Consider the following 72089-nt stretch of genomic DNA (forward strand, 5'->3'; position numbering starts at 1 on the left):
ATTAGGCCCTTTAGGAGATGAAGGTTATGATGTAAGAAATCTCTGACATAATCAAGCTTGCAGCACTGATGTGGGCTAAGGCTTGGGCACTTGGCACCAAGCATCATCCCCTTAACAATATGGATACCAGCCCGCCTACTATGAGTGCTCTCCCCCCTGCTCGCACAGATCACTTTTCACTAACCACCCATCACAGAGTGAAGCAAAGTCAAGTGAAACAAAAGTAGAACACAGTAAGTCAGCACACATTTCTAACTGACATATAAAATGTACCCGCTCTGTAGCACAGCTGCTGTATTACAGTGGAGCTCAAAGTCAAAAGACTCGTAAATAATCTATATAAAAATGTAATATTTGAATAGTCAATGTAATGGTGTTTTATTGTTTCCCAAAATGTTTGCTAAGCAAGTCTGCATAAGCCAAGCTATATTTTATAAGCTTCTGTCACTTACACCACAGCATCTTTGCTTGTGATGGATGATGGAGGCTGCATTGGACCAAATGAGTTCATATGCATCTGCAAATATGTTGACTCTTCTCTCTCCACAAGGAGGTTCATGCTGATATCGGCCTCTTGCCGTGCTCAGTGTGGGGTTGAACTTCGGCTGTGGGGCAGTTGGCACAGGCAGCCAACTCCACACCGTGCATCGTGTACAGTCTTCAGCCATTCCCACTGTGGGGTTGGATGCAGCGCCTGGCAATGCCCAGGGCGTTGGGCATAGGGCATGGTGCCCAAAATTGACAATGTCATGTTACAATAAAAAGAGTGTCATTTTAAGTAAGGCAGAGCTACTGATTTTTTCAAAAGGTCAGAAGTCTAAAATATAGAAAGTGGGCCTATTGACTTTATGGAGGGGTCAGAATATCAACATAATTATAAAGAAATGTATATTTGATTAATTCACATATTGCAATTCTAATAAAAGTGATTGTCATAAAAAATTACTAACTATTTATTTAAAAAAATCAACATTGTTGAGTCTTTTACAATTTTCAAGCTACAAAGTGCAACCATAGAACTCACCACAAGGAGGCGCTGAACTCCAGTTGGAAATCATAATTCTCAGGCTAGGAATGCTTAAAAACAATTGAGAAGCTACCAGGGAGTCATGATTAAATGACACAGGAGACTTACTGTGTGTTTTTTTAATTCTGCTGGGGGGGCTGCTGCATTCCCTACAGACCCTCACAATATTAACAAAAATGCTTGGTGGCGGGTGCCCCTGCCCCATCTAGGGGCGCCACCAGGTTTAACAGAATCAATAAAAGCCCTCACAGGGCATTAGGGGCACTCCTTGCTATGAGCAATACATAATAAATCAGCAGCTCATGGCGCTGAGTTAATATTCACTAACACTTTTTAAATTAATTTCTGGGTATCTCAAAGCCTACAAAGGACACCCTCATCTTTCATTTTTATTTGGGGCCGCAGGGGTGCCCTCAATACAGGAACCAGCAAACGTTTTTTTTTCAACTGGAGCGCCTCAGTGCTGCCCATTTGAAGCACCTCACCGCATTTTCAAAACCTTGGGGCTTCAGTATTATTATGCTCCCACTGAGAGGGAACAACTCTAAGTTTCCCAGCCCTTAAGTGTGCTGGCAGGAAGCAACCTAGGTTGGTGCAGATAACAGTTCCCTGCCCATGCTCTTGCGACAACGCAACTGAGTTGGCCCTGGGAGAGGTCTGAGGGGCCTTAGAATGGTTCGGGGAGAAGGAGCTACACATTTCTACACCCAATTTTTGTTTACAAGCCCCTGGTGGATGGGGTCCCTGTAGCCTCGCTGGGACACAGGTGAAGGAGGTCCTGTTCCTCCTTTAATTTAATACAGTCCACAATAGGGGTCTGTCATGTCCTCGGGAAGGAGGGCTGTGCACCACCATCCCCATATTATATATATTAACCCTGGGGGGAGGGGATCATGGGGCATTATGCAACTATAGTCTGCCCCATCAGTAACCTGTTAAAAAATTTGTTTGGAGCAATGAATGTGTTTTGGCATTTAAGGAAGTTAAAAACCTCTTGACAAAGTGTTCGGTTCTTATACCTTTTGACCCCAGTTTGCCTTGTTGTTTGACTGTTGATGCCAGCCAAGTGGGGCTAGGTGCCACTTTGACACAAGTTGAAGATGGAGTTGAAAAAACAATAGGATTCGCATCTAGAGTACTGAGATCACCGACTAGAGACTAACCTCACCGACCCCGAGGAGGGGGCCCGCACCCTCAGACTCTGGATGGAAAACTGCACCAACACCCTGACCCCTATAAGACAGCGCAACAACAGGGACACCAGCCAGAGAGCCAGCTGGTTCATCCCGGAACTCCTAGCCTCCAAGCGCACCTGTCGGAAACTGGAAATTATCTGTCACAAGGAGAAGACACCCGACAGCCGCGCAGCCCACAAAGATGCCATCCTCAACCACCACAACCTCATCAGGACTACCAAGAAGGCCGCCTTCAAAGACTTCCTCGACAACAACGCACACAACAGCAAGGAGCTCTTCAACATTGTGAAGGAGCTCTCTAACCCCAGCTCCTGCACCAACGACATCCTGCCGTCTCAAGCCCTCTGCAACGCCCTCGCTGCCTTCTTCCACAAAAAGATCATCAACATACCCCTCAGCCTCATTCCTCGGACCATCCCTGCTAACCTCACCACACCGGACCCACCGAACCCCACCGAACACGACCACCTCACTACGTGGACCAACGTGAACGCCGAGGACACTATCAAGACTATGAGCACCATCCACTCAGGTGCCCCATCCGACCCTCTCCCCCACCACGTCGTCAAAAAAGCCGCCTGCTCCATCGCACCCTACCTGCCTAACATCATCAACCTCTCCTTCAAGACGGCAATCTTTCCTGAGAGCTAGAAGCACGCCGAGATCAACGCCCTGCTGAAAAAACCGAAGGCAGACCCAAGCGACCTCAAGAACTTCCGGCCCATCTCCCTGCTTCCGTTCCCAGCCAAGCTCATCAAGAACACCCAACTTACCCGATACCTGGAAGACAACAGCATCCTCGACCCCTCTCAGTCAGGCTTCCGCAAGAACCACAGCACCGAGACAGCCACAGACGAAGACAGACTCCTACTCGACAACGACGAGACAGCAGCCCTCATCCTCCTGGACCTCTCCGCCGCCTTTGACACCTTCTGCCATTACACACTACGCACACTACGCAGGGATCCGTAACAAGGCCCTGGACTGGATCACCTCCTACCTCTCCGACAGTACCCAAAGGATCCGCCTCCCCCCGTACCACTCCGGAATCACCAAGACCATCTGCGGTGTCCCACAAGGATCATTCCTCAGCCCGATGCTTTTCAACGTCCACATGGCACCAGACTACACAACCTCAACATCTTCTCCTACGCCGACGACACACAGCTGATCCTCTCCCTCACCAAGGATCCCCTCACCGCCAAAGCCAACCTCCACGGTGGTATGAAGGCCGTCACTGAATGGAATGCAAGAAAGCCGGCTCAAACTGAACACGGACAAGACAGAGATCCTCATCCTCGGGCCCAACCCCTCAGCATGGGATGACTCCTGGTGGCCTGCATCCCTGGGCACCCCCCCCACAGCTACCAACCACGCATGCATCCTTGGAGTCATCCTCGACCCGAAGCTCAGCATGACCAAAAAAGTCAACGCAGTATCCTCCACTTGCTTCCACATCCTCTGCAAGATCTACAGATGGATCACACGTAAAACTGTCACCCACACCCTCATCAGCAGCAGACTCGACTACAGCAACGCCCTCTATGCCGGAACCCCGTCCAATATCATCAACAGACTTCAAAGAATCCACAACGCCTCTGCACGCATGATCCTCGATGTACGGCGCTGAGACCACATCTCCCCCACGTGAGAATCCTGCACTGGCTCCCCGTAGACATGAAAACCAGCTTCCAACTCCTGACCCACGCACACAAGGCACTTCACAACACCGGCCCTGCCTACCTCAATGACCGACTCTCATTCTACGTACACAACAGGAAACTCCGCTCCGCCGACCTGTCTCTGGCCGCCGTCCCACGCATCCACAGAACCACTTCCGGGGGCAGGTCCTTCTCCCACCGCGCTGCCAAAACCTGGAACTCCCTCCCCCTCCTCCTACGACAAACTGAAGACCCGCTGAATTTCAGGAGACTACTCAAGACCTGGCTCTTCGACCACTAACAGGAGCCACCCCCCCAGCGCCTTGAGACCCTCACGGGTATGTAGTGCGCTTTACAAATTCTTTGAATGATTGATTGATTGACCGGAATTACAATATTCAGTCATTGAGAAAGAATTCTTGGCATGTGCATGGGCCATTGAAAAGTTTCGACCATATGTGTGGGGAAAATCGGTTTCTGCTTCAAACTGATCACAAACCTCTAGTCAATATCTTGGGTGGTAGTTTGACAAAGTGTTGTACTCCTAGAATCATGAGAATGGTTACTAAATTGCTCCAATATCAATTTGACATCAAACACATCTCTGGTGGTAAGAATGGGAGAGCAGATTTTCTTTCTCGTTTTCTTCCCACTGTTAATCATGAAGATGAAGTTAATTTTTCTGACCTCATAGAAGAAGATTATGAAGATTGTCTTGTGGCAGGTGTGGATATTCCTGAGCTGAAATTTTGTTCTGAGGATGAATGAGGAGAAGCATTTTCTAATGATTGTGTTCTTCAAGATGTTTGTAACTTTGTTAGATCTAGATGGCCAAGAGAAAAGGTTATTTCTTCCTCACTTCAACCATTTTCGATAGTTGAGGATGTAATATCTTTGGGAGATGGTATTTTGTTGTTTAATGACAAGATTATTCCTCCACATTTATACAGGAAAGGGATTGTTGTAAGACCTTATTAAGGACATTTGGGTTCTTCTTTCACCAAGCGTCGCATTCTTGATATATTTTGGTAGCCAGGAATAGATTCAGAAATTGATGAGTTTGTCGCGGATTGTTGTATTTGTAAATCATCTGATAAGTCCCTTAAGAATTCTGTTCCTCCTCTTATGCCTGTGACTGTCCTGACCGTCCTTGGGTGAAACTTGCCGCATATGTCATGGGTGTGAATCATGGGGTGTACTGCGCACTCAAATTATATAGTTTTAATCTCTTGCTTCAAAGATGTAAATCAGTTTAAGACGGGGCGTGCAAGGTTGGGAGGAGGGAGCAAATCTCCTATATGTTAAAGAATAAAATAGTAAGTGATAAAGTAATCACGAGACCCTTCCTGCACTGCGAGTGCTAACCATTCGGTTGGCTCTTTCTTCTAATTCTCTTATGTACAATCGTCACAAATGATAATAATTCTTACTCAACTGTTTGTTCTTAGTCATAATTCTTTCATTATTTATTAACAACATTTTTTGGGGGGGAACATATGTATTTTCAACTCGAAATTATTTCATCACCATCAAAAATAATCACAAAATATTGCAATCACAAATGCTGTACAATTTCCAGTTGTCAATCAAAATGCATTTCAAGATCCTTTGATCTCTTCTTCAGCGGAACTGAAATGTATAAAAAACTCATAAATTTCATTTAAATTTCATATAGTCAAACATAGTGGAGCGATTGGTTGTAATCAAAACCTTATGCATTGATCAATTAATTTATCAAATGAATCAAGACCATTTCAATAGTATAGCATATGATATTAAAGACAATTGTGTTAGTAACTGTGTGGAATAAAACAGACTAAAGAGTGTGATAAGCTCAAAGAATATGCTTACCAACGGTTTAAGGGTATTCTAATTTTGAAACTCGTGGGGTCCTAATTGAACCCACAGATGTGGGTCCCAGAAAGCTATGAAATAGAGAACATGGGTTTCAGCATCTAATGTGGAAACAACCGATTAAGAAATTAAGATCCTTAGAAGTTACTGCCTCTAATTATATCACTCTGGCATTATAATACAGAAATCCAGACTCTGAATGTAAGGTAACAAACCAGGTAAAGCTCATGTAACTTGAGGCAAATAACCAAACAGCGTACCTTTGAGAAATTCAATGTAATGCAGCAGTGTTTCGGCAATATTCAAACAGTCAATAGGCTCCCTGAAAATAAGGATGAGTCATGAATTACAAAAAACAGCGTGAGAACTCAGAGATTTTGTATTAAGTTCCAAGCAAATAATGAAACGATACCTTCAACTCAGATGCTCTGGTCAAAATGAGCAGATACACTGGCCACATGTAATTTAATATGCTTCCTGTTGAAATAAAATGAAGTATGTTCAGGCCTACTCGAATCGACAATGACTGAGTCTTATAGACGGGCTAATTCTAGACGGAAATGTACCTTGACGAGTCAAGTTTTAATCCTCTCGAGTGCGGCGGCGTACCCGGAAACACGAAAAACTTCGTGCCGGGTATATTTTGAATGTTTCCGTTTCCTACCAATAAGCTAAAAAGCGGACTAAGTTCCGCTGAAGACAAAATCGGCCCTCTTAGGCTAGTCTGAGAGCTGTATAATAAAGAAAACGGACTGAGTTATCCTGCCGGTCAAGTCAGCCATCTTAAACTAGTCACATTAGTGGATGGAAGGAATTATAACTCGAAGAAATAACAACGGTAAAAAAACTGAAATAGCAGCTAAAGAGTGACAATAGGACCATGCTGATGACGCATGAACGGTGCTCGCTCAGTGTATCAAGAAATGGGTTCCAAAATACGAACAAGTAGCAACAAACTGAAGTAGCCTGCACATGGCAGATGAGATACAAAACTGTGAAATAGTCTGTACTCAATGAATAAAATTATAAAATCCACGGTGATTTGAGTGAAAACTATGTGAGTTTGTACTGACAAATGCAACAAAGATGTTAGTCACAGAGAATGTTATCGGGATTACTAAATAAGCAGGATAAGAAACAAGTGATCACTGAAACCGTAAACAAACCTCACCCCCGAAAATGGTGTGTAAGTTATGGGATTAGTTGGTCTTCCTATCTGTCATTAAACTGGAACACTAGAATAGATTGCACGTAAATCCATTTAGACATGTTACATTTATCATCTTGACAATTTGACATCTTTATGATTCTTTCCATTATACATGCTTGAAAATCTGTTAAGATGAGAAAAAATTTAAAAGAATAACTGTTTAATATATCAGAGACTGAAACTATATCCAATAGTTCTCTGCTGAGGGAGCTATCTAAGATTAATCTAAAAACTGCCATCTAAGCTGGATGATGTGTGAACTGTCTGCTGTCTTTCTGAGGAAAGGAAACATGTATGAGTGATCAGTGTGTATATGAAGGGTTGTTGTTTCCATTATGTGTGAGTTTTTGAATATTCATGCGTCCTGGTTTATCACAAGAAACAGACCATATCCAGTTTGTCATTAAGACCTTTTGGTATCATGGTATCCATGTGTTTGATCGACCATATTTCTCTTTGTGATAACCATTTAATGTTATCTCAATCTGGTATTTGGTTAATGACTTCTAGAACTTGAAATCTTAATTGGGGTATGGTATGATTCATTTCACTCCAATGTGAAGCTAAACTAGATATTGTTGATTGATTATGAATACGACTCTTGTGCTCTGATATACGTGTTTTGATTTTTCTGTCTGGTTTCCCTATGTAAAGCTTGCCACATGGGCATTTGATGCTGTACACTACGTGAGTAGAATTGCAGTCTGCTCGATTGCGGATCTTGATAGTCTTGCCAGTTTGTGGGTGTTGTATGGTTCTGCCAACAATAACGTTATTGCAGTGAACGCAGTTTGCACGTTTTTTTTATACCTGACTGAGCTGTAGTTATTTCTTGTAATGATATCTTGGGTTTGGTTACCATCTCCTTGAGATTCCTGCTGCGGTTATATGCAAACAGTGGTTTGTCTTTGAATTTTCCTTTGAAGTCTTCCTCTGTCTCAAGTAGTTCCCAATGTTTATTGATTATGGTTTTGATCTGTGATGATTGTGTGGAAAATTTGGTTACAAATACCATTCTTTGTTGTTTTAGTTTCACTTTGGGTTGTAGCAATCGAGCTCTTGAAATTGCATTCATTCTCTGTTCAGCTTGTTGTATGATTTCTTGTGGATATCCTCGTTATGTAAATCTGAGTTTTTGTGACTGTATTTCTTGGCTGAATGCCTGTTCTGTGGATGAGATACGTTTTGCTCTTGTGAATTGTGAAAATGGTAAGTTTCGTAAAAGAGCTTTGGGGTGAAAACTGATGAATATCAAGCTGTTATTCCGATACGTTGGTTTGTGGAAGACTCTGGTTTCAAGTTTTTGTTGATTGATGTGTACCATGACATCCAAAAATGGAATGTGTGAGAAATCTATCTTAGACGTAAATTGAATCCTGATTTCTTTGCACAAGTGACCGGCTGTCCACTCAACTCTTTGTGCCTACCCTTTGTGTGCTTCAGTGTAACGGGCTCCTGCCATACCCCCAGGTCTGCTGTGGTTCTGCTGCTTCCCTCCTGCGGGCTCCTGCCACGAGGCCAGGTCCCCCCAGTCGCCAGAGACGCTATTCCATCTCGCGTCGCGGCCGCCGGGAGGGGGACTACAGCCCCCAAGGGCCTTAGCGGCTGACGCCGCATACATTCAGCATTCAGTTCTGCTTAAAAAGAACTCAGGGACGCGCACGGGCATTGCCGGGCTAAGCCCGGGCAAAGGGCGGGCCGTCTGTGGCCGTCTGGGGCTGGCCAAGGCTGGGCTGGCCACGTCCCTTTAATTTGCTGCTCTGGACACATACAGTAAGACAATTCCCTCATAAGTGGTGTTCCTTGTCCGTCATACTATTATTAGTTTGTTCTACGTTTACTGTTTCTGTTGAAGTCCATCTGTCTCTTGCACATTGTGGTCTACGCTGAGCTGAATATTTGCTTTAGGACATATTAAGACATGGCTTCCCGTCCCTCTAAAGGCAGAGCCTCTCTACTGGGAGGATCAGTCAGAGGGACCTTGGATAACTTCATCTCCAGGGCCACCTCTGTGCTAGAGAAGGAAATAGCTATAGAAGAGCGGCGTTTGTCCGCAGAACATCTTTCTAACAATCGCTCGTCTTTGGGCACCATCCAGTTAGCCACTACACCGCAGAATACAACACAAATAGACTGCTTGGTTAACGATTCAATAAGCGACAATAGCACTCCACTACTTCTATAAGATATATCTCCACCAATTAAAACATTCAGCAATTCAAACATTAACACGTCTAACTCTTCCTCTAATTCATTTTCATTATTGGAAGTTATACCAGGGAATCATATACCTACGGTTATGCCCACACAAATACCGACACAGAAGTCCCAGGACAAAATAGCTCAAGGTCCTCCACCAAAAAAAAGAAAGGGAGGGGGGGCTAGTTACTTTGGCAAACGTCTCAAAACATCCAAAATCCCCTTGAGTCCCAGAAATGACCCAAGTGCAACTGCTAGAAAAATTCAACCTGACCACTATCCCCCAACAGATTTACCAACAAAAGACCTAATGGGGAGTATCGAGCAACTAGTCAGATCCCTTTTACTACCACTCATTGAGAGGATGAAAAGAGTAGCTCAACAACTGGGGTCACTTGAGAAAGCTATTGCATGTAATACCGGCCTATTTAAAAAACTATCCAACTCTATTATATCTCACCCAACTTGTGTTATTCCAACAAAATCGTCCTCACTTACAGATGTAATCCCAAAATAAGTCAGCGATCAACAAGGATTCATTTTCCATGCCAAATGTAAACATCACGGCACCCCAGTTGGAAGACAAATCTGAAATAAACAATAGGGGGGTAAGAGTAGGAGGGCAAGCTCATATATCTGATAGCTCCCAGCCCAATATAATTAGATCTTCCGCCCCGGGAAAGACTGTTGGGGCAAACAAACAACTAATAGATTTGCCCCCGGAGGCGGTCCCGTATGTTGTGGTACTTACCGGAGTCCCAGTACTAGAGAATGGAAAAAAAGAAGGTTATTATGACCTCAAGAATAAGGTTGTACACTGGTTAACACACAACAGAGCACTCCCCCCCAACATCAACGGGGAAATCCTTCATGTACGGAGACTTGGCTGGGTGGGACATAGACCGAAGGAAATTCAGGGGGATATAGTTATCATTAATTTTAGATTTTAGATCATAGGGCAATTACACATATTATTGATTGGTACCCAGAGAAAGGCAGGGGTGGCATCAAAACACATGACTTAACCTATTTCTACCCCCGGGCTCTGTTGACAAATCCCTTAAAGACCCGAGTACCGTTTTGGTGCCATACAGAAGGCCCTAGCTTCAACATTCCCACTTTCAACCGCTTTGTTGCCCTTTCAGGTTTGGAAGGAGTTGATTGACTCCCTTGTCTGAAAGGCAAACAGGGGCTCTCAAAGACTGAGTATAAAGTAATAGATAATAGATAATAGTAAAGATCGAAATCCCTATCTGAATTCTGTTATAGTCCCCAGTAAGTCCAGACAAAATTCGGACCAAGGCATAGAGCCTTTAGTGGTGGATACGGGGCCGAACTTACTTACCCATGACATAGTGACACCAACGGCATTTAATTGCCATATCTTCTACTGACAAGTGGGATGTTACAGGGAAGGGAGTAAGCCCCAAATCGTTGCTCGGTTTTGGAACGTTGCAGGTCAGCCTTCCAAGCTAGCAAATGACGTTTTGATAATTTTTACCCCAAATTTTAAAATTGTATATTTTCAGGAGACCTGGTCGACCACAGAGATTCACATGGATGGGTATAAAACGTACTTTTCACCTGCGCAGCCATCTAAGTCTGGTAGAGCAAAGGGAGGCCTAACTATCTATTTCTCGACCTTGATACAGACAGTTGAAATAACACCTATAAAACTTGAACCCAATTTCCAGATCCTCAGTTTCCGTCCAAATAAGATGGATATTTTTCTTTTGGTAAACTTTTATAATAATCTTTCTGAGGGAGAATCGGTGAATTTAGTATGCCTGATTCATTCCTTATTATTATCCAGAACAAGGAGGTCACTGAAAGAGGTTACCATCATTTGGGGTGGAGATTTCAGTCAGGGTCCATGTCAAGCTAGTAATCAAAATATATGTGGTATTTGCGATGAGAGTGACAATCCAATTCCTCATTTCAGACATACGAGAATAGGTAGCTGCTTAAATGAAATTATGTTTGATTTAGATCTGGTAGTGGCAAACAAAACGACTAACTTAAATACAGCGATGGCTCCCACTTTTCATGGGAGAGGTACCCAAAGCACTATAGACTTCATTCTCGTTTCAAGGGGAGTGAAAAATATAGATACGTCTTTTACTGTACATGCAAACGCCTTAAGTGATCACTATCCTCTTAGCATCACCTTGCCACTGTCACATAAACCCAATTGCAGCATTGTTAGTATACTGGCACAAAATAATATGACATTAGATAGGCTAAGTGGTTATTAGTTAAAATGGGGAACAGTTGACCCCAGTGTAATTGCCAAAACAGTGGTAACAAATGCGTATTTTTCCATCCAGAAATGCTTAGATATGGCCACACCAGACGCAGAAGTTATCACGAACTTTGGCATGGTGACTAAAGCCATAAACGAAGCCCTATGGGTAAAACTAAACAACATATCGAAGAAGAGGAAGGGTTGGTTTAACCATAGGTGCACAGTAGCCTACTCAAATTTAAAATCTGCCTTACGGAAGGCAGTTAGGGTCCCCCATGAGATCATTAATTTAAGAAAAGTATATAATTGCGCTATAAAGGACAGAAAATCCGAGTTAAAGCAACAACCCTGGGATCAATTGCATGAAACTTGCACCCATAAAAACAGCGCTGCCTTTTGGCTGGTGGTAAAATCACCCTTACTGACTGATAACAGAGACTCTCCTAGAATCAAGGTGGCGATTGATGAAAAGGACTGGGTTGAACATTTCTCGAATCCCTGAGTCCAATTACCCACCCCCTATCCTATTGACTTAGTTTTTACTGTTGAGCAGGTTGCCCAGACCCTGAGAGCAAGTAAAAATGGGAAGGCCCAGGGCCCAGATGGGGTGCCAATAGATTTCTTCAAAGCCCATATGGATCTTTGGACTCCCCTTTTGACTAGGGTTTTGAATGCATCTTGTGCGACAGGCCTTCTGGAGTCATGGTCCAAATCAATACTGGTCCCCCTCTTTAAAAAAAGGGGACCGGAGGTCTGTGTCCTGCTACCATCCAATCTCCCTGTTGGACTCTTTAGGCAAAGTGGCAGGCCGAGTAATTCTTGAATGTCTGCAGGGATGGGCGTACGATGGAAGGAATCTATCAGACCTCCAATATGGGTTCCGTGAGGGACTGGGGACCGTTGATCAAGCTCTAAACCTGTCACTGTTGATAGATAAGTATGTAAATGTTAAAGTAGGAGCCCTCTATATGGTGTATGTGGACCTATCAGCCGCATTCAACTGTGTTTGCCATGCCAAACTTTGGTCTGTGCTGCTGGATATGGGGGTAGAATCGAACCTAGTAACTTTCCTGAGAGAACTGTATTCAGATGCAACTGCAAGGGTGAGGTTTGGGACTAGGGGAGAGCTAACAGCGTCGTTCGGAGTAGCAAAAGGAGTCAGGCAAGGCTGTGTCCTGGCCCCCTTTCTCTTCACACTTTATACCAACGGTTTGGAGAGGGAAATGATCAAGGGGTGCCAGGACCTGCCTATAGTAAATAACCACCCGATTCCCGCGTTGCACTACGCAGACGACGCGGTGATACTAGCCCGTACCCCCATTGAACTGCAGAAGGCACTAAATAGATATTCCTCCTTTATGGCCAACCTGGACCTAAATATCAACACTGGGAAAACATTTGCTATGAATGCTGGGTCTGGCAATAAACGTAAAACAAGGGACATCTATTTGAAAAAGGAAAAACTAGCGACTACACTCAAATACCCCTATCTAGGAATTATGATTGACCAAAAACTTTGCTGGAAACCGGCAGTTAAAATGAGGAAACTCCTTTTTATGGGAACCACCACAGCCCTTGTAAATTTCTCAAGGAAATTAGGGAAAAGAGCTCTCTTGGAACTTGTCAAAATTTACAAAGCCAAATGCCTTACAGTGGCATTGTATGGGGCGGGCGTGTGGGGCCACGTGGCTACGGATGTATTGCAGGGGGTAGAAAATTCATTTTTGAGGTATCTTCTTTCAGTACCCAGGAGTAGTGCTACCTTTTCCTGTCATTTGGAATTGGGACTTTCCCACCTGTCAGACATAGTGAAAATACAGCCACTCTTATTGTGGCACCGAATCTGGTCGTCAGAAAAAACAGCCTTTTCCCAAATGATGATCTCAAACTGTGTTGCCCTGGAGAACGCATATGAGTCTAGATGGTTATTCTACGTGAAAAGGTTTCTATTCGCCCTAGGGCTGGAAAAATATTATCACGATCCCCTTTTGAATTCGGGAGGTAGCTAGGAACATTTTTCAGAAGCATAGTCTTAACCACCTTGAAGAACTGCGTCTTACGACCGAGGTCACAAAACCATCCGTTAAACACAGCTTGGCTATCCAAACAACATTTGCCATGCAGCCCTACCTAACGTACAATACCACCACCTATGAGCGTTTATTGTAAGTTTTACAGTGAGCATCGAAAGAATTGGCTTACACCATTATTAAAACTAATGGGTTTCAGAAAATGTCGCCCTGCATTTCTCTTTTTACAGTTACTGGATGGGGAATGGTTGGTATATATTGTTATCAACTTCTTGAAGTGTATTGTTCATCATAGAATTAACCTAGAATGATCAACTGAAGATAAAAGTTAAAATAAACTGAATCAATGGTGGGTTATTACTCCTTCCCGATATAACAGTTTGTCTATAGGACTTTTAATTTTTTATATCAGAAGCTGATCTGAAAGATTGTTCACAGTGTTTGAAGAAGTTGTAAATATTTTAAATCTGAACACGTACATATGTATGTTGCATCTTTCTTACTTTTGATATTGGTTATACAAAAAGAATTGTGTGGAGAGATATCCTGGATTGTATCTGGCCTCTATGAACTATAACATACCTCTTTATTGCAAATTCTTTTTTCTTTTTTAATGTATATGTTTCTTTGTGAACATTGTTTTTTAAATGTATGCTTTTATGATTTTGTAACTTAAAAGTAGAATAAACCTAAAAAAAAAAGAATCCTGCTGTTTTTGTTATTGAGATTACTGATCTGTTGATGAAGCATTACTTCTGATCCATCCCATAACAGAAAGATGTCGTCTATGTATCTCTTGAAAAAAATGCATATATTTCTTCCAATTTATGTCAGACAGAATGAAATCGTTTTCGAACTTGGCCATAAAGGTATTGGCAAAGACAGGAGCTCCAGTAAAACCCATAGATGTTCCACTGATTTGTAAATAAAAATCTGATTTCCATGAAAAATAAGAATGGCGTAAACAGAATTAAAGTAGTTCTAACAGGAACACTTTATGTGCTGGTATTTCAGGAATTCGTAATAGGGCCCATTCACATGCTTCTATGCCTTCCTCGATGGCTATTGAAGTATATAGAGAAGTCACATCTATAGTGCACAGAATGATGTTGTTTAGATCAGTGGTGATGTTTTGGAGCAGTTGTAGAAAGTGAGTGGTGTCCTTGAGGTATGTTGTCCAATTTTGTGCAAATGGCTGTAGAAATTTGTCTATGTACTGCCCGAGGGGCTCAAAAATAGATCCACATCCACTCACTATTGGTCTAAAAGGAGGGTTTTGGAGATTCTTATGAATATTGGGCAACATGTAGATTCGTGGACATCTTGGTGATGCGATTGTTAAGAATCTTTTGGTTTTACTGTTAATCCAACCCATTTCTACTGCTTTCTAAAGAATTGATTCTAACATGTTTTTGATGTCTTTCAAAGGATCTTCTGATAGTTTCAAATATGTAGACTCATCTTTGATATGTTCAGACACTTTGGCTTCATTGAATGAGGTGTCCATGATGACCAAGGCTCTTCTTTTGGCTGCTAATTGGATTGTGATTGATGAGTCCTGGGCTAGTTTTTTGATGATATTCTCCTCATGCTTGTTGATGTTTTTCCTCATAATTTTGTTCCAATTGATCTGTTGTAAATCTTGCATAACCAAGATTTCAAATGTGTCCAAACTTTACATAGGGAAAACAGACAGAAAAATCAAAACACGTATATCAGAGCACAATAGTCGTATTCATAATCAATCAACAATATCTAGTTTAGCTTCACATTGGAGTGAAATGAATCATACCATACCCCAATTAAGATTTCAAGTTCTAGAAGTCATTAACCAAATACCAGATCAAGAAAGAAGTAATTGGTTATCACAAAGAGAAATATGGTGGATCAAACACATGGATACCATGATACCAAAAGGTCTTAATGACAAACTGGATATGGTCTGTTTCTTGTGATAAGCCAGGACACATGAATATTCAAAAACTCACACATAATGGAAACAACAACCCTTCATATACACACTGATCACTCATACCTGTTTCCTTTCCTCAGAAAGACAGCAGACAGTTCACACATCATCCAGCTTAGATGGCAGTTTTTAGATTAATCTTAGACAGCTCCCTCAGCAGAGAACTATTGGACATAGTTTCAGTCTCTGATATATTAAACAGTTATTCTTTTTAATTTTTTCTCATCTGAACAGATTTTCAAGCATGTATAATGGAAAGAATCATAAAGATGTCAAATTGTCAAGATGATAAATGTAACATGTCTAAATGGATTTGCGTGCAATCTATTCTAGTGTTTCAGTTTAATGACAGATAGGAAGACCAACTAATCCCATTACTTACACACCATTTTCAGGTGAGGTTTGTTTACGGTTTCGGTGATCACTTGTTTCTTATCCTGCTTATTTAGTAATCCCGATAACATTCTCTGTGGATAACATCTTTGTTGCATTTGTCAGTTCAAACTCACACAGTTTTCACTCAAATCACCGTGGATTTTATAATTGTATTCATTGAGTACAGACTATTTCACAGTTTTCTATCTCATCTGCCATGTGCAGGCTAGTTCAGTTTGTTGCTACTTGTTCGTATTTTGGAACCCATTTCTTGATACACTGTGCGAGCACCGTTCGTGCGTCATCAGCATGGTCCTATTGTCACTATTTAGGTGCTATTTCAGGTTTTTTACCATTGTTATTTCTTTCAGTTATAATTCCTTCCATCAACTAATGTGACTAGTTTAAGATGGCCGACTTGACCGGCAGGATAACTCAGTCCGTTTTCTTTATTATACAGCTCCCAGACTAGCCTAAGATGGCCGATTTTGTCTTCAGTGGAACTTAGTCCGCTTTTTAGCTCATTGGTAGGAAACTGAAACATTCAAAATACACCCAATATGAGGTTTTTCGTGTTTCCGTGTATGGCGCAGCACTTGAGAAGATTAAAACTTGACTCGTCAAGGTAAATTTTCATCTAGAATTAGCCCGTCTATAAGACTCAGACATTGTCGATTCGAGTAGGCCTGAACATACTTCATTTTATTTCAACAGGAAGCATATTCAATTACATGTGGCCAGTGTATCTGCTCATTCTGACCAGAGCATCTGAGTTGAAGGTATTCTTTCATTATTTGCTTCGAACTTAATACAAAATCTCTAAGCTCTCGCCCCGTTTTTTGTAATTCATGACTCATCCTTATTTTTAGGGAGCCTATTGACTGTTTGAATATTGCAGAAACACTGCTGCATTACATTGAATTTCTCAAAGGTACGCTGTTTGGTTATTTGCCTCGAGTTACATGAGCTTTACCTGGTTTGTTACCTTACATTCAGAGTCTGGATTTCTGTATTATAATGCCAGAGTGATATAATTAGAGGCAGTAACTGCTAAGGATCTTAATTTCTTAATCGGTTGTTTCCACATTAGATGCTGAAACCCATGCTCTCTATTTCATAGCTTTCTGGGACCCACATCTGTGTGTTCAATTTGGACCCCACGAGTTTCGAAATTAGAATACCCTTAAACCGTTGGTAAGCATATTCTTTGAGCTTATCACACTCTTTAGTCTGTTTTATTCCACACCAGTTACTAACACAATTGTCTTTAATATCAAATGCTACACTAACGAAAAGGTCTTGATTCATTTGATAAATTAATTGATCAATGCATAAGGTTTTGATTACAACCAATCGCTCCACTATGTTTGACTATATGAAATTTATATGAAATTTATATGAGTTTGTTCTACATTTCAGTGCCCCTGAAGAAGAGATCAGAGGATCTCAAAATGCATTGGGATTGACAACTGGAAATTGTACAGCATTTGTGATTCCAATATTTTGTGATTATTTTTGATGGTGATGAATTAATTTCGAGTTGAAAATACATATGTTCAAAAAATATTATTTTTGTAAATAAATAATGAAAGAATTATGACTAAGAACAAACAGTTGAGTAAGAATTATTATCATTTGTGAAGATTGTACATAAGAGAATTAGAAGAAATGCCAACCGAATGGTTAGCACTCGCATATATCATGGGGCCATATCTCACACTAAGTGGTAGTTATAGATTTGTCTGAGTTTTGGTGGACTATGCGTCTGAGTGGCCTGAGTACAAATTAGTTAAGGAAGCAGACACTAAAAGTAATATTGATTTCCTAAGTGATGTGTGGTCCAGAGAAGGTTTTCCAGAGATACTAGTTTCTGATGATGGGAAAAAAAATTGTTAGTAAAGATTTTAAATCTTTCTTGTCCATTTCTGGAGTTAAGCATGTAAAAAGTTCACTTTATCACCCTCAAGGATATGGACTGGTTGAAAGGATGAATCGAGTAATTGGAGAAAGATTGGAGACTGTGTGAAGTGGGCCAAAGCCAGTAACCATGATAGTGTCCCTTAACAGTATGATATGGTTCTATAGAACTACCCCACATTCATCCACAAAATTATCACCTTTTGAATTGATAAGAGGAAGAAAGCATAACACTTCCTTTTGTCCGGGGTGGATGTCTAAATGGATTAATGCTGAGTTTGATGTATCCAAATTGATGTCTATTGTAAAAGGGAATATTGCTTTAATCCAAGCCAAACAGAAAGATAGTTTTGATTCTAGGAAAAAGTCAAAAACAGCTATTCTCAAGGTTGGGGATACTGTTAAAATCAAGAAGTCTGTTCTTGTTAACAAAGGTGAGAGCTGATTCGTTCCACCTGTCAAGGTTATTAAGATTGTGGCTAATGCCATTCAAGTTGACGATGCGTTTTGGTTGAATTTAAGCAAGGTTGCTAAAATTCAATGTTCTACTCGGGAAGTTGCCTCCAAGCAATCTCTTTGCACAGTCTCTACTCCAGGCATTAGCAGGAGAAGTTCCCGTAAAGTGGTTATACTTGCCAGATATAGAGAATATAGAAAATATTTTAATGGTTTTTTTGTTTCGTTTTTGTTATTTTTAGAAGAAGGGAAGGTAATCCAGTAATCTGTTATTGAGTTTAAGTTTATACTGTATTTTATACTGTATTGTATTGTGCTAGTTCCTTTGAGAATGTTCTGTCACTGCCTAGTTACTGTAGAATGTATATTGATTTACTCTTGAGTTGAGATCCATTGGAGCTGCCTACCCTTTAGCTAGCTCATCATCGATGTAACCTACTAATAAATTACTCAAGACACCTTCTGCTTCCTGGCCAATTACTTCACTTTCATCAAAACTGATCTATCACTCTAAAGTTTAATATGGGCGCCAGAAATCAGCTACCAAAATACAACCTAAAACATCAGCATCAAAATGGAGTCATCGCCCTGCCTCTCCATAACCTAATTATGTTAAGCAGAACACCCTATACTAATTAGCATCCCTCAGGTCTGCAGAGTGTACTGTGCCAGTCATGTATCTGGACTCTGTTTCAGATGACGGCTCTGACTCTTATGTGTGACCTGGTGTACTGCTATACTTACCGGCAAATGGTAGGAGACACACCGGTGGCAGCAGCTGAGCAGTGTGGCCTGGGCACACAGGGGTGGCACTCTCTCTCTCTCTCTCCCTCTCTTCTTCTCTCGTTCTCCCCCTCTCTTATTCTCTCTCACTCTCTCTCCCCCTCTCTTCTTCCTCTCTCTCTCTCTCTCCTCCTCTCTTCTTCTCTCTCTCCCCCTCTTCTTCTTCTCTCTCTCTCTCTCTCTCTCTCTCCCCCCTCTCTTCTTCTCTTTCTCTCTCCCCCTCTTGTCTTCTTCTCTCTCTCTCCCCCTCTCTTCTTCTTCTCTCTCTCTCTCTCTCTCTCTCTCTCTCTCTCCCCTATCTTCTTCTCTCTCTCTCTCCTTTGTGCTCTCTCTGTCATTTGATGTGCGCAGGACACACCTTTTCATCATGTTTTTTGTCTTGCAGGCTGTGACCTATGGATTGTGTCAAGAGGAGCCGCCATGTGTCTTCATTTCATTTCTGTGTTAATTTCAATAAAGTTTCATTGTTTGCTTCAAAAGTGAATGTGTGATGCTCATTTCTGTGACGACACATGCATGTCACCAGTTGTGATTGTGTGGCATCAGGCGGATTATTTCGTAAATGTTTAGGTGTAGCTGATGTGGCATGTCTTTGGTCGGGGTGCCAGGGAGGGGTAGTCCTGAGGGTGGTGTCGGTGGATGTTGTGGCCCTCTTGGGTGTCCGTGCAGCATGTTCAGTTGCTCCATGGCATCGGTTTGTCTTCAGGTGTGGCTGTGGGCTAGGCTCTCTTTTGTGGTGCGGGCTGTGGTCCCACTTTACACCAGGTCAGAGCATGTGTTAATTTCCTGCTGCTAACGCGCCTTATCACGTTTTGTGTTCTTATCTGGCTTGTTGTTGTGAATGTTGAGGTGTGGTGTACACGGGAATGCCTACTCTGCATCTCATTAGTGATAGTTGCGGGGGTCCTCTGTGGCGATATTTTTTGCGGCTGCTATCATGGGTGAACTGGTTCTGTGGGCTATCAGCACCAGCTTGTGAATGGGGAGGTAAATTTATCACAACTTTTGCTGCGATAAAGTGCGTTAATTCGGCAATAGCTTCTTGTGAATATGCCCCTATGTTCTTACACTGTTATGGTCGCTCCGTGCTGGAGGATGGACATTACTGTTGTTGCACCTCCTGTGTTCTATGTTTCTTGATCAGCTATTGGATCAGGGGCTGCTTATTCTTATGTCTCATATTTCTCCTCTCATCATTCTTCAGACAACACCCCTCAGGGTTCTTGTCTCTTATTCCCTTTATTCTTTCACATGAACCATCACTACATCCATTACATAGAGTTGAATTGGTGCAATAATTTTAGCTTTCCCTTGTGGATATACATGTGTACCCAACATCACACATTTATACTTCCCATCATGCTTGGCGCAAACACACTCTGTGATTCTCCACTAAAGTTCTTCCCAGTTGCTATTCACCACTTACCTATATACTCTGATGACACACAACTTTTCTGACAATCTCAACATAATATCCCTAAATTAGAAAGGGCTAAATCACCCAGTTAAACATTAACAAACCATGGACTACTCAGCAAAAATGAAAAGGGACATCATTCTACTACAAGAAACCAAATTAGGAGACAAAGATGCTTCTTTCCCCACATGGGGAGAGGAGTTGGCCTAACGGCTAAGGCGCTCCACCTCGGACCTGGGGATCTGGGTTCGAGTCTCGGTAACGATGCCAAAACCTCCTGTGATTCTGGGCAAATCACTTAGGGCCCGATGTAGGTGGCCGTTTCAGGCCATTTACCGACCGGTAACGGCCGATTTCGGCCGTTACCGACCGGTAAATGGCCAATAGGTATGTAGGGGCCTAAATCCAAGGCCACATGTAGGTAAATCTACATTTACAGAATCGGTAAAATTACCGATTCGGTAAAATACCGAATCGGTAATTTTACCGATTCTGTAAATTCCATATGTAGGTGGGACTCTTCTGAGTCCCAAAGGCCTTAACGAATCGGTATTTTACCATGAAATCCAACTTCATGGTAAAATACCGATTCTGGTGTGCATGCACATGTATGCATGCACACCTATGCCATGTGGCAGGCAGACCTGCCCCTAGGGCTTGTATGCCTGCCACATGGCACCCAATCCTGTTTAGGGGTGCCAGGGGGTGTCAAAGTGACACCGCCTGCACCCTTGTGAAATTCGGTATTTACCGATTTGGTAAATACTGAATCGGTAAAGCCTATTGATTCCTATGGGCTTTGAAGCCCATAAGAATCAATAGGCTTTACCGATTCGGTATTTACCAAATCGGTAAATACCGACTTTTACCGATTCGGTAAAAGGGAACATCTGGATTCCCTACATACCCACCCCTCACATTTACCGATTCTTAATTACCGAATCGGTAAAATTCGGTAATTTTCGGTAATTAAGAATCGGTAAATGTTACTTACCTACATCGGGCCCTTAATCTCCCCGTGCCTAAAAAACATGAAAGTGTGTGTCCTCATGTAAAAACATAACTTGTGCTATGTAAAGCGCTCTGATACCTGATTCTGTTCGGGTCTAGTTTGTGCTATATATAACTCTACAAAAAAAAAAAATACATATATCTGGATTTCACACAAGGCATATTCCCTATCATCTCTCAAAAAAACTGGGGTAATTACCTTAACTTTGAAACACTCCAATATCTCTCTTGAGTCATCCACATGCGTAGGGGAGTAGACGCTTTAAACAATTTAACATATACGGCCCAAACACCGATGACACAGATTTTTGGGAAGAGATATCCACTAGAATAGGCCACCTCCCTCAAGATGACCCTGTAGTAGTAGGCAGTGAGTTCAACCTGCCCCTAGACACTACCCTGGATCGCCAATCTACCTACAAATCTCACCCACCTAAATCTCATAGAATCTTACAAAACTTTTTTTTTAAATATAATCTTAAGGATATCTGGTTCTTACAGCACCCTAACTCCAGGGACAACACTTTCTATTCACTTCCACACAACTCATATACAAGAGTAGACTACAATCTAATCTCGGGTTCACAGACACACCTGATTGATCAAACAAACATATTCCCGAAACTTGTCTCTGATCACTCCTGCCTTAATACTCTCTTAGCAGGCACTAACACCTAGGTTCCAACTAGACAATGGCGCTTCAACAATGAGATTCTTTTAAAGCAGAAATAAAATTGAAGAAACAATAGTTAACTATTTCGGAGACAATGACATTCCAGATACTGAAATACAAAACCTATGGAACGCCCTCAATGTGACCCTAGAGGGGTCCTTATAGAAATCAAAACTAAACAAAACCAAACAAAGAATGCTAATCTGCTATTGTTAGAATAAGAAATAAAGCAACTGGAATTGCCACACTCCAACTCCCTGGACAACATCACTCTATCTCAACTTACACAGAAGAAATAGAGTATAATAAAATCCTGATTAATAGAGCAGGTATATGGATAAATACATTTAAAGGCCTCAAATTGTGTGAAGCTAACAAAGCTGGTAAGATACTTGCCTCATACCTCAAGCACAAACAAAACCAAAACAGAATCACATGTTCCTCCACTCTGGATGCCCGATGGAACTGCCATATGCAGCTATAGCGGTGTTTTGCGGTGGGTCTCCCAATCAGCCATCACCTACCCAGCCAGAAATTGGACATTGTTTTTCACGGTTCTTCATGGTTTTATTGGCCTCTCTCTCAACTACCTTGACAGCTTTATTCCCCCTGGAGTACTCTGCCAAATGTGATGCAGTGCGCGCAACAAAATTTGTTTTATTTATTTTTATGTCTGCTTACCTGTAATCGGGCAGAGTTCATAGTATTCTACCCCCCGCCCTGCCCCTCCCCCTCTCCACATCACCACCCGGCAGCACTCCCATGACCGACCGCTACTGGCTAAAGGTAGAAAAGACGTTACCAAACAATCTACACCCACTCACCTTGTTAACTACCAGCACAAAACACCTTGAGAAATCCAAATATGTATTCCAGAACACAAAAACCCCACTCCTGAAGATTGACAAGAAATTGCCCTCAGGTATAAATCTCTCTGCCTCGGCCTCACTCTGGAATAATCCATACCTTTAAAACAATGGTAAATCAATTCACTATCAATCATGGATAGACAAGGGTATATACTTCACACACCAACATGGTTCTCCTTCACAACCCCAAAACCTTTTATGAAATACAGAAATCATTCCACCTAGAAGGTTTGGAACTCTACAACTTTCTTAAGATCAAATCCGCTATCTCGAAATCTAGGTGCCATATAGACAGTCCCACCCTACCAGATATTATATCGAAACTTAACAAATCTGGACATCAAGTATCCCAATGTATAATCTTCTACGTCCAAAGACAATGCAGTTAAACAAAAAGAGAACAGCTTTCCATCAAAGCCACACTTCCAAGCCCCTAACAGACTCAGATAAGTCTAATATCTGAAATTCAGTCACTTCTCAGAACGTTTTGCCTGCACCACCTCAAACTAAATTCTGGCTCATTCATGAAATAAAACTTTCTGGACCCCATCCTGGGTACACTCCTTAAAAATTCTAGATGACCCCATTTGTTGGAACTGTAAATAAGAAGTAGGGGACTTTGCCCACCTCATATTCTACTGCAAATCCATTTCATATTTCCGGAATAAGGTCTTCTCTTTTTTATCGGATCTCTGTAACTTACAACCTAAGAAGGAACTTGCCTTCCTTGTTAAGTGTTCCTCAATGCTAGCCCATCTGACTGAGCTTCGGTAGACTTGCTCATTACATCTGCAGCTAAAATAGTTCTTTTCAACTGGAAAAACTCGCACAAAGACTCCTTCAACAACTGGATCAATTGGACCATCCACATTAGGGGCGCAGGCAATATCTCACTCCAAATTTCACCATGGAAATCACCCTCTAGCCTCATCTGGGAGAAGTTGGACAACTATTTTGTCATCAGAGAGCCACCTTGAACCCCCCTTTCACAGCTCTCTCTCCTTATTAAAGCCAAGTTTGTTACCATTGATAACTCTCATATCGCCCACTGTGCCACAATTACCACAAGACAATGTTTGTCTATTCACAACACTTCTGAGTTGCCACACATTAAAGTCGCCCTCAACCTAATCAGGGAACCAGTAGTTCCTAACACACTTATAATCTAAGTATACACATCCCCCACAACATGGCAAACAATTCCACTAATCAGACTCTGTCTACCTAGTTCACTATCCTTACCCCTATTATCCTTATGTTTATTCGCAATTGCCTATGTTCATTCCATATATGTCTTTTATATGATTTTATATATGATTTCAGGTTATTTATGATTTCTGGTATGTCTTGTACATGATTACCCACTTAAAATCAATAAAAGCTTTGAATACTAAAAATATTTGTATTTCTGTACAGAGACTTTTGCAAGAAATACCCAAAAACGTAAAAAAATAGAGCCTTTATGGCCCAGAGAGCTTTTTTACCTTTGGGCCATCTTGCTCCCACGGGAGCCTGATTCTGATTTGATTGCTGCAATATGAGGAAAAATGTTGCAGGCAGCTGTTACATGGCTCGGGAACTTAGTACCCTGTTTAGACTTTATTTTAGGAATAATATAAAGAAGCATGGTAGAGCTAGCCTTCCCAGCTAGGCCCTGTGAAACCCCCTTGGCAGCAAAAGAAAAAGATTTTTTTTTTTAAGTTGCAATTCCATGGGACTCCCACTGTATTGTCGCATTTAAAAAAAAGAAAATGCTAGACAGAGTTTGAAATAAATAACATTAATATGGGGAGGGGGTGTGAGTATCCCCCACTCCTCGAGTCATGCAGGACCCCAGGGTCCCCAATTCCCCGGGTCAAGTATAGTTTAAAGGGCAGGGGGTGGCATGACCGCCCTCACAAAGCCTTAAAAGGCCCAGGTAGCCCATCCCCTGGGGCTAAAAAATATATGGGGACTGGGCAAGCACCCCTCCTCCCAGACCCTGTAAAGCCTTTCTGGATACCATGTCCTGGGGCCCATAATGTTTCAAGTAGGGGATGGGTTGCACTGCGCCCTTTCCTGAGCCAGAAAGAAGCTCTGAATACCCCATCCCCTGGGGTCACATACTAGTTAGAGGGGACAGGGGCATGCAGAGCTTCTGCCCGATGATTAAAAGACCCTGGGGACTCACTGCCATGGGGTGGGCACTTTCACTGTGTCCTGAAGGGCCCACCCCAACAAAATAGTAGATTTCGTTTCCCACAGGAGCATGGGCAGGGAAAGCAAGTGTGCTCTCACCCGGCAGGAATTTTGAAAATGCTTTTGCTGAGTGGGAGCACACTTTCCCCTTCCTGTCTGTGTTCTTATGGACAGGGAACTGATTGCTACAACCCGGTGGGAGCAAGCACAAACAATTGCTCCTGCCAAGCATGACAAATGCTGGCTCTGACGCAGGGAGCCAACTAGGGCCCACAGGCTTTGGGGCTCCCCCAGTGCCCTTTATCCAATCCAATTCAAAAAGCTTTATTCGACAAGTCATGCCATAAAAGCTGAATCACAGTTAAAAGAGAGTCAGTTCTTATAAAATACATTTGTTACAAAATGAGCAATAAAAAATTGAAAATTGGTGCAAGTATCGTAATCAAAGTTAATACTTATTGTGTAAATAATATTATGTCTTTTAGGTGCACAGGGTGGGCACCAGGGCATCCACTTACAATCCTGGGAGATGGGGTCCCCAGGCCACTGAAGGCTCAGGAAGGGAGGAGCTGCGTACCTGCCTCTCCTTTTTTTAAAAATGAATGCCTCGGTGATGGGGGGGCTGGGGCGAAATATTGACTTGGGGACACGCGTCCCCTCCCTCGATACCCAAAAACAAAAGACCCCACGTTGGAGTACCCAGGTCCAAAAGTGGCATGGAGAGGAGGACCCCATCCCCTTTCTTAAAAGAGAAAGATGGGGTCCCCAAGGGCTATAGAGGCCTGAATAGGAGAGCGGCATGCCCCCTCCCATTACATTATAAATATCAGCCATGAGGGATGAGGTCTTTCAAGGCTTGTAGGCGGACCGCATGCCCTGTCCCCATTAATCAAATAAACCAGGGGATGTGGTCCCAGGGCCTCATTGAATCTCAGGCAGTGGGGCCGCATATCCCCTCCCTATTATAAAAGGAAAGGCTCTCAGGGATAGGGCCTATGGACCTAAAATTGGCATTTGACCGCCCAAGATAAAAACGCTGGCAGTATTGGCTCAGGGAGGAGGCAATGTGTACCCTGCCCTTTAAGTATATGCTTAGCCCAGGGGATGGGGTCCCAGTGGCCACTATTAAATGAGAGATAGAGGAGCTACCTCCCATTACATTTTTAAATAAGTCCCAGGAGTTGGGGTACCCAGGGCCTGCAGAAGCTTGGGGTTGCAATTAATTAAATAATTAATTAAATAAAATAACCCAGGAGGATGCTGTTCCCAGGCCATAAAGGCTTACGGAAAGGAGCAGTGCACCCCCTCCTCAATGTAAATAAAAAATGTGCTGGCTCCTATCATGCCCTGCGGCTGCCCAGTAGGGGGATTGGCTTTCTGAGGGGGTTAGATGCAAGGCCTGACTACATGCCAAGCCCTGAAATTTCTAAAAAGTTGAAAAGACTAGAAGTTCACTGATAGAAAACAAAGGATAAAGCGAAGTTATGGTTAGGTGAAAATTTCAGTGACAACGTGACATTTTAAATGAAAAACCCCACAAAATTCACTAGTAATAGTTATCTCTAATAACTATAACTGGTGCTTTAAGGTAACTATAACCTGCACACTTGCTATTCGCTGCTAATTACCCCACATATTACATCACTCATGACATATTCTATAACATCATTAATAGCATCACTGCATCATTTAACATGACATTATTGATGGAAAAAACATGCATGGAGGGGCAAGAGGAAGCACAGATCTAAAAATGGTAACATTATGGCCCAAGAAAATCATGTTAAGAGTAAAGGTTGATTTTGTTATACAAATTAGAAATGGCTGACTGTGTACACATACAGATATATGTGACACAAGCGAGAGTTATATACCATTGTATATTGAATCATTGAACATCAACCTCTCAAATTTGTCGGAGCAAGATTTGCTTGTCTGTGCAACACAGCACTATTTTTTCTTAACGCTTCAATGCACTGATAAATTATTAGTAAATCTAGCCCTTAGTAACTTTTGGGTGCAACAGACTTGTGCACCGACTTTCTGCACCCCATGGCCTATTACTATTACAGAAGGGGGCCCAAACTCTTGCACAGTCCCTTCTATAATTGAAGTGAACATGGAGCATCAATATGATCTCAAGGGGGCCTTTCTCCAAGTCCAAGCAAATGAGGAAATCCTTGCCTTTCTACCCCCGCCATATCACAGATATAAGCGCATTGGCAATGAGACTTTTAGGAGGTGAACTGGAATAGTCAGTATGCCTCTGAGGGCACCCCTTGGAATGTGAGAAGGGGTCACAGAGACCCCCAAAGCATCCTTCTGTAGGCAGGTACAGTCACTTACAGAACCCGCCTACAGGGAGATCTCTGCCCCTCTTTACAGTCAGGCCAGTTGCTGCCTGTCTTTCACTAATGCACTGTTTCCAGGGCAAGGGAGCGTTTAAGCCTGCACAGGAAACTACTCATTTCTTCTGCTATGGCACACTGTATCAGTATGTATTGTAGGCCAGTATTATCAAGGGCATGCATTGCCTTTGGGTCACACAAGGTGACCCAAGGGCAACACAAGCCCTTAAGTGAGGTTTACCAAGCCACGGAAAGCCACCTTGCATGGCACTGTATAGCTTATGCAAGACAGGGCAAGTCACTGCCTTGCATTACCTGGAAGACATTACATGGATGGAGAGCTGGTGTTCCCAAACATCCATCATACATTTTGACACATTCTCAGATTTACTAACACTAGTAAACCTGGGATTGTGTCAAAATGCTGCGCCTTCCTATGAGAAGCACAACGAGGAGAAATATCTTTACTTTTGCATGTCTTTCCTCTTTCTTGGTGTGGTGCATTCTACACCATAGTTAGAACGAGGAATAAGCCTCTAAGTAGTGTTTTCGTACAGGAAGTAGTCAATCCTAGGTGTCACACAGGGACCCTTGCTTCATGGTGCAACGGTACCTGTATTGGTGCTTTTTTTGATGGTGGTTTTTATATAGTGCTAACCCAACCCAAAGGTATCAGAGCAGTTTACATGAGCACCAGTTACGTTTTAGACAGGCACATTCATTTTTGTTAGGCACGGGGAAATTAAGTGATTTGCCCAGATTCACACGATGTTGAGCGTCCCTGCCGAGACTCAAACCAGGTTCCCCAGCTACGAGGTCAACCACTCTAGCCGTTAGGCCACACCCTCTCAAGTCCACCAGCACAGAGAGAGAGCAGGCATGCCACATATGCTAGTAAATATGGCACATGCCTGCCCTCTTTATTAGACGCAGCATAGCAGCTGTCTTGCTGTGTTGCACTGCTTCAAATTTTGATAAACCGGCTACTCGATTTACAGACTTCATTGCCCGCCACAGCAAAAAGTGGGTCAGTGACCCTTATCGCAATATGGCCCATGGTGTCCATATTTTCTGAGAGATTAATATTTGTTCAAACAGGAAACTCCTTCGTTTGCATGATTGCATCAGAGTTCACGAATTATTGGAGAAGGTTGAAGATATAACATTTTAAATTAAGCATTGCATTTTTTATTCTGTTACACTCCTATATACAGGTAACCATTTCTATACAGAATTAAGCAATATCAAAGTGGTGTAATATATATAGAACTAACATTCTCAATCACTTAAACTGTGCGCATTGCATACAATAGCCTACAACCTTTGATAGATAATATTATATGTCATTTTGCATTGCATGCTTTGATACAAATACGAAGGTTGCACCGAGTAGAGGATGATCCCATTGGTAAATTGGTCGCACTATTTGCTCGATGTACTTTCTACACCAGTCCCATGGCAATTTTACAGGAGAAATACGTACAAACTTCTTTTGATCTCGTGATGATTTGATTTAGATGCATGCTGGGGTGTTTCTTTGGTTTTTACTCTGTAGGCGTAGCATAAATAAATCCAGAATACTATAAACTGCACCGCTGCCAAAACCAATCAAAATAATTTCTTTGTTTCTCATTTTAATTTTATTCAGATTTTTTGGAAAACCCATGCACTATTATTAGGGTCACTGACAATGATTTCGAGGACTGCATACACTGAGATGTAATTCATACGCTTGCACAGCTGAACACAATCTCTTCAATTTTGCTTTTATGCAAAAAACCCAAGCACTTCTATTTTTGAATGGGTTCTAAAGCTAACATAAATTGAACAGTGGAGAGGACGTGTTTCTGCCTTGTTCCTAACCCATACCACTTATTAAAGGACACTTGCTATTAGAGAATACCAAACACTTATATGGATTTTTTTTTAAATAAATACCATCTAAATTAATTTCAATAATAGCATAACAACTCTACCAAAGTCATTTTAGCTTCTAATTGTTATTGCCACCCGTATATCAAATATTACTCCAGCAATCTCCAATGTATTTCATACTAACCTGAACCTTTGCCCATGCAAGCCGAATTTTGTGATGTCTTCTCCGATCAGGAAAGCCGTCTCAGTTCTTCCTAATGAGACCTTTGCAAACACCACAGGCTTACGAGTAATCAAAGAGCCAGAATGATAGATTCTGGATACATAAGGCTTCCTCAAGAAGCCGTTATCGAGGACAACCAGATAATTCTCTGGTTAGTCTCTTCAGTAAAGCCACAACAGTGACTAATAAAAATGATGAGTTTTAAACATATTTAAAATTTACCTATTTATCAATGTTTATGGGGCCAGCATACGTAAGTCACGGGTGTTATTTGTTTGTTTTTTTACAAGATGGCAACTTTTAAAATATGCCGAGACGAAGCTTTCTGTCTGAGGTTCTTTTTTGCTTCAGCACACCTTTTGGATTTCTGTTCCAGTTTTCACATATTCCCGCGGGAGCCTTTAATTTGTAACAATTGAAGCTTTGGATCATAGCAGAAGATTACGGTGATGACTTTGTTCTGCACACCTGCCTTTAATGGAGTCCCTGGAGACCCAGTGATAAGATGATGAGTGCAAATGATATTACTTTCCTACTGCCTCTTCACTCTGTGGAGGGCGATTGTTCGTAGACAGTAGGAGATGCCATTTGGAGAGCTCGATTCAGTCTGACACGAGACAATCTCATGCCCTTTTCACTGTAATTTTGATAAAACAGATGTCATCGATTTTACTTGGTTCCTCTCGGTCATAATGGCCATAGTGGGTGAAACTGAATAACGTGATAAGATACTAAGATGTTTTGGTTTGGATTTTTTAGGACACTAATAGAAGTTTCATTCTATTTAATGTATTTATGTTTTTTAAGGAGTAATCATTTTGAGTTAATATGTTTCCAAGTAAGTAACGATTTAGCCTTTCATACACTCTTCAAAGCTACTTTTACTTTAATGCAGTCAATAGTGCTTTAAAAGTCAAGGGGCATATGTACAAGGTCGGAGTTAAAATTATCGCCGCTTTAGCGGCAGAAAACTGCCGCTAAAGCGGCGATAATGTGCTTGATAATAGGCTCTTGAGAATTCCAGAGAATTCCAATAGAAGCCCAAGTTTACAACCGAACATGGGCTTCTATTGGAATTCTCTCGAATTCTCAAGAGCCTATTATATAGCCCATTATCGCCCCTCTAGTGGCAATTTTCTGCCTCTAAAGCGGCGATAATTTTAACTCCGTCCTTGTAAATATGCCCTTGAGAGAGACCTAGGGCCCGATGTATCACTCTTTCATGCAGTGCGCTGTGCTATGCAAAAGCCAGGAATGCATCATATTTACCATTGTACAGCGCATACCTGTCCTTTCCTAGTGCTGGCATGCGTTTGGCTGCCTATTGCCAATGCAGGCTCCCTTGAGACATGGTGCAAGGGTGCCTGAGTTGTAGGCAGGATTGTTTTTGTGCAGGAAGGGACACCTTCCAGCACAAAAACAATCCTGAGAGGCATTTTCCTCCTTCTGTATGTGCTGCAGAATACAGCAAATGTAGAAAGAGGAAATAGCGAGGAGAAATAAAGATATTTCTCCTCGTTACGCCTCCCCTGGGGTGGTGGAGCCTTTTAGCGCATTTCCAGGTCTACCACTAATGGTAAATCTGGAAATGTACCAAATTGCATGGGGGATGCGTGGAAACCCCCAAGCTGCACCCAGGAAATGCCTCCCTGTCGTGGAGTATGAAAGGCAGTGATTTGAGCTGCCTTGCATTACTCTAGATTTATCAAACCATGCAGGGCCATGCAAGGTGTCCTTGTGTGGCTTGATAAACCCCACTTAGGCTTTGTGATGCCCTTATTCCCACTTGCTTTGCACAAGGGTGATGCAAAACCTTGATAAATCTGTCCCCTAGTGCAATATATTTATGCTTTTCAAAAATGGACTTTTGGGCAACAATTTAATTATGGTACTAAACATCTCAACTATGCTTTGCATTGATGAAAGTGAGCAATAAGAGGCACAAATTTTGAAATTGTGTTATGTCACTAGTATGACACACTTGCACCTTCCTTTAAGTTTACTGTTTGCACATCCATGTTGTTTGAGTACAGAGTAACAAATTGAAGTCCCTGCACTAGAATTGCATGCTCTTCAGTTTCCCTACTACAGCAATAGCAACAAAACCATGCAAGTTTTGAATTGCTGCAATTTGGAACCTGAATATATAATGTGCTTTATTTAGGAGCTAAACATCGATAAAAGGGTAGCACTAGAAAATAACTAAAATGATGGCTATTTCTTAAGGCCCAGTTCACAAAGGTAAGTATGCTTGTGTAGACTTACTTATTTGTGGATTTATTCCTACACTGAGACAAAACTCTCCAGTTTGTGCAATTCACAAGTGCTATGTGGAGATTTAAACCTAGGTGGATATTCATAACTAAGGGCCTGATTTAGATCTTGGCAGACAGGTTACTCTGTCACAACAGTGACGGAGATCCCATCCACCAAAATATAAATCCTATTATATCCTATTGAATTTATATTTAGGCAGATGCAATATCCTTCACCAGTGTGACAGAGTAACACATCTGCCAATATCTAAATCAGGTTCTAAATGTATAAGCACAAAGGTACTATTAATAACTTCTTTCCTGGTTGTAGACATTTCCACCACCTGAGCAAAGATCTGCCTAAAAGAAAATGTAGGGAAATGCAAGAACTCTTCCATACTAATATTATAAAGAGAGAGCCCAAACCTTTGAGGTGGGTAATCTCAGTAACCACAGCACCAATCACATGTCATCAGTGATGTCATTTGAGATGTAATCAGTGATGTCATGAGTGATGTCACTGACCATGTCATGAGTGATGTTATATGTGACGTCATCAGCAGTGCATTGCGGGCGCGCAAGTTATAGTTAGCTGAGCTGAGAGAAATGTTCTGCTAACTATAACGTGTGAAAACTAGGGTTTTTTCAATGAATTTGCATGTTTTTTTAAATGCTAATTCCTAACTATAATATGTGTGAAACCTATGGTTTTTTCAATGAATTTGCAAGTTTTTTTAAATGCTAATTCCTAACTATAACGTGTGTGAAACCTATGTTTTTTTCAATAAATTTGCAAGGTCTTTTAAATGCTAATTCCTAACTATAACGTTTGTGAAACCTATAGTTTTTTCAGTGAATTTCAAAGGTTTTGTAAATGATAAGTTATAAATATATTAATTATTATGTCTTTCTTTTTATACTAATTTCTTATATTTTTAATATAAATATTTATATGTATTTAATTTTTTAGATTATATTTTATATTCTTATTATGAAATAATAACAAAACTAAATTGCAAAGTAATTTTTGGATTAATTATTGCTTGACTTCGGTTGCAAGTGTAACACAACTCCAGCAATGCTCTGGGGCCCTATGCTCACAAAGCTATATCAATCCTTACACCTGCTTCAAGCATGTGCAAGGTTTTGACGCAGCATAAGCTCAAAAGTGACTGAATGAAATGTTATACATTTCACTCAGTCACTTTTAGGAGGCGTTGCTGCACCCCCTTCTGCACAGGAAAGCCTCTTCTGGCGCAGGGCTTTACAATGTAATGCACCCTTCAGATGCGTCACATTGTTAATAGCACACACCATGGCACATCTTTTGCACCACCGCTGTGACTCAAAAGTGACGCAACAGCTGTGTAAAAGAGGCACAAGGGGATTGTAAATCCGCCCCGAACTCATACAAATTCACCCAGGCACTTTCACCAGCAGCGCAAATTGAAGCATACACTTGTAACATATTTATGTACACATGATACATTCAAGTGCTTCGGACATACTACAGTATACTATAGATAAACACCTTATAAATGTATGCTGTAGCAGTTCCTTATAGTTCTGCACTTTCACATTCTTCATACACTAGTAGCATATTCATTCATTCATTTGTGAACTACACATTCATTCTGACAAACTTTTACACACTATCATAGAAATATAGTTCTTTCTTAGACCAGCGAAGGTAGTTCTAAAAAGAACAGTTTTTTTTGTTTTGTATTTTTTTGTGTTTTCTCAACAAATTCCAAGCGGAACAAAAGAATGAAAAAAAGAACAACTAATGTCGAGGACAGCAATGATCCTGCATCCTGCGTTTCATCAAGTCTATAGACTGTTCCCCATAACACAAAAGTTTATCGCAATAAATGCATAGAATTTTAACTTTAGCAACGTCAGAATCAATATGTGGGTGTGGACTGCTTCCTGAAAATGCTGCTGCCGCTGTTGATGTGCTTGGTGTAGCAGCAGGTGGGTTCTCGTGCAACCTCCGTCTTGCAGCTCGAGCAAAGTTCTTGGGGTGCAAGTTCTTCACTTGTGGCACCATATTTGCTGTGACAAAGAAGTATTTTTTACTTGGATCACCCCTTGAAAGAGTTTGTTTGGCAAATTTTACAGGTTACTTTTGGAGCATTAACCTTTTTTTGACCTTCTGGAAAAGTGAAAAACTTCCAAATTAGAGCTTCTTTCCTCTTGTTTGGACGTTCTTCAGGAATGAAATCTCCCTCTGAAGAACTGCTGGAAGATGATTCCATTGCTCCTAATATTGTGATCTTCCTTCTATTTGAGAAGATTCTCAGAACAAATGCTTCTTCTTAGAAAGTCAAAGTCGAATAATTATAATGGGAAGGAACTTTCTACAGTGGCAATAGGAAAAGTTATGAACCAATCAAATCTCTACTTTTAAAGTCACATGGCTTTGCGTACGCGTATGATGCGCTTGCGCAGCTCTTTCAATATGAGTACGCATGATCTCCCGCGATTTGTGTAATTCTTTTTAAAAGTAATATAGGATTATAAAAGTATGAAAAAATCATAGTTATCCCAAATGTCTGCCCTTGGAATCTACATCAAATGCATACATGTTTTAAACCAAGTAGAAACATTGCCCCCTTTCACGTACAGAACGCTGTACATGACGTTACACCGAAACTTTAATGCGACGCGTAACGTCAAAGCATATTCGTACCGTATGCGCGGGTACACACTGAGTATGATAAGCAGTACAAACTATGGTGCGATCACCCTCTCAGTGAAAAATCAGAGCTCAGGGCACGCTAAGGACAATGATTAGAAGTGCTGACTCATTGCAGATCCGATTCTGGGCCTGCCTCTGCGCACATGATAAGACCGCCCCCATCTCTCTCTGTTGTTAATTGTTGGTGCACACACTCATACTTGCACATGCGTGGTGCACGCCTGCCCACACTACCCACATCCCACCACCAGGCATGCTTGCTATCATTTAGCCTGGAAACCAATACTTTAGCCAATGTGATGTCCCCAGGGCCATCATTCTTATAGACTGCAAAAACGCTACCAATGACGGCCCTGGACTTGGTTTGGTCAGCCCCGCGGTTCACATATAATGCGGGCACTGACGTGAGCACGCTCTCTTTTGCCTGCCTCTGCTGTGATGACAGACAGACTGTCGAAAACACTCCAAACTCAGCAAAACTACAACCTTTCAAGACATGACAAAAGATAACAGAAACAAAGGTAAGAGAAGACGTCACAACATCAGCCTCCACTGTAAATTGTATATGCATAATACTATTTTTTTATCCTTCATATGGCTTTCCTACCCCTCAATGGTTTTAAATTGTACTTACATAATTGAAATATTTCTTTATAAGTCACGAGGTCCTATACACCTCTAATCCTAAAAATTGTGCGTGCATACATTTCTGTGTCGTATTTCTGTACTACGCCACGTGCCTAGGCCTCTAATATTATTCATTGTGCGTCCATGATAGTATTTTTTTTTCTGAGTCACGAGGCCGTCCCAGGCCTTTATTAACTTATTGATCTTCTTTTGTTTGCTGGAGCTGCAATAGTCTTAACTACGGAATATTAAGAACCCACATTAAAATTCACTTTTGATAGTAGTTATGCAACTCAGTTTACGATGACTAATCAAAACGTCCTTTTGTTTCCTTCAGCAAACATCCTTCAGAAGCAACCACGGCCTATCGAGCAACAGCAAAGGAATGCTCTGCAACTTATTGAAAATACTTTGACGTATAGAAGCAGAGTTCAAGTCGAGTGATGAACTCCGGTGGCCGCACTCTTTATACAAGGTACGCACAGCAGCCTATATATACAATGCCTTCATAGCAATGCATTTGAAATAAGTCGCCATAACGGGCATCAGTAACGCAGTAGGCATTTCCATATAGACACCACTTGAACACGGCACTATAACAAGTAAAATGTACCAGGTACACTGCACTCGTAAAACTGTAGTGTAACTTTTATTTATGAAAGGAGAGAGGGCCATATTATCAAACCTTGGCAACAGAATTATCGCCACTTTATCGGCAGCAAACTGCCGCTAAAGTGGCCATAATAGGCTTGGTAATATGCTCTATGGAATTCCAATCGAAGCTCATGTCAGATGTGAAGGACATCCGACATGAGCTTCGATTGGAATTCCATAGAGCATATTATCAAACCCATTATCGCCACTTTAGCGACACTTTCCTGCCGATAAAGTGGCAATAATGTTTGTCGCCAAATGCTTGATATTATGGCCCAGAGTGCATAGGGTACAGCAGCTTCTCTGTAAAATGTATAATTACTTCCAAACAATGACAACAAATAGGTTACAACAGTCTGACAAATAGATCATCAACCTTATTACGACACTTTTGAGTCACTTTTAACATGGGTAAAGTAATGCAAGAAGCTAGTAAATCTACGTCTGGTTCAACAAAAAAACTCAACTCCAGACTCTGCGACACAGTTTTAATGTTCTTTTCTCTCTCTCTCACTCTCTGTGACATCATTTCTCTATCTCTCTTACACTTAGACACTGCTGTCTACTTGGATGTGTAGAAGATCAGCCCACCTGAAGTTGTCCATCCCAGTGGCTGCAGTGTTTGGCCGCAAGCTTTATTCAAGGGTAAGCACAGAGGCCTAGATCTACAAATCCTTCATAGGAATGCATTAAAAATAAGTCGCCATAACGGGAGTCAGTAACGCAATAGGCACTTCCATATAGACACCACTTGATGCGGCACTATAACAGAACAGGAATGACGAGTCACACTGCACACGCAAAACTGTAGAGTTACCACAACTTGTAATGCTTCAGCTCATTTACTCCCATCTACATACTTCTAAACTCTAATTTTCTTTTTTCTTTGGCAGATTACCAATCGGACACCTTTTGGAATCCATATCACAATTTCTTCATAACATTGTCTAACCTATTTTGCCAGTTCTAATATAGTTATAATTGAGTTTCGTTTATATTTATTGTTTAATAAAAGTTAATTGAGTTTTGTTTATATTTATTGTTTAATAAAAGTTAATAAAAAAAACTACATACTTCTTTTATTTGTGGGGGAGGGGTATGACGGTCCACAATAAAAATAATGTTGGAATACTATAGTAAGATATTCAAGACTAGGATTGAAATCTACTGAGTTCTAACTAACTGATATAATAAAAACAACGGTAAGAAACTACTAAAATGGCAGTGGACGGAGTACGTAATCAACGTTTGGCACCTCGGCACTACCTTTCAAATAAATATATAAAAATATGACTATTAATACTGTACAAAAGTACAGCACCGGATGAATCACACAAACCGGGAAAAGAATGCAACAGATTTACTAACTTATATAAACAAAGGTTTGCTTGTTGAACTTGAAGAAAAAAACGTGAACTTCGAAACGACGCTGAGCATGCGAAGAGAGTACAACTGCTACACCAAAAAAAGGAAAGCTTTACACACAAAAGGCGATATATTATCGCCGCTTTTATCGACAGGAAACTGCAGATAAAGCAGCGATAATATGCTTGATAATAGGCCCTTGTAACTTCCCATAGCAGCCTAGGTTCTGATCCTAACCTAGGCTGCTATGGTTATTCACAAGTACATGTTATCAAGCCCATTATCTCCGCTTTATCGGCAGTTTCCTGCCAATAAATGTGACGATAATGTATCGCCTTTCGTTGACAATATAGACCATTGCTCTTTTTTTTCACCAGTAAACTTAGATGCATATTATCAAGGACCAGTGTTAAAATTATCGCAGTTTTATTGGCAAGAAACTGCTGATAAAACAGCGATAATGAGCTTCATAATACGGCCTTGTTATTTCCCATGGAACTCCTTGTTAGCACCAGAACATACGCTTCTAAGGGAATTTACAAGGACGTATTATCAAGCCCACCCTCCCAACATTAATAAAAAAACTCCAGACAATGCAAATACCCGGAGCTGGAAGGTCATTTTACATATCACTGCCCCAGAAAGGTGGTGTTCCCCACGACGTGTATGAGGAGAGAGAGAGAGAGACCTCAAAACATATTTTTTTTTAAAAAGACCCGAGGGGTGCCGCTCACCGAGACTGCGGGGAGTAGGACCGTAACCCCCCGCAAACTTAAAAAAAAACAGGAGTGCCGTTCCCCAGTGCTCGTCACACCTTGCAAGCCCCCATTATGCAGAAAAATTGCCCCCGTAATTTACCCCCCCCAGGACCTAATGAATAAAATGGAATTCTACCTTTTTTTTCACCTTTTCCACCGTGTACAAGTACTGCACGAGTACCCCGCCATTTTTTATTTTTTCAAAAATAAAAATTGAGCCTAAAGATCCATATACCACCCCCTGACCAAGACTATAGGCTCAGAATGTTTCTACCCTGCCCCTTTCCTTATTTCTCAACTTTGTTTTACTGTTTTCTTGTGACTCTGCTCTTCCGACAAACAACATGGCTGCCAATACTTCCTGGTTTGGAGTATTAACAGCCAATCAGCATGCAGCTCCTGCTCGTAATTGTAGGTATTTACATACGCGTACGCCGCGATTTTTCATTAAAAAAATAAAATAAAAAATAGAGCCTAAACATCCATATACGACCCCCTTAAGCAAGCCTAGATGGTCAGAATATCTCTACCCTACCCCCTTCCCTTATTTCGCAACTTTGTTTTACTGTTTTCTTGTGATTCGGATCTAGCGAGGCACAAGATGGCAGCCAACACTTCCTGGTTTCGAGTGTTGACAGACAGTTCACAGCCAATCAGCATGCAGTTCGCTCTCGTAATTGAACAGATTTCAGTACGCGTACTGAACTCCGACTCTAGATATCGCTATGATTTTACTTGCAATTTTCAAAGAAACAACTGAACGGATTTACACCATTTAACAAAAAGCACAATCTGCGAACAGAACTCTACCTCTCTGCCAAATTGTGTGTAATTCCGTTCAGCCGTTCAGGCTGAAGCCCTGGCTAAAGGTCCCTATGAAAAATTGCCTGGGGAAAACATGTTTTGGGACCCCCCGTTTTTCTCAGCCCCCACTTCACAACTCACCCCCAAACTTTCAGAGAAGGAGCAGAACCGAGCAGGCCATTTTCTTGGAGAACTTCACGAAGAATGTTGTGGATTTCCCATGGAAACTAGGTCCTAACTATAACTTCCTACATATATATATGTATCCATACTAATATTATAAAGAGAGAGCCCAAACATTTGAGGCAGGTAATCTCAGTAACCACAGCACCAATCACAACACCCAATACAGCATTGCCAGTTGTGGCAGAAGGACATAGGCTATGCAGATAGCCACCATATACATTTAAAAGGTAAAAGAACTGTGTCAGCAAAGTAGTCCCTTGTGGGCGTGTCTGCGTTCTGCTGTGGGCGTGTGCTGGGGGGCGTGACAAACACTGGGGGCGTGTGGTACGTTCCGCCCTTCATGCCATGTGAGTCGTAATTGCGCTGCATCAAGGGGCACGTTGGGGGCGTGACACGCTGGGGCCATGACAAACGCTGTGGGCATGTGTCCGCGCTGTGGGCGTGTGGCCACCCTTCATGCCATGTGAACCGCCAATTATGCAATTGCGCCGCATCAAGGGGCATGCTGGGGGCATGACAAACACTGGGGGTGTGTGCTATGTTCCGCACTTCATGCCATCTGGGTCGTACATTAATCAGATCGTCTGCTGTGGCCGTGTGCTGGGGGCGTCACAAAGACGTTCTCCTCAGAGCGTGGTAAGTAACCATTCGCAAGACTCCCTTGGGGGACTGACCATTGTCTCACACATACTGGGGGTGCCGAATGCAGTGTCTGCCTTGGCCTGGGTGCATCTGAAAGGGCCGAACGCAGTGTGTGGCTTGGCCTGGGTGCGTCTAAAAAGCACTTAGGGCCGAAGAGCATCGGTGTGGGTCATAAAAAAATAAGAACAGCGGGAAACAATCATTCAAGACTCACACAATTCTAATTCTTAGACAGTCGCCGCTGGCCCTCAAGTGGGGGCAGACGTGACTGAGCGTGTCTGCGGGGACAATTACTGCAGCCTCTCATGCGCGCTGTTACTGTACTATCACATTAAACCAAATTACACGCGCCTGCTAACAACAGCCAGGGCTGTAGCCGGGCTCAGGCGGCAGATCACTACACTAATTACATGTGCCTGCTAACATGAACCAAGGCTGCAGCTGGGCCTCAAGCGTGGGGACACGCGCCTGCTAACATCAACCAGGGCTGCAGCTGGGCCTCAAGCAGGGGAACACGCGAATGACCGTATCTGAATACACACATTACACACATTCTATTTCATACCCGGACAATGTCGGGACGGGCTGCTAGTGATTTCATAAAGTGATTGATATCCCTAAGTCTGTACCGCAAATAGAAGAGGGTAAACAGGTAAATTAAGGCAAACTGAGCCAGAGCCGAACCATCGGTCTGGCTTGTCTCTATGAGTCTGTGCAGGAGCCAAGCCATGAAGACATTTGGCATGTATCTTGTGCAACATTATAATGTAAAAATATATTACAATATCTTCATCTTTTGAAAATAGTGTATTTCTTTAACATGCTGAAGTGTTTCACCTTAGTACATAATATTTTATCACAGCATAGACAGACAGTTATTAAAAAGTGATTGCTATATAGAAATATTAATTTTTGTCCCCAAATGACTAAGCCAATAATAAACTAAACGCTAAACGTGGCCTAGATTCTTATCTCAAACTTCATTATTTAAAAGTGCATTCAAATGTGATGAAAAAGAAGAGGGAGGCTCTGTGAAATCAAATATTTGACTGGGATTACACAATTTGGACAAGCAGGGAAGTCTGTATTAATTCCAGATAATCTGACTTCACATTTTGAAATCAAGCCACCAGATGGGTATTTCTGTCTCTCCATTACTCTCTCTCTCCTGTTTACATCAAAGGTCACTGTTCTGTCTTTCATTCTTGGCTCACAAAGAGACAAGTTGACAACGGGATAGCAGAACCAACTCAGGACCCTCACATCCAATGACCAAGTCAAGAATGCATTTGTTTGGGGAAGGAGTCACACCCCAAACACCCTCCACAAAGCTTTGCCCCTGATGAGTAGGCCTATTGTAATACTCCTAAAGGTACCCCAAAGTGCAGTTTGTAAACCGAACCTCCATTTAGAGTCCTCCGCTAATATAACACCATGGTTCAGTTGGCTTGAAGATTTGGGTCACCCCCCTCAGCCTTTGTCCATTGTATACAATTTGGGAGTTCTTTTGAAAGTAGATTTGCCATTGGTCCCCAATATTTCTTTTGTCACGAAAGCTGAACATTTGCATCTTGCAGTATATCCAAGATCAACACACTTTGGGAACAAATGCTTGTTACCTCTTGGCTATTTTGCATCAGGCTTGTTTTTAATATATACCACTCATACCACTTAATACATATTTGAGAGCACTGAGCATAACGCCTACCTCTAGATTCTCTTCTCCATTTTATGCCACTAGCTACATCCCCTTAATTTGTGCAGAGACCAAATCAGAGAGGCACCTAGGCCCAGATTTCCTAACGCTTTGCGCTGGGTTTGCATTACATTAGCAGCACGATCCCAGGTCAAAGTGTCATGTTGGAAATTACTATTCAACACAGATCAGGATTTGCATTGGATAGTTTCCCAAAATATTTCAATGGTGAACGATGTGCTACTTTATGCTACTTTGCATTAGAGGGTCCTTCTATGGGTGGTAGATGAGTGTTCCAATGCGACCATCCATGGCTTTTAATGCAAATCCCGATATCCAAATATTTGTAGATAGAAGAATAGAAGAACATTGTTTTTATTTCTGCTTGTTTACTTTGCATCTGGGCTGCATTGTACAGCACACTTACAAAGCAAGAATAGTGTTAAAGGACTTTAAAGGATAGTTTTTTGCACTGTAAGGGTCTACTTACAAAACAAAAACTATTTCTTAAACAAACCCATCCTTGCAATATGGAGCAAGAATATGTGCATTGACGCACGGCAGCCTAAAGTTCACCAGCGCAGGGAGACAGGAAAACAACATTACATCTAAGCAGACATTTCGGTGTTCTGCTCTATTTCAGTAAACACAGCACAGCAGCTTTTGTTGCTGTGCTGCGTTGCATGAATATTTCATAAATCCGGGCCTAGGAGAGAACTCTAGTTACATTCAGCAACAAATGTCAAACAGCTGTATGGCGAGCTTGACTGGAGGTATTCCCTGTAGAGCAGGTCATTCTACTCCATGAAAAATTTGCATTTTATAATGTGGAGAGATAATGCAATATAAAGGCTCCAGAAAAGTAAACTCTTCCCTCTTCCATAATCCAGAAGAGAAAAAGTATGTTTTATGTACTGGGAGTAGCCATTAGGGGGCCCACGTGTCAAGCAAGGGCTTCAACTGAGCTTGGCTCAGCTGCTATGGTCACGAGATTCCCTTTGCTCTATGTGACTTTGTATCTTCTGCTTTGTGGGTTCTGTTTTGATTGCATTTATCTGTATACCTCTTGATGTATAAATTGTAAAGCGCTCTGATTCCCCTGGTGGTCATGTTCGCACTATAGAAAACTTTCTAAATAAATAAACCACGGTAGGTGAGGTCATTTGCCACTGATATCATGGTATGTCCTACCATGGCTCTGTGAATAGTGCTTACACTTTACAGGTATCAAATATCACCAGCCTTACTTATTGAATATCACATAATCTAAACTTGCGCCATGGACTTGTATGTTTTAATTTCCAATTCAATTCATGACCTTTTTGTCTACACAACCTATTTCAAATGACCTCACATGTACCTGGGCATCTGAATTTTTTATCTTTGTTTCTGTCACAAATCTGATATAGGAAAATCCTCTGTGACAGCATTCAAGTTCGAGGTCCCATTGCTAACTGGGTGGTAACGTGATGTGCCCTATAATAATGATGCATCTTGAAACAAAATTATGGTGTTCATAAACATTTAAAATGCACATTTAAATATATTTAATCCATTGAATTACTGTAAACAAAAAGATTTATTCAGCAGTAGCTCCGTTTTATTGCCTCTCTGTTTTATCAAATTTCTAATGGTTATTTGTAGCCTTAAATTCATTAGCACATGCCGCTTACTATCACTTTCATCACATTTCCAATGACAATCCTGTGCATTTGCGTGATAAGAACAAATAAATATTCAATTTTCAGCCAGGCACTGTTATTTTCGAAAATGAAAATTCTAGATGATTAATATAGAAGACCAAGCATTAAAGATATAATTTACAATTCTATTAACACTGGGCCTTGTTTGCTATTGATTTATCAACCCATTCAAAAAGGAATATCTTACTGCTGAAGGTAATAAAGTGGTTTCTTAATAAATGTCCCCATTTATGCCACACCCTGAAGGTCTATCAAGCCAATCTTACAGCTCTGCCTGTTTATAAACCCCTGGAACCCACATGTATTTTCAGTCCCCTGTGCCAGGGACCCATCTCACTCTTGTATCAGTCCGTACTAACCAACACCCCACTTCACAATTGTGAGAGAGATTCACTTTATAGGACACTAGCAGCCTGTCCCGACATTGTCCGGGTATGACATAGAATGTGTGTATTCAGTTACGGTCATTCGAGTGTTTCCCCGCTTGAGGCCCAGCTGCAGCCCTGGTTCATGTTAGCAGGCGCATGTAATTAGTGTAGTGATCCGCCGCCTGAGCCCGGCTACAGCCCTGGCTGATGTTAGCAGGCGTGTGTAATTTGGTTTAATGTGAACGTTCAGTAACAGCGCGCATGAGAGGCTGCAGTAATTGTTCCCGCAGACACGCTCAGTCGCGTGTGCCCCCGCTTGAGGGCCAGCGGCGACTGTCTAACAATTAGAATTGTGTGAGTCTTGAATGATTGTTTCCCGCTGTTCTTATTTTTTTATGACCCACACCGACGCTCTTCGGCCCGAGTGCTTTTTAGACGCACCCAGGCCAAGCCACACACTGCATTCTGCCCTTTCAGACGCACCCAGGCCAGGGCACACACTGCATTCGGCACCCCCAGTATGTTTGAGACAACGGGCAGTCCCCCAAGGGAGTCTTGCGAATGGTTACTTACCACACTTCGAGGTGAATGCCTTTGTGACGCCCCCAGCACAAGGCCACAGCAGACGATCTGATTAATGTACGACCCAGATGGCATGAAGTGCGGAACGTAGCACACGCCACCAGCATTTGTCACGCCCCCAGCGTGCCCCCTGATGTGGCCTAATTGGCGTTTCACATGGCATGCAGGGCGGACACATGCCCACAGCGCGGACACACGCCCACAGCGTTTGTCACGGCACCAGCGTGTCACGCCCCCAGCATGCTCCTTAATGCAGCACAATTACGACTCACATGGCATGAAGGGCGGAACGTACCACACGCCCCCAGCGTTTGTCACGCCCCCAGCACACGCCCACAGCAGAACGCAGACACGGCCACAAGGGACTACTTTGCTGGCACGGTTCTTTTACCTTTTAAATGTATATGGTGGCCGTCTGCATAGCCTATGTCCTTCTGCTGCAACTACCCTTTCCAACACTGTATTGGGTGTTGTGATTGGTGCTGTGGTTACTGAGATTACCTGCGTCAAAGGTTTGGGCTCTCTCTTCATAATATTAGTATATGGATATATATATATATATATATATGGATATATATATATATATATATGGATATATATATGGATATATATATATATATATGGATATATATATATATATATATATATATATATATATATATATATATATATATATATATATATATATATATTCACTGAAAAAACCATAGGTTATAGACCATATATAGTTAGGAATTAGCATTTACAAAACCTTGAAAATTCACTGAAAAAAACATAGGTTATAGACCATATATAGTTAGGAATTAGCATTTACAAAACCTTATTTTACTCACACAAAACCATTGAAATTCCATATATAGTTAGTTGCACTAACTATATATCGCGCACCCGCAATCCACTGCTGATGATGTCACATATTACATCATTCATGACATGGTCAGTGACATCACTGATGACATCACTGATGACATCTCAAATGACATCACTGATGACATCACTGATGACATCTCATTTGACATTACTGATCACATCACTGATGACATCATTCATGTGATGATACGATGAACCTCTTCAGACTCTAATATAACCTTAGATACACTCAGTGTAAACAGACACTCACAGACTGTCACTCATCCATGGAGTTACTCACACACCTAGTCAGTCTTGCAAAGAATCAATCACACCTCCATTTCCTCAACTATATAGTTATACACACCTTACTTATTGAAACATGTAATAACACATATTTACTCTGTTATACAATCCCTGATACAAGTTCACAATAATCCATACAGCCACTCACACATTCACTGGCTCTTATGCACAGTTATTTATATATGTCAACTATCACATGTACTGTGTTTTACATATGTACTTACTTTGACATGTAGCACTGAGATATCCATTCACTCACCAATACACTCATGCACACAGTCAACCGCCCATACAGCTGTTTCCACATGCACTTTTGAACCCATACATCTAGTGAATCAACTGCTCACACATCTATGCACAGAGTCATACACCTCCCAGACACCCACACACACACTCAGTCTCCCATACAAATACTTGGCCAACCAATCAATAACCCATATAGTTAGTCATATAGCTAATGATCAACACATGCATCAGATTACAGAACAACAGACACAATGATGCACAATTTAAAACAGTTTAGTCACTAACCCATGCACTCAGTGAGACACATTTAATCACTCACTTATACAGTCAGTCATGCACCTACTAAATCCTTCATCCAGACACTTATACATCCACTCATTCTTCAATATGTAAGACATATTTTAACTTTACAGAAACATACAGTCACTGGATGTTGTCATCAGTGATGTCATCAGTGATGTCATTTGAGATGTCATCAGTGATGTCATCAGTGATGTCACTGACCATGTCATGAATGATGTAATATGTGACATCATCAGCAGTGGATTGCGGGTGCGCGATATATAGTTAGTGCAACTAACTATATATGGAATTTCAATGGTTTTGTGTGAGTAAAATAAGGTTTTGTAAATGCTAATTCCTAACTATATATGGTCTATAACCTATGGTTTTTTCAGTGAATTTTCAAGGTTTTGTAAATGCTAATTCCTAACTATATATGGTCTATAACCTATGGTTTTTTCAGTGAATTTCATTGGTTTTTTAACAGCTAATATCTGTAGCTGTAAAATGTATTTTTCTTTAAATCCAAAAATATATTTTATATGTTTATGAATAATTTTTTTTTTAAATATTTTTTTTTCTTCGTTCCCGCTTCGCGAATCGGGAAGCTTCCCGTTAGCTGACCTTGATGCCGCGAAATAGACCGCGAGCCGGTAAACGTTTCTTTACCGCAACTGCCGCGTTAGAAAACAACATCGTGACGCCTCCCGTCCGCATGACGTTTCGCGTTGTCGCGTGATACGTCATATGACGTGCTACGTTAGCGAACTGGTACGCGAAGCGAGTCGCAAAGCGCAGGTTTCTGGAAGCAAACCGGGAGGCCCTGCAAAGCGCTTAACGTAAACACAGCAGGTCATGTGACTTGGTAATAACACTTTTCATTGGTTCATTTCACTTTTGGTTTCCTAATGATGTAAGACTAGTCATATAATCTAAAATGAACACTTTTCATTGGTTGAGAACTCTTGTTTTTCCCAAATGATGAAAATCCCTCCTTCTTTCCTCACTCTGACTTTCATCATTGTGAGAGAAAGACCCTTTGTGATCACTGAGCAATGGCTTCTTTAGTAGCTTCAGCTGGTGCTTCCCCACCACCTCCACCACATCCAAGGAAGAGTGGACCACCTGCTCAAGTTATAATTCAACAAGAAGAGGAAGAAGAGGAACAGGACGACGAGCACGAAGAGAGGCAGTTTTTGCCTGAGCAGCCCAGGACGTCTCACCGGAAAGAAAACTTCATTTGGCAATTTTTTAAAATTCCCAAAGGTCAGAAAAAAGTAAATGCAAGATACGTAACTTGCCTTATATGTCAAGATAGACTGTCCAGAGGAACCGAGAAAAAATACAGTTTCGGAAACTACACAATGCATCGCCATATGACTAGGTGGCATCCTAACAACTACAGTGCTGCACAGTTTCGGAACGACCTAGATAATCTCCCTATTATGGCCAGAAGATCTGTTGTACCGGAAGTAACGGGACCAGAGGGCAGGGAGATGGTGCCAAATATACAAATGAAATTTGGTGAAGTAAAACACATCTGCGTATTTTGCGATGGATTCATTTGCTACGGAGAAAGAAGCATCACTCTGATCAACAGAGCTATTGACTATCATATGCAAGTTTGTACGAAACGCCCAAAATAATAAATACTTTTTTTTTGTTTTGTTGCTCCTGTTGAGCCCTTTACAATGAATCGTTTTCATTGCCCCCTCCAAGAAAAACCCAAAAAAATATAAAACTGTTCAGAAAAATTCAAAAAAAGTAAAAAAATGTTCCGAAAAATAATAAAAAAAATATAAAACAACAAAAACAATAAAAAAAAGTTCTTTTCAGAACTACCTCCCCGTTATTAAAAAATTGGTACAATATTTGGAACTGTGCCAACCTCTATTTCTCTTAGTTCGCTTCCCAGTTCGCTCGCCGGTACGCGAACCGGAAGCGAACCAAAAACAGTAAGTATAAGGGAAGGAAACAGACACTTATGTTAAAAGAAAGACAGCTATAGGGGAGTAAACTAGAGATACTATTACCCGTAATCCACTGCTGATGATGTCACATATTACATCATTCATGACATGCTCAGTGACATCATCAGCAGAGGATTGCGGGTTTTTTGGCAACGTGCCTTATCCACGGTTTAATAACGCTGCCTTTTGCTTTATATAAGTTTTCAAATTGTATGAAATATATACCAATAGGTCGTTATGAACCTTTAGGTAGTGCTTTTCTTCATGAGGTCTGGTCGCTTCCATACACATACAGATGTTTCAAAGATGATCAAGAAGTTTATCTGAATGGAGAGGAATGCACTGAGACGCCAGATCATTCACTAATGTGTAGGCACATACAGTTACACGGTTCATGCAACAAACACCGACCAAATATGGCTTGCGTGTTGCAAGGCACGCCAGTTCCTGCTATCATCCCCACGTTCAAGTTGTTGGAAAATGGTAGTTATTTGATGCTCAATAATGAAGATTGTTCTGGGTTAATTAAAAGTATTCCTTTTATCGTAACAGTAAGTGAACGGGTTATTTGCTGCAGAAATGTTCTATTTCCTCCCACACATGAACATAGGGAGTTTTCAATCTCGCCACAAATACCAACCTTGGGAGCAGATTTCAACGGCATGGCAAGAATAAGAGCTCTTTTGTCTCAGAGAGAGGTGGCCTTGAGTTCGGCCCGTGAAACTTTCGTGCTTCACATAGCGAACACCCGTACAGAGGTGCAGACCCTTTTCAATTCAGATTTGCCTTTCCATTTCAGCAAGATGGTTCGGACTATCTCTAACGCATCCTCCACAAAGGCCCTGGCGCACTTTTTTAAAGTTGTTACCAGTGGTCTCGTGACTTCATTTGAGAAAATCTTTGGAGTCATCCCTGCTTTCTTTCATTGTATTTTTTCCACTCTGCTTCGTGGATTGCCATTTTTACTTGCATTACCAGCGGACGCTCTTGTGCTTTTTTACATTTTTAAATATGGATGTCCCTCCTATGCAACCTCCCGCCCTGCAGCTGCTGACACTGTTCCGCAATCGCATGCTAGAATATTATGGCACAATGCCGTTGGCGATATTAAGCACGGCATATGGATTATCTTTTCGATTCTCCTACTTCACCTGTGTCCAGCCTGTATTTCACTGCCTGACCTGTGATTTCGATTGGGCCATTGATTTGTGTCTCTGCGGACCGGTTTCTCCTGACGTCGACTTTAATCAGCTGATGACTCCTATCATTACTCACGAGTTGGTTTGTCCTGGCGAAAGGATTATGGCTGTGGCATTGATGCATGGACTAATTGGTCCCTGGAATTTACTGGCGGCAACACAGTCTTTCTTGGAACAGAGCTTTCTTGAAAACCCACCGAGCTGTCCTCTGATGGTGATAGAGGATCCGGTGCTGGGAGAGCACGTATGTTCTTTTCCGCTTTTAAATTGGATGGCTGAACTGTTTTCGGATGAAGACGGTGACTTCCTATTGGAGGCTGTTGCAGCTTATTTTGCATACACAGTTATGTCATAGACCTTTTTCATGTTTGATATGCTGAGTACTAGCATTTCATTGACAATTCATTGACTTATTTGTCAAGTTTTTATTATTTACCTTGCCTATTGGCTTAAGACTCGATAAAGTACTTGGCTGTTTTATTTTTCTTTAGCATTAAATTTTCCTAGTTTTTAATGCTTTACCTTGCGGACCGTCCACATATAAACTTGCAATCTGCTCTCATGAGATGGCACTTCTATTATCTTATTCAGTTCGTTTCCGGATCATGGGGAGGTGTCATCTAGGTCCTGGATATCTTTACACCGTGTTAAGTTAGCATGGGCTCATTACCGGTTTAAACGCCATTTTTCCTTTTTTGCAACTTCTGCACACGACACTTAGTTGTTGCTTTAGCTTTCAACCTAGTAGTTCATCGTGGTTTACATGAGAATAATATGTTATTGCTCTACTATCTGCTTTGCTTGTTAAACTATATCTGTACAGCGAGTGCTAAAGTTTCAAGAACAACACGATACAGAATTGTTATGAGGTCTGATCTCCACGACTTCATACTCATAACATAAGTGCAACTTCTGCCAATTCTGGGCATGAGGCGGGTTTTATATTGCTTTGCCGAACACACATACACAACACTTGATGCGGTTCACATGAAGAGAGAGCTGGTGTATGCTGATGTGATTCCTTCAAATCTAAGACACTAAGTATGGGCACGCCCTAAACCAACACAAAGAGACCTTCTTAGCAAATAATATAATATGTGTATTAGGGAGGGTGAGATATAAGCAGCCGCGGGCCGTGGAGGGAGTTACGGTGAGGCAGGGAGGCGGGGAGGGGGAGAAGCAGGGTGGAGCCCTCTCCACCCTGCCCCTCCCCCTCCCCGCCTCCTTGCCCCACCGTAACTCCCTCCACGGCCCGCGGCTGCTTATAAGTGTTGCTAACTCTTATTCATTTACAGCATGTTAACATACTGTCACCATTCGCTTTTTATGTACTAGTAACTATGCTGGTAATTTTGCTACTGATAATATGTGTACTTGTATTATCTAAGATACTACGCCTGAGAAGACGGCATTAGTAAATAAACATTTCAAATACACATGTGTTCTTCTTAACTCCATGTTCTGGTTTCTAAGAAATATATAACGACCGAGTGTTCATGAGTTCCACGTATCCTGAGGTACTATAAGTTCATATTCTGGATTGTCTAAACATTGAGAGTTTGTTATATCCAATGTGACACTGTACCTAGCTTGCTAAGGGGTTTTTGATTACTAAGGTGAGTTTTGGGACACCCTAATTCGCCGAGGTTCCAATCCTCTGTCCACAGTTCTGTGTGAGAACAGAAACCTTGCGACAGGGGCACCCCCGACCCTTGCTGGAGCTTCATCACACTTGCGATACAACTCCAGCAATGCGCCACCTTTACGGCACAGATACATCACGCATCTGTGCTGTTTTTGCCCCATGATGCGCCGCATTGTAAATGCAGCACACCATAGGTGACGGAACAGCGGCACAGAATGACTAACACATCCCTGGTGATGCGCCAGTCATCATAAATCTATCCCTATGCTTCTTATCTTGTTAGAGATGAACCGCCATATGTATCATCAAAGTTTTTTGCATTTCCTAAATAGCGAACTTTAAGGAATAAATAGCGATTCTTTACCATTCCTAGTTTGCGATGAGCTATTTGCTAATTACAAATTACCCATTCATTTCCTTCATTTCCATAGGGCGGTTGGACTCACTTTTAGCTCGAACGGCTGAATGGATTTCCACGAAACTTGGCAAAATTGTAGGGACTGGTAGCCCGATGTGCCTTTGCTATGTCTCAAGATATATGCTCCAGTGGTTTTTACGAAAATTAACTTTGAAAAATATATATTGGGCTACATTGGCCTATATATATGTTGGAGCCCAAATGTAGCCCAATGTAGCCCAATGAAGCCCAATGAAGCCCAATGTAGCCCAATGTAGCCCAAAGATGGCCGCCAGAGACGAAAAAAAACAAATGTAGCCCAAATATCAGCCAGATGTAGCCCAACTATAGCCCAGTGACAGAATGACCAATCAGCGTCGCAAACCTCCGTTACGCGAAGCGGAGCGCTGTTACAGATATATATCTTTTTTTGAACGTTAATTTCTCAAAATCCACTGGAGCACATATATTGAGACCTAGCAAAGGCACATCGGGCTACCAGTCCCTAATATTTTACCAAGTTTCGTGCAAATCCATTCAGCCGTTCGATTATTATTATTAATTATTTTTTTTGCCCCGCGGGGCCCTTTTAAAACCTTCACATCAAACCTAGGGGGTCAGCGAGGATCTACTATTCCCCCTTATGGTCATTTGCCCCTTCGCTTTCGCCTCCTCTTGTCTCTCGATCCTACCGAGAGACAAGATGGCGGCCGCTACGGACTGTTTGGAATGTTGACAGACGCCGGAGAACCAATCAGCTTCGCTTCACAAAGCTCCGTTGCGCGAAAAGTACGCGTCCTGGAGCGCTGCCCGGTCCGCTGTTACAGATATATATCTTTTTTTAAACGTTAATTTCTCAAAATCCACTGTAGCACATATATTGAGACCTACAAAAGGCACATCGGGCTACCAGTCCCTACAATTTTGCCAAGTTTCATGCAAATCCATTCAGCCGTTCGGGCTAAAAGTGAGGCCAACCGCCCTATGGAAAACTCAATGTTAAAAACACGTTTTGGGACCCCCCTTTTTTCTCGGCCCCCCCTTGACGAACCCCCCCCCCAAATTTTCAAGGGCTGCTCAGAAACAAAATGTGCCATTTTCCTGAAAATTTCAGCCAATTCCGTCCACAAACGCCAAAGTTATTAGACATAGAATTTTCAAAAATCCCATAGAGAAAAAATCCTAACTATTTATACTTACTGGCGACCGCCAGTAGGTAATAGGTAATATATATATATATATATATATATATATATTGCTCCCACACCAAACTTCCAATAAAAGACGGCGCTGACTCCGTGAATCTGAATCCAAACAATTTATTAAGTACTCAGTTGCTGCTTAGACGCGTTTCGGCGGCTTGCTCCCGCCTTGTTCACTACATCTGCATAACATTATGTCAGACTATATATACACACACATACATGACCTCATGAGTTAATTGCCTTACAGGTTTAGACTATTGGTGCTATGGTTACAAGGTTAAAGAACTCATGGAAGGACATAGAGGAGTTCATGACTTGCACATTACATTAACATGGAAGTCTTTTCACACTTTTTCCTGAAAGTTAAAATACACAAAAAATTACAGTCTTTCGGATTCGTCCCTAATATGCTGAATGTTATGTGTCACATACACATATTGACAACTGTGACACCCTAGTGAAAATAAAAACTTACGTTGCCACTCTTTACACAAGTCAAACTCTGTGCGTGTATTTCTGTTCATAGCTCAGAGTCGTGTGCGCTTGGTGCTGCTGAGATTGGTCAACAAATCGCAGCTTATCTTTGTTTCTCATGCTCACGGGAGTGTGGAGGCAACAAACGCGGCTGTCTATTTCGAGAATCTGTTCACACGTAAGTGTTTAACCGCTGGAAGTTATGCATAGTCAGTGCTGCTTCACTACTGTTAACGTTATGATGTCTCGTGTGCATGTGCATTCTACGGGGACATTCGCTGCTAAATTCATGATTAAAACATTCACAATGTCGGCGCCACGGACACAGTTATACACCCAGAATCCTTATGCTTGGTGCTGTAAGTGTATAACCTCGCACGAGCCTACCCTTCTTCCCTCATAGGTGTTTGCTCGCCCAGGCCCACTGCGCATGAAATACTCTTCTCCAAGTGGAGCTAGTGTCTTACGACTTGTGTACAACGTGTTTAAGTGAGTGGTGAGAAGGTGAAAACGAACGTGAAGTGAAATGGTGAATATAGGAAAAAGTGAATGTGGTGTCCTTATTTACATGTGATCAATGTTAATGTGATTTTAAGTAGGTGAACTGCAGATGTTAAAAAATGGTACTCGGGAAAGAGACAGTACAGACTGGATTACAGGTGTGCATTCAGGGCTTCATCCGCATTCAAACTGAAAGGGATTTTGGAGTTCAGGAGGATTATGTATCTGGACTCCAGGCGGCGTAAAGCCAGTTTGCGATTTCCTCCTTTTATGTTTCTGGGTATGCTATCAATGACATAGTATGTAAGGTTCTGGGCGTTCCCCGCATGTAGCTGGTTGATGTGCCTCGCTACAGGGTATGTTGGGTCATTGTTAACAATTGCCCGCAAGTGCTGCAAGATTCTTACATGTGCTGGATGAATAGTTGAGCCCACGTATCTTTTGCCGCACACGCATCCCAACACTTATACCGCATATTCCGTTTTACACAAAAAATATGCCCTGATGGTGTATGGCTTCTGTCTGAAGGGTACATCGACGCTGGTCGTGTTTATGCCATGGTTACAGGCCTTGCATTTGCTGCATTTTCTGTAGCCTTTCTGGGATTGTAGCCAATTGTTTGGTTTCTTTATGGCAGGGGCATTGCAGACTAGCTCGCAGCGCATCGATTTGGCTTTCCTAAATGATACTAGTGGTGGTCTCCCTACTGCCTGGCCTATGGTTGGGTCATTACGTACCAACGGCCAACGTCTCCTCAGGATTTTACGGAGATTTGTGTGGTATTTGGTAAACCCAGTAATTAACCTTGGAGGTTGTTGTTCCATGTTGTCAGAGTTAGTGTTTGTTACTGAGGAAAAAAGGAGTTCCTGCCTAGATTTAGTGTTGCATTTCAACTCTGCATTACGACTGGTCCTGTCAGAGTATCCCCTCTTTCTGAGCCTAGCGAACAGGTTCTCTTTTGCCACTGTAAGCCCTTCTGTGGTGCTACAGTTCCGTGTCATCCTTAGGAACTCAGCGTAGTGGATGGATTGTTCTAGTGATGTGGGGTGAAAACTTTGCGCGTGCAAGAGGGCGTTCCCTGCTGTTGGCTTGCGAAACGCGTGTGTCTGTATTTTGTTGTTATAGACAAATAGCTCTAAATCCAGGAACTGGATAGCTGTGGTGCTGGTGTTGCATGTGAATTTTAAATTAATTGCGTTTTCATTCAACTCACATGCAAATTGTTCTGCACTCTCCGTACTGCCCTGCCACAGGATAAAAATGTCATCAATAAACCGTTTATATACAACAACATTATTTGTCATGGCTTTAGATTGAGTGACTTGCAATACCTGCTCCTCCCATCAGCCCATATGCAGATTAGCATAGCTGGGGGAGATGCAAGTTCCCATGGCTGACCCCTGCAATTGCTTGTAATGTAGTTCGTTGAAAATAAAAGTGTTATTTGTCAGACACCACTCCGTCATTTCAAGCAGCATGCCAGTGTGTTTGTACAAGCTGATTGGTCTTTTTCCAAGGTAATGTTTGATGGCATGCAGGCCGTCTCTGTGCCTAATGCTAGTGTACAGTGACTGTACGTCCAATGTCATGAATAAATAGTCCTCCTTCCATTTCGCATCGTAGATTTTGGCCAAAACATCCCCGGTGTCCTTAATATACGCAGGTAGTTCCTTTACCTCAGGCTGTAGGAAGTGGTCTATGAAGACACTGGTATTTTCAAAGAGGCTACCAATTGCCGATATAATTGGCCTTCCTGGTGGTATATATATATATATATATATATATATATATATATATATATATATATATATATATATATATATATATATATATATATATATATATATATATATATATATATATATGACCACGACCTCCTCCAAAAGAAAGAGCAGTGACCCAAGGGGAAAGTTGGAGAAGCACTTTAATGAAGTACAGTCCCAGGCGAATGCATTTCGGCGTGTCAGCCTTCTTCAGCGCCCCTCTCCGTGTGCTTCTTCTGCTGCGGCGTAGGCAGTCCTGCCTCGCTGTTGATATTTACACCTTGCTCCACCCCCTGTTGTCATTGGGCACTCCTGTGCACTCCCACATGGAAGGACTGCAAGGCCCAGAATGCCGCTGTGTGGTGCATCAGGACCGGAGAAGCCCGGCGGGGTGACACTTCAGGAGTAGGGATCGAGGACAGGCAAAGCATCAGAATCGGTATGGGAGGCGGGGCAGTCCAACAGTCCGGTGCCTCCTCAGTTTCCCCTTATGACCGCCGCAACCCCGCCACCAGGAATCCATCGCGGGGGGCCGGCACAGGAATCCATGTCGCCCAAATAAGGAGGTTTGAATGCCTCCTAACCGCCGTCTCCTCCTGGCGTTGTGGTGGGTACTGGGCATAATTGCTACAGCAATTCAGGAATAATGCTCAACAGAGCGCGCCAGGGCGTCCAGACCTCTTGTGCGACGGGAGTACACTGTAATGCGCTCTGGCAAGGCACATAAATTTATGACCACGACCTCCTCCAAAAGAAAGAGCAGTGACCCAAGGGGAAAGTTGAAGTAGCACTTTAATGAAGTACAGTCCCAGGCGAATGCAAATCGGGCGTGCGCGAGCAGAATTCTGATTTGCTGTTAGACGTCTGTCAACATTCCAATCGGTCGAAATCAGGAAGTGTTGGCCGCCATTTTGTGTCCGAGACAGAAAAAAGCAGAAAATTGCGGGTTGCGCGCACGTTGCACGCACCCCGAGGCAAAAGTGAGTGAAAAATAAAAGTGGAGAAAGTGAAAAGGGGGCAGAGTAAAGACTCCCTGACCCCCTAGGTCTTCTCAGGGGGTCCCTGAAGGACCCCGAAGGCCTAAAAAAACATATTTTTTTTTAAATCGCGAGGTGCGCGCATGTTACACGCACGCTCGAGGCAGAAGTGAGTGAAAAACAAAAGTGGAGAACGTGAAAAGGGGGCAGGGTAGAGACTACCTGACCCCCTAGGTCTTCTCAGGGGTTCCCTGAAGGACCCCGAAGGCCTAAAAAAACATTTAAAAAAATCGTGAGGTGAGCGCACGTTGCACACACCCTTGAGGCAGAAGTGACTCAAAAACAACAGTGGAGACCGTGAAAAGGGGGCAGGGTAGAGACTCCCTGACCAACTAGGCCTTCTCAGGGGGTCCCTGAAGGACCGCGAAGGGAAATAAAAACATTTACTTTTTTTTAAAACCCGCGAGGTGCGCGCACGTTGCTCGCACCCCCGAGGCAGAAATGAGTCAAAAACAATAGCGAAAAATGTGAAAAGAGGGCATTGTATAGACTCCCTGACCCCCTAGGCCTTCTCAGGGGGTCCCTGAAGGACCCCGAAGGGCAAAAAAAACATTTATTTTTAATTTTTGTTAAAATAGCGAGGTTAGAAAAAAACGGACAAAAAAAGGTAAATAACAAATTTGAGTGCTTATATGTTAATTGAAGATGTAGACTATACTGTTCAACTTTATCCAAATCATAAAAAGTAGCTGTGCCATTGCACATTACAAGATACAGTCAATGATTTACAACATACAAAGGAAGTTTGTAGAAAAATAAATATATAAAAAATATAAAAATTGATACATAAATTAGCATTTTAAAAACCTTTGAAATTCACTTAAAAAACCATAAGTTTTACACACGACATAGTTAGGAATTAGCATTTAAAAAACCTTGCAAATTCACTGAAAAAACCATAGGTTTTACACTCGTTATAGTTAGGATTTAGTATTTAAAAACATTGTAAAATCACTGAAAAACCATACATTTCACACACGTTATAGTTAGGAATTAGCATTTAAAAAAACCTGCAAATTCACTGAAAAAAAACATAGTATTCGCACACGTCATAGTTAGGAATTAGCATTTTAAAAACCTTGCAAATTCACTGAAAAAACCATAGGTTTCACACACGTTATAGTTAGGAATTAGCATTTAAAAAACCTCGCAAATTCACTGAAAAAACCATAGGTTTCACACATGTTATAGTTAGGAATTAGCATTTAAAAAACCTTGAAAATTCACTGAACAAACCATAGGTTTCACACACGTTATAGTTAGGAATTAGCATTTAGAAAAAACTTGCAAATTCACTGAAAAGACCATAGGTTTCACAGATGTTATAGATAGCTTGACATTTCATTCATACAAAACCTATGAAATTCCCCCTTTATAGTTAGTTCAGCTAACTATAACCCTCGCGACCGCAATGCACTGCTGATGATGTCACATATTACATCACTCATGACATGGTCAGTGACATCACTCATGACATCACTGATGACATGTCAAATGACATCATTGGAACTGGTGCATCATTGTTGGATACTGGGCCAAAATTTTCTCTACGCTTTACGGGGTTGTAGAATACCTGATTGATTGGTCCCCCTGCATTGCACGATTGGGAATACTGGATGATGTAAGTGACGCACGGGGCTGCCCTGGAAAACATGGAAACATTTGGGGAAGTGGAGGTCCATCTATAACATACTGGTGCCTTAAATATTGTGATGTGGCCTAGTTTCTGCTATCTTGCTGACACACTCTAAAGCGACAACTTTGATTGTTTCAGTCCGCAATTTACATTTTTGTTGTGCTTTTCTTTGTATTAATACAATACAATCTGGTTATTAAAACAGTTATTTCTTAGTCATAAATAGGTAAAGTGATAGCAATATTGACACTATAACAAAACGAGATCCATGGGATTGCACAAACCAAGTCAAGCATCTAGCATTGACCACTTTGGGTTGTGGAATCTGCAGGAATTTCTGCTCACCCGATTAAATTATCTGAGTTCTCTTTGCCACTTCATGCACCTGCATGTGTAGGATCTTAGAACTCAATAGATAATTTTCCCATAGAATGATTAAAAGCTGGATTAAAAATGTATTAGGACACCCATCCTGAGAAAGAGTCCAAAATCATACATTCTCTCAAGCAACTGCTTCTGGGAATATATATATTACCTATTGGCAGTTGCCAGTAGGTAGTTATAGTTAGGACCTAGTTACCAGAGGAAAATCGCAACATTCTATTCCCATTAACTTTATCGCTGATTGACGAATCTTTGCGAAATTTTCAAAACTTATGGCCCGCTTCGGTCCGCTCCTATCTTGAAAGGTCGAGGTGATTCGGCAAGCGGGGGCCGAGAAAAAAAGGGAGTCCCAAAACGTCTTTTCTAAATGCAATTTTCCATAGGAAACTTTAGACACGGCTACAGCCCGACCTGCTGAACGGAATTACACCAAATTTGGCAAAAAGGTAGCCCTTGGTTCAGAAAAAGACCTTTTTGTTAAATGGTGTAAATCCGTTCAGTAGATATTTAAATATTAATGGAAAACATATATATATATCTGGGCGGAGCCTAACCACACATCTCATCATGAGATCTGATTGGCTGTCAGCAGTTCATCCAAGACGTGTTGGCACCCATCTTGGGACCAATATACATGATAGCACCTCATTAAAAAGCATTGCAGTTAATAGAAGGTTTTAAGACTTTGGTTACATTAGAAATCATTTGTTGATGGTGCCATATTCATTTTTAGAAATTGTGGTGTGTTCTAAGGTAATTTTACCATATGAAAAAGCCTTCTGCTGGGATATCATGAATCATGTTTGGGAGAAAATTATTTTTTCATGCTTTTCCCACAGAGGTTTGAAGGGTGATCTATAAGCTAAACTGAGAGCATATTTTCTGTAAAATCACATTATCTTTCTCAGTCATGTGAGAATGAGGTCTAACATTCTCAGTCAAACATCTACATCCAACAAGGGCAGAGACTGTCAGTTGATTCCTTTGTGTTATACTGCAGCATCCCAGAGTGTTCTAAAGAACAACTAGCGCGCTAACAGTCCTACTTATGACAAACGTATTGAACATCTGAAGCCATCTTGATTGGAATAAAGTGGTAACTTAAAACATTTAATTTAAATAGGAACAAAATGAGGGGGATAATTTTGCCATAGAAATTATGATTAGTGCTGCAGAAAGAAAAAATATGGCACATTTTTAGTGACTTCTCAAATCCTCTACTCTTTCATAAAAAAATTCTGACATGTAGACTGAAACATGCACTTTCAATACCAGCAGCAGACTTCCCTGGTGAGCAGTAGCTTTACTACAGTGATCTAATATGTAAATAGAGTGGTAACATTCCGAATTTATGGCAAATGTGTGACACATCTGAATGTCTTCTTGATGGAATCAAAGTAAAAAACTGAAAGTATTTCCTACCAATGAGACTGTAGTAAATGAGGAAATTAGGAAAGTTCATAACAAATAAGTCTCCCAAGATGGCCACAGGAGACAAAAGAGCCCAAAGTAGCACAAATATCACCCAGATGTAGCCCAAGTATAGCCCAATGACAGAATGTCCCAGAGTGTTCTAAAGAACAACTAGAGCGCTAACAGCCTTACTTATGACAAACGTATGGCACACCTGAAGCCATCTAGATTGGAATAAACTGGTAACACTTAAAACATTTAATTTAAAGAGGAACACGATGAGGGTGTTCATTTTGCCATAGAAATTATTAGTGCTGAAGAAAGAAAAATTAGGGCACATTTTGAATGACATCTCAAATCCTCTTCTAGTTCATTAAAAAATTCTGACATGCAGGCAGAAACATGCACTTGTAATACCAGCAGCAGACTTCCATGCTGAGCAGTAGCTTTACTACAGTGATCTAATGAGCAACTAGAGTGCTAACATTCAGAAATGTTAGCAAATGTGTGACATATCTGGATACCTTCTTGATGGAATCAAGTTAAAACTGAAAGCATTTCCTACTGAGGAGACAGCAGTAAATGAGGAAATTAGGAAACTTCACAACAAATACATTTCCCAAGATGGCCACTAGAACCAAAAGAGCCCAAATGTAGCACAAATATCACCCAGATGTAGCCCACATGTAGCCCAATGACAGAAGTGTGCACAACACTTTTTATTTTTTGTGTCTTTGCAGTTTTATATAGTGCAGACTTGTCAGGTATTGGAGTGCTTTGCATGAGCATTGGTTACATCACACAAGATCAAATTCATTTTGGTTTTAGACATGGGGAGATTAAGTTATTTGACCAGAATTACAGAATGTGGAGCTGAAGCAGAAACTCCAACCTGGTTCCCAAGTTGCAAAGTCTGCAGCTCTGGAAGTAACACCACATCCTCCCCCCTAAGTGCAACATTTAATCAAGTGGTCACCTCGATAAAAAACACATATCGATAACAAATAATTTAAAAGTGCTTTGTCGCGATTTGAAAACCAAGAAAATATGTCCTTGTTTTAGTTTTATAGAGCACTAACCATAATTTTAATGCAAATAAGACCCTCTCACATATGTAATTTCTAAAGGAAATGCTCTAGGTATTACAGTTTTATTTACAATCAAGATGACGTCAGGCGCTCCACACTTTTGTAATAAATATAGAATGTTAGCAATCTAGTTGTTCATTAGGATACTGTTGACAGGCAGAGGCCATGGGCATTGACCACACTGGGCAGGCAGGAATGGCAATGGCAGCATAATAGACTATGGTGTCGTGTATTTCTATAGGTTCTGAATCGATCCCCCTATTCCTGACCCTATTCTGGTTAAACTACCTAGCTAGTTAACTAACAGTCAGCCCATGAGGCAAGAAATCCCCCATGATGCAGATACCGTTATCTGACGCAGTCACACTACGGCACAGGAACGTGTTATCTGATTAGGTCATAACGCTTGAGATCTAATTAGACAAGCGACATTCCTCCAGCCCCTGATAAGGCATACGACGTTCTCATAACAAATCAAACCTATGACAACCTGGATAATCCGTGCGGCCATTGTTTTGATTTCACAGAGAACTTTAGTAAAGAATGTGCTAACGAGCAAGTCGTATGACATCTTTATTGACGTACCTATGTCCATCCTTACGTCAATCCCGGCACCTTTAAGGTATAAATATTGCCGACCTTGCCCTATGCAACACACACGCGTGGTGACAAGACGGAGCAGCCATACTTGCCGAAGCCGAGAGCAGAAGCAGACCCCGCAGGCAGCAGCCCCGCCTTCCTGACGCGCTGAGAGACGCGCTGCTATCTCAAGCTGAGAGACCCAGCACCGGCGCTTCTGGGCAGCCCTCGCAGGCAGCCTGGAATATCGAGAGCAGAGAAAGAGATACCATTCCTCATTCATCCTAAATTCCAGGTACAGAACTGAATAACCCCTCCTAGAGAATTCTTTAGTCATTCACTTGGCAAAAACAAACTTAACTTAAACTGTAACTTTCTATTCCCGCCCACGCATTAGACTTAGGTCAGGTACACGGGGTAGGCGTATTTAGAAACACCAGTTGAGTACGTTTAGTCAAATGTATATGTGTATGTAAATATATTTTAATCATTTTAAACATCATATGGCTCAGAAACCATATCAATGTTTTTACAGTATTATTTTATACTATTGCTTTTAATGTATGCACTTTACTTAACAATAAGTATTGCAATAATATCGATCCATTTCTCTTGTACGAGAAAAGAGACTGATCAATAAATAACACCTTTTATTGAACACGCCCGTCTCTTCCTTTTCTCTACATTCTGATGAGACTAAGAATGCACGTACTGACTGAGTAAAATAATTGCCTTGTGCTCACACGACTCTCGAGATTGACTCTTGATTAGGGGAGAGCAAAGTTGTCATGTTCTATGGTTGTCAGAAACTAAATCCCTTCTTGTCTAATCAGGGAAGTTAATCCTTCCTTGAACATTCGAGAAAGTTTCTAGCGAACTCTGAGCTTAGCTGGCAAACCCAAAAATTAAGTCTAGTATCGACAGTAGTAGACCTAGTTAACGTCTGGCCTAGGCCTTTACTGCTGTAGGTACTATTCCAATGCGCAGAGCCTATTGGGAAAATAGGAGCTACACTACATGGCGCCCAACGCGTTTGGAAAGGGCGATAAAACTAACGTAAGACATTTAGAGTAACTCAGTCGTGCTTTCTCACTCAGACCCCTTTTCCCAAATACTCCAAAGACGTCTGGAGTGGGTGAAAGGTTATTATATCCGCCAAAACCTCGCAGGAGGGAACTCCTATGTATGGTTCTTGGTCTAGTCAACGTTGAAGGATAAAACAGTTCCAAAATATTGTGCATCTAATCTCTGTTTCCATAAAGAAACCTGATCTGCAAATAAACATAATACCATCCTGTCAGCAAAATGGACAGCGATGAAGAACGAGAGGTTACTAGATTAACTACTGAAATAGCAGATGCTGATGCTACCATGCAAACAGCAGACCCGGATATAATACTAATCCAGGTCGCCAAAAGGAGATCTATAACCTTAAAACTTATAGAAAATGGACTGACACCTAGAGGTGGCACAGTCATATTCGTAATCGAGGCACACGAATATCGGCAGACAGAGGTATACTATACATGGATACATTTTCCAGCAGCTAATACTGTAACAAAGTACTTCCACTATTACAAAGTAGAGGAACCTCCTAATGAGTACACTCCTTTTGAGGAGGTGGAAGTACCACTCAAATTCCAAGAGCATTTGCTCTTATTTGATGGCGCCCTAATACATAACAATCACATTACAAGGCTCGGTCCTTTAGGAAGACCAGGAGCAACGTGGCCGGTCCTAGCCGGATACACACCACATCCAGACATCGAAAGAATGCCTGCAGCAGAGCTGTTAATACAGCTGAAACAACTACTAAAAATTCACAGACAATTAGTTCAGTATGTAATGCGGACTTCAACAATTCAGCCAGCGATTAAACTTCCACAGCTGACCCCTCACCAGGGGAACACAAATAAAATTACACCACAGAACATCCAATCCTGCCTAGGTAAAGTCCCAGCAAAACGGGAACAAATACCATTCTGGTTGGCACAGAAAATTACCCAAATAGAGGCGGTGTTTCCTGACACCACCCCATTAGAAAAACACAGGATTCTGACTATATGTCTCCCAATGGGAATCGCACCACACATTGAGGACTGTGACACTTGGGGTACAGTCTTTGCTTCCATCTACACAAAAACGCACGGTGTTCCATCCATTTCGGTAATACCAGATGTGCTAAAACAAATTCAAGATGAATACGGTCCAGAACCTGCTTTAACTCTTGGTATGAAATTACTAAAAGACTTCAAGCAGGTCTCGGCTATATTACTAGCCAACATAAAGGGTGAAGCAGCAAACGTGGCGATCCGCCAGAGGTTAAAAGAGACAGATATAGCAGACCAACCAGCTGAAATTGCCAGAATCATAGAAAAATCCTATGAAGAACTAGGCAGAGATAGTCTAGGTGGAATACCAGTAAAACCGCAACTGACTACAAGTCCAGAAAAAATGTTTTTTAATAATAATAATAATTCACCAAAAAAGAACTGGGATGGGAACAAACAATCCAATCCTAAAGAAAAGAAATTCCAGTCCAGAGGAAGGTCTCCTAGGCGAAGGGAGAAATCTCCAAACCCGAGACAAAGGTCACCCCAGAGTGAACCCTCTGGGAATAGATATAACCTTAGAAATAGGGATAATATTAAAAAACCTGATAGATATCAAGACATTGATACACGTCCCTCTCAATCTTTTCAGAATTCCTCGCAGAAATCGGAAAGAAGAGGACGATCAGAAGAGCACGCCAAGCCAAAGACAAGGAACCTGCTCAACTGAAAAAGAAATCACAATTTCCAAAAAAGAAGGTAGCCAGTATCAAGGTAGTTAACAATGCCGAGAATACTGAGGACACAACTGAAAAACGGAGAGTGGGCTCAGACAATGCTAGACAGCGCAGCAGAGGTGAGCATAGCTCGCAAAGTCCTTATGAATCATCTGGAGACAGTGGACACGAATGAATACCTTCAAGTGGAAACTGCAGACACCAGAGTTAGCAAGCCCCACAAGATATACGAGATAACATTACGTATAGAGGGAGATAAGACTAGGAAAATAAGGGGACTATTTTGGGATAACCTCTCCAAAGGCTATGACATCCTTCTAGCTGAAAAAGACTGGCCACCAGAGTTTGTCAGGGAGTGCCCTCATGGCGAAGAAGTAATTGTGCCTGCCTTCTCGAATCAAATACCGATTCATAAAAAATACACACTTGCTAGAAAGTGGGCAGTGGCCTTAGCACCTGCTTTATATAAAAATCATGTAGGATGGGATGAGGATTCTCCTCCTCACAAAATCCAGTTAAAATCACAACCAACTGCACAAAGGCAGTACCCAATTAAGCAAGAAGCTAAAAAATAAGTAAATGAAATACTAGACCAGCTAGAATACCAGGGGGTGATTGAAACTTGCACCTCGCAAATGAACAATCCTTTGTTTCCGGTCTCCAAACCAGACAATTCATACCGTCTAGTTTTGGATTACCGACACCTTAACACATGTTGCAAAACTTTTGCAGTGCAAAATTCACACAGTGCTGCACTAATGAATAACATAGTGCGCAAAAAATACAAAACTACCTTGGACATCTCCAACGGATTCTTTTGTCAAAACATAGCACCAGAGAGCAGATATTTAACAGCTTTCTCAGTAAATGGCACTCAAAAACAATTCTGTCGGTTAGCCCAGGGGTACAAGAATAGCCCGGGGGTATTCTCAGCGAGAGTAACAGAATTACTACAACAATATGATGATGAAGCATTATCTTATGTCGATGACATTTACTTAACAGATGATGACTTGGAGACTCACTTGAAAAGAGTGAACACCATAATACTTGGGTTCGCTGCAGAGGGTTACAAATTCAACTTCAAAAAGTCCAGAATTGCCCATCTAAAAATTCTATACGAAGGATATGAATTATCAAGTATAGCCTGGCTGACAATTTTCTAAACTAGAAAAATTAAAAAATATAAAATATAAAAAGACGTATCCTCTGCCAATCGACATCCTGCCTCTACGACATTACGCCTGTGTAATCTATACAGACGGACATGCTCAACCCTCCGTTTGGGGAGAACAAGCATACAACCCCACATGTGAGATTACAAAAGAAGATGTGGGGTCGGAGGTAAACTAAGACCTCTATTAACAAAATCACACTCAGTAGAAACTAATTCAGAACTGCAAACTGAAATAATAGCTTTGAAAATGGCGCTAGATAATGCGGATCGCGAATTCCCGACACTTATAGTGTCAGATTCATATTTCTGCGTCAAAGCATATAACAAGGATTTGCAGACATGGATTCAGAACGGTTACAAAGATGACACAGATGCACCAATAAAGCAGAGACTTCTCTGGGAACAAGTAGCTCTTTTGAAGAAAGAACTACCAAAGACTCACGTGACTCACTCACTGAGTCATCAACGTGATGGCGTTCACGTTGTAGGGAATTCATTGGCTGAGACAGCCGCAGCGGCAGCCACTAAATCGGCTCCCGTAGATCAAAAAAAGCGTACATTAAAATACATTGACGGTGAAACATTGCTGGCGGTGAAAACGTCATCAAAAGGCGACTGCTCAGCGTTACCGATCAACTATCCACTCAATTATACATACATAATCGATGCAAACTCCGTCCCTTTTGCTCGAATCCCTGGAGTGGGGGATAGAGTGATTCCAAACATGGACAGGAGAAACTTGTTAATCGCAGACGCACACATGGGCGAGGGTCACAGACACCTTAAATTAAAAGATTCTCTGGAAGATTTACAATCACGGTACTGGTGGCCAGGCATGAGCCTCCATCTTACCATCTTTGTAAAAAACTGCCCAAACTGCAACAGAGATCGCAGTGGGGAGAGAAGCAGTTTAATACCTCGTCGTATCAAGGCAGATAATATTACCAGCAAAAAGAATGGCTTGCGATTAACATATACAGGCTAGTTCCCACTTATAATGTAGATCCACAGCACTCGGCTGACGTCCGGACTATTATACAAGATTTGCGAGTCTAAATGGCATATACGCTAAGAGCATGCTACGTTCGACCATTTTTTTTCTTTTTCTCAGGCAATCCAGCCTGGGGGGGGGAAAGAATGGCCAAATGAGCACAGCCCAGCGGGAATCTTCTCACTTCCTTCCTGAGGGTATGGGATGGTGTAAAGAAAAAACCAAGACAGAAAGCAATCTATAATAGAAAGGATATTAGGTTCGGGAGCTGGGTGGGTCAAACATCTAATAAGTGTCCAACGTAGTCTAAATAACTTGCCAAGAAATTCTCTGAAGGGATTCAGTCCGTACGAATTATTATTCGGAACTAGGATGTTGATCTCTGACCTTGATAGTCAGACTTCAGTGGTAATAGAAAAAAGCTTTGATGTCAAAGACCGTTTGGCTATTTTGCAGGACTTAAACAAAACAAGAAAAGACCTGAGCAACATACAGTTGAAACAACAGCCAACAACCACTGAAGAATCACCACCTGTCCCAGCAAGACCTGTCTGGATTCCAAAAGTCGGGGATCTAGTCAGGGAGAAGATCGCGGTAAAGAAGGAATTTGGGCCTTCTTACAGAAAAGCAGTTCCTGTCTTGTCTGTCAACGGGACAAGATCAGTTGTACTACCGCCACTTGCTGGAAAAAAGGAGAACCGAGTTGTATCCATCGACCTGGTAAAACCACAACATGTGGCCGATAACAAACAGTAGGCCAAGTGGACTCCCAATAAGTAGCAGAACACCAAGGTTTGCTACCAGTACAGAGGTCCTAACAAAGAGGCTCATCACATTCGAAACGCCTACAGAAGAACAACAAGGACTATGCAACAATGCAATAGAACTTAGACCTCTGAAAACCCAAATAAAGACATTTAGCAGAGACACACCAATCTATACTGAAGTACCAAGTGAAAATGCAAGAAACAAAAATCCTGAACCAATTGGAACAATTGACAGAACTGCATCCGGTTACTTCATCAACTTCGACGATTCCTCTGAAGGTTTCAGCGAACAAAAGACACAGCCATCATCAAAATCCTTTAAAGAAAAAGCGAAGGAACTTTTGAAACAACTAAAAGAAACATATCTGATTTCTCCATGGATTGAATTTTGGGTGGGTTTTGGTGCATTTATCCTCATACTTTGGCTCATCATGGTATTTACTTTGGGACGCTTCATTGAGGGAAAATATGCTAAAATGGACACAGCAAGTCAGAACATCAACTTGGTCCTCAAACCACACACATCTTCACACGTCGAGAAACGAGAACTTTCTTCAGAACTTTCTTCAGCCAACTTCACAGCAATTCCAATACCTGGTGGGGTAGCCTGGGACAACACTGACTATGAAATTTATGGTCCGGTCGAGATCCTGAAATATCCACACCAAATTAAGATCTCTTTGAGTGACTTTGCAAAACCAAACTCATTTGCTGATGATTGGGACTTTGAAAGTATAAACAATATGATGTCTGACTTAGTAATGTCTGCTAAATTTACAAAACATGATTATTTGCAAGGTTCTACAAATTATGATAGTATGTATTGCTATAACCACTATGGTAACCATTTCTTGCATGAATCTGCACAACCTAGAAATGTTTTAAATTATAATCAATGGGAACATTGTGCTACACCTCCAAAAGGGAGCTCTAGAACCGTTTATGACAAATATTCATACTTTCAAGGTTTTAACACTAGTAATGCTGAAACATTTTATTATAAATTGTCAAACAAGACAGGGACCAAAACCATGATAACCAACACAAAATTGATATATTCAGATTCATTCTTTGAAAAAATGAATACATTTGGATTTGATTATTGGGACAAAAATGTTGATTTGAAAAGTGTTTGGGGTACAAAAGAATGGCAAGTACAGGGTATAGAAGCTTTGTTTAGAGCCTGCATGATCCCAGAACAAATGATATTTTTAAATGACACTGTTCAACAAACCACCTGTCTTGGCTTAGCCAAAATCAAAGATTTAAATAACCCGTCTATTCCAAAGCCAACAATGTTTAGCAATAACTCTGATACAGATGAAGAAATAGACATAAACCATATACTTAACCAAAACAGAACACATCCTGATTGGAAACAATGGTTGATCTGGCCCACAGATACAAATAACTGTCAAGATAGATTCCTGAATAAAACACAGGGTTTCAAAATGACCAGGCCAGACCCTAGATATCCCCAAAGACATCACCCAGGGATAATAACAACCTACAGTGTGGGCAAATTATGCCTTCAATGGCTACAAACTTCCACACTGCCTGAAATTAAGCAACACCTAACTTTACTTACTGATGGTGCTGACTTGCGTGATTTCATAATGGGACCACGCAAACAGCGTCAAAAGCGTTTCATAGCAGCCTCTGTATATGCAGCATACAATGAGGCCTGGAAGGTTACTCAAATTGAAACAGCAGAGAGAATACGTGAAATTGATCGTATTAATTTGGAAAAATCACTTTCTGTAGTGGACAATGGGTTAATGACTCTGTCCTCCAGAATTTTTTCATTGGACAGCATTGTGTCTTCAGCAATCGATATATTATCGCAAGACTTACTGTTATTACAACATGGTCAGTCACAATTGCGTTCTATTGTACAGCTTGGCTGGACGTTACAAAATCTGCGTTCTGGCTATGTGCCTTGGCGTTTAATCAACACAACGTCACTATTCCAAATCTTTAACCTTACTGATAGACAAATCGGTATGGCGCAGAAGGGTGCTGATTATACAATCTTGAGCATTGAAAAACTAGAAAGATTACCGTTGACAATGTCAGAACGACCTGTCAGTGAATGGATAATCCACGGAATCATAAATATTCCAATCTCAACCTTCAGGTTTCAATACTGCCAAAAATATATACAGGCTGGCATGTACGAGAAATTGGGAAAGGGGTACCTTAAAACAACTTGGAACCTGCCCTATTCACATGCATGTGTCAGTAACAAAGGACAGAAAGTGTTTCTTAGTGGCAACAATTGTGCTATGTCACTAAGCGGCACACTTCTGTGTAACGGTATTAGTTTGCACGGAGCCTGTGAAGGGAATTCATACAACCTTTCATGTCACCAGCAAGGCGCACCTGCAACTGAAATAGAACCATTCTTTCAAAGACTCTATAATGGGAGTTACATTCTTATTGTAGACCGCAGATGTTGTAGTCTTATGCCCGGGACTCCTTATCTCGTCACTACGACGGCAAAGGTCAAGTGCTGTGGATGTTCTTTGTTCCCCAGCTCCTTTCCAGACAGGGAGGCAAGGGCATGGCCCGGTTTGAAAATTACTTCTATTCGAATAGACACTTTAAGCAGAATGAAAACAGTGCTTCTTCAGACGCCTACAAGGCTCACGTCATCTAAAGAAACGTATGATCTACAAGTCGCAAGGACGACTGCAGAGATACATACATTATTATCAACTAATTCCCCCGTACATTTCGCAGAAATCCTGAGCGAAATCTTAAATATTTCTGATACCACTGGGGTCTCAAAGGTATTTAAGACAGTATTTTCGATGGCATTAACACCATTCAAAGCCATACTGGGTATTTTTCCAGATTTCGTCCATTCGATTTTTGGCGGACTTCCCTTGATCCTGGGACTAATTGCAGGAATCCTATTCCTAGTCCTTATTTTTCGTTATGGCAACCCATGTCACAGAACAAACTCTCACGACAATGGAAGATACGATCCTAGCCATTGGATACCGGGACCGGATATCAAAAATCCTGGGACTCTCCCGGCTTAGAGACCTAAACATGACTTGGTTTCTATCATTTCGACCAATGTGGCAAAGGTGTATTTTACCTGTACTAAGGTGTCTGCTATGCGGAGAAGAATGCGTGTTAGACACCTGTCTGACGCTACAATCGGATGCGCCGGTGGATGCAGATACACTGTTGGTTCCTACCAAGGTTCACGCACTGTGCTGCCCTCAAAGGCTGCCAATTCTGATGACGGCATTCCTGGAATCTTCACCACCGCGATTGAAGGGTAGTGAAGTTCAAGATGAAAGCAACATCGAACAGGTACGACCTTCTGTCAGCAATGCAAATCAGAATGTCAATGGAGACAATCATGCGCACGAATGCATGGTTACCCCTATTTCCGACTTAGTGGAACTTTCCCATGAAGCTGTTGACAGTTTTTTCGAAAGCCTGAATGATATGATGTTCTCTCCGGAACAGAAATAGAGACTTTTGAGTAAACTCGCACACGGCGTTCCCTGAATTCGGCCTTCAACCTTTAAAAAATAAAGTCACATGAACAATTACAATCCAGTTCACGGACAGCAACCTTTTTCAGCAAGCCCTTAAAATATTTTTCTATATATTTTTTCCCCGGGACACTGATCTTCTGCTTAAAGTAAGAAACTATTCCTAGAGAACTAAGATTTCTATTTTTTTAGATACTTTATAGACTTTATATAGACTTTAGCTGCCCGCTGGTATGTTCACAATATATTTTATGTGATGAAATGGTTTCGACTTTTTTTCTGTATAGCCATATTAAGAGCCATTTCATGTGTATTTCTCATATACCAACAAGCAATAATGCATAACAATGCGTGTTTACTTTTGCATTTAATTCATAGCTTAAGTGCATACAATATATATGACTGCAATTTTTCAGTATATTTGAAAATTTCAAAATGCATTTATGTATTTTGGGGTGGTAAGGTATACACTATACTCTATAGTATGTTGTACTATGTTATACTATGCATAGATTAGTAGATATGACCATAGTTAGCGTGGAGTGGGTGTCGTGTATTTCTATAGGTTCTGAATCGATCCCCCTATTCCTGACCCTATTCTGGTTAAACTACCTAGCTAGTTAACTAACAGTCAGCCCATGAGGCAAGAAATCCCCCATGATGCAGATACCGTTATCTGACGCAGTCACACTACGGCACAGGAACGTGTTATCTGACTAGGTCATAACGCTTGAGATCTAATTAGACAAGCGACATTCCTCCAGCCCCTGATAAGGCATACGACGTTCTCATAACAAATCAAACCTATGACAACCTGGATAATCCGTGCGGCCATTGTTTTGATTTCACAGAGAACTTTAGTAAAGAATGTGCTAACGAGCAAGTCGTATGACATCTTTATTGACGTACCTATGTCCATCCTTACGTCAATCCCGGCACCTTTAAGGTATAAATATTGCCGACCTTGCCCTATGCAACACACACGCGTGGTGACAAGACGGAGAAGCCATACTTGCCGAAGCCGAGAGCAGAAGCAGACCCCGCAGGCAGCAGCCCCGCCTTCCTGACGCGCTGAGAGACGCGCTGCTATCTCAAGCCGAGAGACCCAGCACCGGCGCTTCTGGGCAGCCCTCGCAGGCAGCCTGGAATATCGAGAGCAGAGAAAGAGATACCATTCCTCATTCATCCTAAATTCCAGGTACAGAACTGAATAACCCCTCCTAGAGAATTCTTTAGTCATTCACTTGGCAAAAACAAACTTAACTTAAACTGTAACTTTCTATTCCCGCCCACGCATTAGACTTAGGTCAGGTACACGGGGTAGGCGTATTTAGAAACACCAGTTGAGTACGTTTAGTCAAATGTATATGTGTATGTAAATATATTTTAATCATTTTAAACATCATATGGCTCAGAAACCATATCAATGTTTTTACAGTATTATTTTATACTATTGCTTTTAATGTATGCACTTTACTTAACAATAAGTATTGCAATAATATCGATCCATTTCTCTTGTACGAGAAAAGAGACTGATCAATAAATAACACCTTTTATTGAACACGCCCATCTCTTCCTTTTCTCTACATTCTGATGAGACTAAGAATGCACGTACTGACTGAGTAAAATAATTGCCTTGTGCTCACACGACTCTCGAGATTGACTCTTGATTAGGGGAGAGCAAAGTTGTCATGTTCTATGGTTGTCAGAAACTAAATCCCTTCTTGTCTAATCAGGGGAGTTAATCCTTCCTTGAACATTCGAGAAAGTTTCTAGCGAACTCTGAGCTTAGCTGGCAAACCCAAAAATTAAGTCTAGTATCGACAGTAGTAGACCTAGTTAACGTCTGGCCTAGGCCTTTACTGCTGTAGGTACTATTCCAATGCGCAGAGCCTATTGGGAAAATAGGAGCTACACTACAATGGAGGGCAGTGGAAAGGGGGGCAGGGGCAACAAACCAACAATACAGGTCTGGCAAGAGAGGCTGTGGCAATATAATAGACCATTGTGGGCAGAAGGA

This window comes from Lissotriton helveticus, chromosome 2_1 (genome assembly GCF_964261635.1).
Source record: "Lissotriton helveticus chromosome 2_1, aLisHel1.1, whole genome shotgun sequence".
In the NCBI taxonomy this organism is placed as follows: Eukaryota; Metazoa; Chordata; class Amphibia; order Caudata; family Salamandridae; genus Lissotriton; species Lissotriton helveticus.